Source organism: Bicyclus anynana, chromosome 4 (genome assembly GCF_947172395.1).
Source record: "Bicyclus anynana chromosome 4, ilBicAnyn1.1, whole genome shotgun sequence".
Lineage (NCBI taxonomy): Eukaryota > Metazoa > Arthropoda > Insecta > Lepidoptera > Nymphalidae > Bicyclus > Bicyclus anynana.
The window spans coordinates 12,165,676-12,237,764 of NC_069086.1; the positions used below are offsets into that span (position 1 = coordinate 12,165,676).

Sequence of the window (72,089 nt, forward strand, 5' to 3'; positions counted from 1 at the left end):
TCCCCTTTTAACGCCTTCAAAAAATATTATCATTCCATCTGAACTTTTATAGAGGTAATAATAAAAGCAAATGATTTGGTGTTCTCCCTGAGTTATGGTAACGCTATACGGGAAGGCATTCATATTTTAGAAGCCCTCATATCCGTTCGTATTGTACATATTTCATTGCAAATTGCCACATTTTGCCAGACCCCTGTAATAATAATTGATCGATTCGCGTCAGATTTCGTCGCCAATGTATTAATGCAATTAATCTGCCAGCCAAATGTGTCACATTTGCCAAGGCTTTTTTGATGCTAGTATACGTACGAGTACTATACCGTTAAGGTACGCAAACTGCTTTGTTTCTAGTTGTATCCAATTTACGAATCTATGGATTTGTTTTGAAATTTTTTTTCAAAACAAATCCATAGATTCTTTTCAAGATCCATAGAAGAATCAATTTTTAGAATCCATAGAAGCTTTTTTTTTATTCTTTACAAGTTAGCCCTTAACTACAAACTCACCTGATGGTAAGTGATGATATAGTCTAAGATGGAAGCGGGCTAACTTGTTAGGAGGAGGATGAAAATCCACACCCCTTTTCGGTTTCTACACGGCATCGTACCGGAACGCTAAATCACGGCTCTTAGATAATAGACTAATATGATTGATTTCTTATCCAGGATCCATGTTAACTACGCAATGCTGGCGACGTGGTGGCATTTGCATCAACTACAAACTCTGCCCGGAGTACAGACAACTCACTGAGATCCCCGGTTGCAAGAACAGACTCAACGTTTGCTGCTTCGTATGGAATAAGTATGAAGTGCGCGAGCTTCAAGATCAAGGGATCAGCAACCTGGCGTATCCATGGAAAATTCAGAGTGAATATGGCGGCCAAGGGATTCAACTTAAGACAAGTACACGTAAACCTCGTAAAAAGAAACTGAAGATAGATACTGATGCAAATGACAACTTCTTCTGAATTAGACAAAAGTTGCCGCAAAAAGCATATATAAAAATTTTAATACGTTATTTACTATGATAAAATGTATTAATAGTAAAAAGTTTTTACTTATTTGTTTACACACATCAGACAGAAATTCACGCAGTGAAAGTGTCGGACATTTTTCATTGTTTCAATTGATATTACACATCGAATTTAAATGGAATTGTTCAATCAATCTAAATGTGGATTTATTTGTGCGTCCCGTGAACCCATTAGATTTGGTAAATTATATAATGATAGTAAGCATTATTGGTAAAGACGTATTTAATATGTCCGCCCCAGTTTTGATAAAAAACTAATGATAATTTTTTTTCCGGTTTGCCGAAATCGGCGAAAATATATATATTTTTTATAGTATTATTTATATCGAAATAAAAAATAACCGCGGTCATGACACGAGCACAGAATTCCCCTACATCCAAAAAGGAGGAGGTTCTACATTCGGCTGTATGTATGTTTTTTTTTCTAACTTTGTAACCACCTAAATAAATTAATTACACTTGAATGCTCACTTGTACAGTTTCTAGCTACTAACTAACGCAGTATATATACTTTGTTTAGATACTCAACAAAGTGCAAGATAACATCTATTATTTAATAGATATATTATTTTCATCCTCTGCGCTCAAGTAAATTCAATAATCCCCTATTTAGCTTCCCATCTATTAACGTTATGTATTTTTTTTTTCATAATAATGTAGTTTCGTAAATCACAACTACTTACTAAGAGTATATCATACAATGCTAAATTTATTCGTAAATCAAAGTGTTGAGATTAAATAGTAATCATTGATTTCACAGACGTCTCCGCGAAAGCTAATAAACGGCAAGCTCAATCACAGTTCCTGCCGACTTCAGTCGTTTTCTATGCAAATGTATTAAATACCCTTTAACTTCGAACCTCAACGTTATAGTCAAATAAACTACGACAAGAATAAACTTGAATAATATGGACTGTATTACTTGCAACAATGTAAAAAGATTTTGATAGGTAATGGCTTTCAATTAGATGGTCTACCCACGATATCACGATAACTTGAACCTCATCATTATAGCCAAAGCAACTACAACAGGAGAACAGGCGTAAACTTGAATAAAATGGGCTGTATTATCTGTGACAATGTAAATAGATTTGAAAGCTATGAATTACGTATTGAAGTGGGCACATAATTCGAAGAGCCGATGGACGTTGGGGTCTTAAGGTACTGGAATGGCGACCCCGCAATAAAAAGGGCGGTGTTGATCCCTCACCAGGTGGACTGACGCCATCAAGAAAGTCGCAGGGATTTGCTGGATGCAGGCGGCTCAGTATCGTGATGTTTGGAAGTCCCTACAAAAGGTCTATGTCCTGCAGTGGACGTCCATTGGCTGATATAATAATCATGATGATGGATGATGATGATGAATTAAGTACACATGATATCATGATGCTGACAGATACTAGCGTAGTAAGCGTAGGTGGTAGGTATGAATAGAGAAATCATATTCTTTTTTATCTGATAAAACCATGAACATAAACCATGCTATCCATATCATAAGATATCTACCTACTACCACCACCACCACCTTTAAAAGCTGGATGTTTAATTCAATTTTTATAATTTTTATAGCTTCTATGGAATTCATAAATAATCTAAACTAATCTATTATACTTTGCATCGTACATTAGTTTCCAATAAACTACCAGCGCTAACTAAACAGGTTAACTCTTAAACAAAGTGTCCAAGTCGTAGTGAAACTTGTTTATCATGTAGGAATTTAATTACGGCCCACTTATTCAGGCACTTTGCACAGAATGTTGCGGTGACGTCTCGAATGGGGCTAGTGTTGCCAATTCTCTGAAAAAAATATCTGGGAAACGAGAAAGCCAATACCCGACTTGTTACTGACTTGTCGATACAATGTCCAATGAAACTGTTTGCCTGGAAACTTGGTTTTTAAATTTAGAATTGCTACGTGGGGTCCACGAAATAACTTCAATTCACAGTAATGGGCTTCCAAAGTAAACAAAACCTATCTTGGGTTTATTTAGTTTGAAAGCCCATTAAGGTGCATTGAAGTTATTTCGTGGGTTATTAAATAAACTGAGGTGGTCACGACCCTCACACATGAGGAATACGACTCACGGAGGAGGAAATAAACTGAATGAAAATATTGTTAAGAGAGATAAATAAATCCGATAAACATCTATCATGTTAAGATGATTCATTAAAATTTAATAAAATTTTGCATTTTTCTTTATTCTTTACAAGTTAACCCTTGACTACACTCACCTGATAGTTAGTGATGATGTAATCTAAGATGGAGGATGAAAATCCACACTCCATTCTGTTTCTACACGACATCATACCGGAACGCTAAATCGCTTGGCGGTACGTCTTTTTGCATTCTGTAACATTGATATTATTTTCAATGATTGAATTAAATCATACTTGGAAACGAATAAGTATCACAAAGAAAGGTGATTATAAATCAATAAATAAATAAAAACTAAGTAAAAAAATACAATAAAAAAAAAAGAAAAAGTTTAACTAGTGCATAGTTTATAGCATTGCATAGCATTTATGTGGATTTATCGAAAATGTGTATGATTTTAAAAGAGTCATTGTCGAGTTTCTTGCGGGCTCTTCTCAGTAGAAACTACCTTCAGAATCAGTAGTAGAATCGCTATAAATAAAAAAACTTGCAGACGTTTTAAAAATGCTAGCAAATTAAGCGGAAATAAACAAATTTTGAATTTGAATGCAATAATAAATGCTATGAATGTTAATTTCTGCTAACTTTATACTTCATGAAAATCTTGTACATCGGGGATAATCCTAGAGCTATAAAAGAGTTGGTTACCTTATACAGGGTGCACTAATTACATAATGCAGTTAATGTGCTTAGCTTTGCTACACATAAGTGACTCATAAATATAATTGACTTTAATCGAACAACAAATTATTTATAGACTACTTTTTTATCTATCTAATGTAGACCCGTGATTGCCTAGTGGATATGACCTGTGCCTTCGATACAAAGGGCGTAAGTTCTGATCCAGTCCGGGGCATGCACCTCCAACTTTTCAGTTTTAAGAAATTAAGTATCACATGTCCCAAACGGCGAAGGAAAAACACCGTGAGGAAACCTGCATACATGAGAATTTTCTTAATTCTTTGTATGTGTGAAGTCAATCCGCATTTGACGTGCGTGGTAGACTAACCCCTCTCATTCTGATAGGAGACTCAATAGTAAGCCAAATAAGGGTTGTTAATGATGATTTAAAGTAGTATTTTTGACAGTAGTAGATCTGACTATGCTGGACCTCGACCAGGAAAGTAATGTTCAATGCAACAGTTGGGCCCAATCGTGCTAAGTGATAATTTTTTTTTAGCAGTAACCTGTAGACCCTTTCACCAACCAACATTCAACTTATTAAAAGATCTTCTTTCTGGATTATAATGCCTATAATCTACCACAGCCCTCGTCAAATGCGAAGTGGCTACCTGCACCACCTATATAGAATTCTCAGGTCATTTACTAAACGCTAAAACAAGTAAAATTTTAACAAAAAAATCGGTTGTCTGTAAAGACGGCTTACTGACGATAGTTAAACGTGACAACGTCTGAAAATACTGATGGAATCGTTGCATTTTTCAAAAAAAAATTTTAATTAACGTATTTAAAACAATAAATGAATAAAATACTGTTCGTTTTTTCTAAAATACTGTTTAATATTCATCATAGACCAGAATATATTTTATTTCTTGTAAAAAAGTTGGCAACCCTAGAGCGAGGGAACGACGCATAACGTCATCTTTTTTCGAGTGTGCAGGTTCCATCGAATTGTAAGACGTTTTCACGTCAAAAATGCTCATAACTCCACTTACAATTGGGTCAAAAACATATGGCAAATGATCTTTTATTTTTTTTTAAGGCAAACCAGCTAACGGGCTAATGAAACAGTCAGATTAATAATAGTAACTATTATTCGTGTACGGTATAACCACAGAACATGAAGCAGTTAAGCTGCGCTTAACATCTGTGGTATAAACTATGTCAAGCAGGTATAACACTTGCTTTGACGCTAATTCCCAATTGTAATTGGCTCGACAATTCTGTGCTGCGAATCACCACAATCGATTAATATATTCTTTACTGTGACATTCAGTATGCTAAATTATCCCACATTTATGTGGAAATTTCCTGTGATCCGTCATAATTGGTTATTGACAAACTTTTTAGTTTGTCAAAAACCGGCCAAGTGCGTGTCGGGCCACGCGCAGAGTAGGGTTTCGTAGATTAAGTTAGCACTTTAATCCCATAAGTAATGCACAAAAATACCGATAACCATACTCCACACCATGGGATAGACGATGAAAAATTCATCCACACTTTACATGTGAGGAAGCTAAAACTTTTTTTTTCATTTTATAGACGAAATTAATATAAATACCCATACAAAATTTTATCTTTCTAATTTTAACGGACTCTGAGTTATCGTACTGACAACTTTATCTTTTTAATTAACAACGGAATTAGTATGCAATTTTCGATTACCAACTACGTTTTTTTAAGTTGGTCGAATATTATTCTTTAAATAGCGATTGCTAATTAGCCGTTATAGTTTTCCTTGGAATTTCATTATAAATATCCTACTGTTGTGAATTTTCTTACGTATCCATAAACAACCGTTTAGCCGGTAGAAGATGGGGACACTTGACTCTAACAAAACTAGCTCTTAAAAGCCTATATTTTACAAACGGATCCCTAAATCAAAAAGTATTGGAAGAAGGTCCCTCATATTCTTTAAAGACCTATTCAACGATACCCCACACTATGAAATAAACGAATAAAAAAAAATCATCCCTACTTTACTTGTTGGGGAGGTACCCTAAAACAAAATATTTTTCAAGATTTTATTTTACGACTTTGTTCACATAATCAATCTACATTTTTATTGATATTAATCAGTTAATAGTCGTCACAGAAGCGAAGCCCTTAAAACTTTTTGAAGAATGTCAAATAATTGGCAATTTAAAGTTAGAGTTGGGAAATTGGTGGTGTTACTACATCCCCAAACTTCGAAGAACAACTTAAAGCCATCTCTCCTAATTATTATTATTAACATTAGATCATCATCATCATTATCAACTCATATTCGGTTCACTGCTGAGCTCGAGTCTCCTCTCAGAATAAGAGGGGTTAGGCCAATAGTCCACCACACTGGCCCAATGCGGATTGGCAGACTGCACACACGCAGAGAATTAAAAAAAATCTCTGGTATGCAGGTTTCCTCACGATGTTTTTCCTTCACCGTTTGAGACACGTGAAATTTAATTTCTTAAAATGCACACAACTGAAAAGTTGGAGGTGCAAGCTCCGGACCGGATTCGAACCCACATTCTCCGTAATCGGAGGCAACTCATATGGGTTGTTAGTGTTTAAGTATAAATACCCTTAAACACTATATAAGTAGTATATAAATATAGTATGAAGTATTTAAATAAATGTGATAAAATCCGCTATCATAATACTCATAACACAGGCTATACGCTTACTTTGGGGCTAAGTTACACACACGTGTGTACTGTGTAAGTATATTTATTAAAAACTCCATATTTTTTTTGTTTGTAAGGAGGTAGGTCTACTAGTAGGCCGCTAAAATATGGCAAAAATCTAATGTATAAGGAGTACACTAAAACGAAACTATTTATAGACCGACGAATATACTCGAACTTCACTCAAAGCTCATAAACGTGGCACAAATTATTACTGACAACACTTAGAAAAGCTTTGCATGATATAAACATTGAGATACTATGCACTAGAGAAGACAACACTACTATCTACTACTGCGTTGCTTTCAACTGCAGCGATAGCGTTGCAATTCACAGTTTCTTGGCTTACTATATTGATCGAAACGTGTAAGCGCCACCTAATTATTGGCGATTTGGTCACAAGAAAACGATATTTGCGATCTAGCGCTGCATATTTTACCAGTGTCATCATCATTCATAATCATCATTTTATCTCGCCCTTGCTCAGTCAATTCTAGCGTACTGTATAACCTCCTGGGGTGGTTCCGCAAAAACACACATGATTAATGCCGAAAGAGCTCAAAGAGCCGTCCTAAAGGTTATGCTAAAGAAACCAATCCTTTATCCTACTACCGAATTATTCAAGTATTGTCAGTTACTTACTGTTCGCCAATTGTTTATACTTCAAACAGTACTTCGTAAGCACACAGAACTGTCATATAACCCAAATACTCTTAGATCCATTCGCAGTGCCAGAACTTATAATGTTTGTCCTATTAAACCACACCGTACGGCTATCGCCAGCCGTCATTATGTCCACTTAAGTAGCAACCTTTATAATAAAATTAATAAGTTACTCAACATCTACCCTTTGACTTTTTCCAATTGTAAAAACAAATGTAAATCGTGGATTAAATGTCTTTCCTATGACGAAACAGAGGAACTTTTAAGGTCCTACAAGTAACCTTTCTTTCACACAATCATGATCTCCGTAAACTACACTGGTTCTGTACACCACACTCACACGCACGAACACTCACACACACACACACACATACACGCACACATAAACACACACACACACAAAACACATACACGCATACACTAACACACTCAATCACGTACCACTTTTTCACAAATTGTATAAAAAATTATGTTTTATAACAAAGCTTGTACGAGTATGCATGTCATGTACCTATGTAGAAGGGCGTTGATCACCACAACACAGTTATAACTTTTGTGGGATCACCGTCACCTTTTGTTTTTATGTACTTTTTAAACTGCTCAAATAAAACTTTTTAAATTTTTTTTAAATTTTTTTTCATTATAATCAACCGATAGACGTTCACAGCTGGACGTAAGCTTCTTGCATGGATCTCCAAGCACAACAATCTCGAGCCGCCACAATCCAGCGGCTCCCTGCAACCCGCTTGATATCCTCGGTCCACCAAGTGGGGGGGTCGCCATTCTAGCTCCTTGGGACCCCAACATCCATCGCCTCTTCGAACTATGTGGCCTGCACATTGCGACTTCAGCTTCACGACTCGCTGAACTATGTCAGTGACTTTGGTTCGTCTGCGGATCTCCTCATTTCTGATTCGATTACGCAGATAAACTCCAAGCATCGCTAGCTGAGTGACTTTGAGCCTTCTAATAAGGCCCATAGTCAGCGACTAAGTCTCTGGAGAATAAGTCTCTAAGGATACGTAGATCATCACTGGCATCACGAACTGTTCTAAGACTTTTAACAGTATGAGTATCAGCGCTGCAGATTCCCCCGCGGTTTCTATGTGGCGATATGTTTTTTTTTTGGTCAACTTCTCCAGTACGTATTACTAACTCAATGGATATAAAGTGGAACAACTGTGAGCAATTAATATTCATTTCAGTCGTTCATCAAGTCAAGAATACATTAACGATATTAACAATGGATAACTACGGCGTGTGCCCACGAGCGTGTGATGAATATCAAATAACGTTTCGCTATTCTATGGCCCTATACAATTTTATGAATATAATCGCCTGGAGAGTGCTTCGGAAATTGTAATAAACGGTATAGAATTGAAAAAAAAGACATTGCTATAAAATATAATGTAGGAAATAGTAGTCTGTGATGGATATAACGCCACTCGATCTCGTGTTGGATTGTGCCGACGCTAGGTAGCACGACTTGTTTGTGTAAATAGTAGGGAGTTAGAGAGGGGTAACAATCGGTTGGCGGGAACGACTTGCGATATAAGGCGACCGTCCACATTTCTTGTTGTGTAATTCTTTCAACAACTATTGATCGACAAATGAATACGACCAATGTTCCCGTTCCACTCTAATTATCTGAAAATTCGTCATTTTCGTTTATACAGTGTCCCGTAAATAGTTCGACTTACTTTGCAGGGTGATAACTGACATCAAGGCAAATGAAATATTTATGTTAGCCGAATACAAAAGTCCCTATCCCTATCCCTAATCGACTTCAAAAAAGGTCGGTTATTAATTCGTCGGAATCTTTTTTCTTAATAATTGTTTCAAGTAATGAAAATGAATTTTCTTTCACTACATTATATGCCATAGCGCGCTGCAAACTGGATAATACCCAAACTTGATTGTCTGTGCCTGGCTTTAAAGTGATTACAAACAAAATATGCTCATTTTAAAGTTAGCCTGTTGCCGATTGTGTTTCCTATTGCTCATCATAACAAGGCTTTCAAATAAGTAACTATTTATATTCTAAGCCATACTTACTATTTGTTTGTATCTTTTGATGATACAAAGGAATATTTCTGAAGCAGTACCTATTTTGAAAGTAGTGAGGAAGTTAATAAACAAAGGAACGTAGACGGCTAAACTCTGAAACCTTACGTTGGGGAGTAAAAAAAGTACTTCAAAGCTATTACCGCATCAAAAATTTAAACCCTACATTTTCCTTTTGTTACAAAGCTTTACGCTTCGAAAGTTATCCATGAGTTTTCACTCATATAATGAAACTACAGGAAAAGCAATAGTTTTATGATTCTTTTTTGCATTTTCTATTCTAGGACAAAAGTGAATTTTAACCTTTGTTTTTTAGAACGTTTTCCTTTTTCCAAAGGATTTTCCGTTTGAACGAACCTTGTAGTGGGTGGAACACATTAATTTGTTCTAAAGTTGAGGCGTATTTTAGTGAAAAGGGTTTCGGCAAAGGAAACGAATGAAACTGACATTTAACATGGAAATTATTGGAGTGCAAGAGTAATTTATTCAACAGTAATTTATTAGGTAAGTACATGTCAATATATAAAAGTGAAAGATCATAACGAAATCGCGAAAACCGCTTGACATATAAAGATGAAAGAAGGTTATTATGTTTATATTAAGTTGGTGAAATAAATCTTAGGTGAGTGAAGACGCTTGACGTAGAAAAATGAAATTTGGCAGGGAGGTAGTATATAGAGACACGTCTGTCATAAACCATTTTTTCGGCAGAGCCAAGTTCAGGAGATCTAAGAGAAGATGAAATTGCGGTTATCCGCTAGTTTTTATTAATAAAAGTTTTCAAAGTTTTTACCATAAGACCATTGACTGAAACGAATCATTAAAACGTTATTCGAAACCCTTTAAATGTTTTATTATATTTAAATCTTTTATTATATTTTTCACTAACAAACGCTACGGAGTTCTCTTTCGCGTAGGAATACGGGAATATAATAATAAAACCCACAGATATAAGAAGTAATTAGACTGATAAAGTGCCAATTATTTGTATTGAAACCAACACAAACGTTAGCTTTTAGCGATGTCTGTTCTATAAATAAATCGGTTAAATCGATTCAGTAGTTTCAGAGCATATTCAATGCAAACAAACAAGCAAATCTTTCCTCTTAATAATATAGACAACAAATTGAAGAAATTATTAACTGACATATTTAATCGACGTTTAACTAACTGACAAATTTAATCGGAGATTGAAAAGCTAATTTATATTCATCGACATCCTTAAGACACCTACCTATAAGTGTATCATGTACTCGTAAGTACGAGTATAGTAACGCTAAACTCTATTTTTTCATAAAACTTTTTTGAATAGATCTGGCTTTAGCAAACATTTTGTATTTCGATAATAGAAATCGTGCCTTGAATATATGAAACGGTTATGTTGTTAAGGGTTCTATTCTAAATATTGGTTTTTATTTGGGGATTTGTTGATTTGGTAAGTACCTACATTCGAGTTATTATAATTTTTTTAAAGAATTTTAAGGTTTTGATGTATATATAGGTTTTAATATAATATAGTTAGCGAAACACTCAGAAGTGTAGATTTTGCTAATAAGAAAACCAATGTTGAACATTTGTCAGGACAACTTAATTAATAAATCGAAATTTAACCAAAACAAACCATTGAATGACAGAGAATAACATTGAGCAATCCCAGAGGCTCGTGTCTCTGGGTGCAGGTTTAAAAGTACCCTTTGGACATGCCAACACTCACCTTCACTGCTCAAGCTATTCTCCCCGCCTATCCTAATTAACCCATGAAGGATTACACAACCAGAGATGTAGTGAATGCCACGAGACCAGTGAAGCTGGCCGTACGGCGCCTTATCGCCAGTCGCTCCCGCCCCGAGCGCCACGAGATCACTGAAGCTGACCGTACAGCGCCTTATCGTCAGCCGCCCGATCGCTCCCCCTTTCTAACTCCCATTATTTGCGGGGGGGAAAAAAAGTTGCACGAGTTGCACGAGTCGACACAAGATCGAGTCATGTCCGCCTCAGATTGCTATTTCCTAGATTACATTTTCTTCAGCAGTCAGGAATGCCTTTAGAGAGTTTTTCTGCTCGACTGTACTTGTTCTGCCTTCGGGCACCACCAGACGATGCTTCTGCGCTCGCCCAAAACCCCCAGTAACGCTGCGGAAGTCCTAGGAACCTATGGCAAATACACAATCAGAAACTAAATTACTCAAAGTTTCACATGGCGGTAGTCTCGTGAACACTATTTACGTATTTAGAATTTATTTCTGCTTCTTACGTATAAAGGTTATAATAAAAATGCCTTTTAATAATCCTAATTCAAAAGTCTGGGTCATTTTCAACAATGCAAACAAGCACTTAAATAAATAAAACAAAGGGGAATGGAACATTTATAACACCGATTTCCTTGAATCGAACAAATACAACGGTACTCGTAGCTTTGAACAAAAAGAATTCAGTAGTGACCATGTTTACACAAAGTCTATACGATTTTATCAAATTCTCTACAAACACGACCACGTATCATAGAATAAACTGACGTTAAGGAAATAGCTACACATGTTATTTTGACTTCGGTATTTGTCATTATCAACCCAGGTTCACTGCTGAGCTCGAGTCTCCTCTCAGAATGTGAGGGCTTAGGCCAATTTAGTCGCCCACCACGCTGGCCCAATATGGATTGGCAAACTTCACACACGCAGAGAATTGAGAAAATTCTCTGGTATGCAGGTTTTCTCATGATGTTTTCATTCAGTTTGTTTATGATTCAGAAGGCGTGGGTACCATTTCGATCCGGGGCAAGTACAATTGTACATCCAATTTTTGAGTTATATGCATTTGTGAGGAAACCTGCATTCTTGAGAATGTTCCTATTTCTCTGCGTGCCTATGTGAAGTCTGCCAATCCGCATTGGACCAGCGTGGTGGACTATTAACTCCTTTCACTCTGAGAGGAAACCAGTCATCAACAGTGAGCCGAATATAGGTTGATAATAATGATGATGGTGAATATCGTAATACTATCATGTAAACGTAGCCACGGTCACACGTTATTGGGGACAAAGGCTGCCACAGGGAGCTCTGCACACAATTTCACACGTGTCTTGTAGCTCTACAATAAACGTAACAATACTATCTTGTTACGTTAGCAAACGTAACAGGTTTACACAAAAACGGCCAAGTATGTTTGAAATATAATATAAATACCTGCCTGGAGATAAGCTTCTCTTTGTGCACGCTATTGTATGTAGCGAGATTTTATATTGGGTTAAGTAAAAATTTTATAACAATACAGGGTCTTGTGTATCTACTCAACGATTGTAAGTAATCTTGGAAAGGATACTGTTTATTAATCAAATTAAATCTAAATCCTACTTGTATCTGGTTACAAGATATAGAAAGTTTAGGTACTCCGAAACTATTTGATCTCGTTCTCTCAACTTTTATAGCAGTCTGTAATTATGTAACACAGAGATCTGCGCGGGTAAGTAGACGATATATCGTAGATACTATATATCTGATCTGTGGTCGATATCTCTAAGACGTGTACTAAGCCGTTTGATTCCTTAGTTCACAAACAGGCTACAATGAAAAGCCTTTCTAGCTCCTATTTTTGTATATTATTACAATACAAGTGTTTTACGCAAAATTTGCTCCAATGTACTCCTAGGCTGCATCATTATTTACCATCGTGTGATGATTGTCAGACCTCATTCGCACGAGAGTTAAAAAAAAGTATGTGTCAGCTTCGACGCACGAATGGAGTTTACTCTTTCGACTGTCTAAATAGGTGTATGTTGCCCCGCAGCATACACTACGAACGTCACGTACCTACGCCTGAAAAGTGAAAGGTGCGTATAGTATGAAGATATACGATATAAAAGAGTCGTGTTTTAATAAAGCTGTCATGTGGACATATACTTGGGAATGCATTTGTTGTATTCGAACGCTTTATTTAAAGTCTGTTCAAAAACTCTCGTGCGAATGAGGGCTCAAGCACTAGCTTAAACATATACCTAGTGTATAGCTTACATTATAATAATCTTCTTGGTAGGAAAGCAATAACGCGCTCCATCTTAGACCGCATTACTGCTTTCCATCAGGCATTATTGTAGTCAAGCGTGCAAAGCAAAATATATGGGACTTGCATGAAATTAAATATCACGTGTCACGAACGGTGAAGGAAGAACATCGTGAGGACACCTGCATACCAGAAACTTTTCTTAATTCTCTGCGTGTTTGAAGTCTGCCAATCCGCATTGAGCCAGAGTGATGGACTATTGGCCTAACCCCTCTCATTCTGAGAGGAGACTCGAGCTCAGCAGTGATTCGAATATAGGTTGATAATGATGCTATGGGACTCTTTGAACCGGCGCTTGACTAGAACTAGAGATATGCTGATCAATGAAGAAAAAATAACTTCATAATTTAAATAATCCACGATAACAAAAATCACTTTATAGCTTTTTATTTTCGATAATAAAATCTATATGGTAAGATAAATACAAGCTCATCATTTTAAGTGCTTCCCGTAAATAAAGTTATTTTTACATTACGTCGCCCGCGTGACGCGATTAATAAAACATTAATCATCGGAAGCTATTTTTTTCGTTTATCCGCCGTTATTATATCGAAGTGAAATGAAATGACAAATGCTTATCCCATTATACCTACTCGTACTCTGAATTCATTTAAAATGTTTCAATTATGTTTAAAAGTATAATACTTTTGAAGAGAATGTTTTCTTTTCATTTAATACAACTACCAAGAAGTTACACGTGCCTTTCAGAACCTCTCTTTATTTACAGGTACCACGAGCAGGAGTCTCCTCTCAGAATGATAGGGGTTAGGCCTTAGTCCACCACGCTGGCCCAATGCGGTTTGGCAGACTTCCCACACACAGAGATTTTTTTTTATTTTATTTTTTACAAGTTAGTCCTTGACTACAATCTTAGTTCTCACCTGCTGGTAAGTGATGAGGCAATCTAAGATGGAAGCGGGCTAACTTGCTAGGAGGAAGATAAAAATCCACACCCCTTTCGATTTCTACACGACATCGTACCGGAACGCTAAATCGCTTGGCGGTAGGTCTTTTGTCGGTAAGATGGTAACTAGCCACGGCTGAATCCTCCCACCAGGCAAACCTGGACCAATTAAGAAAACCTCAATCGGCCCAGCCGGGGATCGAACCCAGGACCTCCGACTTCCAAATCCAATCCACCGCGCACACCACTGCTCCACGAAGGCCTTCAAAATTAAGAAAATTCTCAGGGATACAGGTTTCCTCACGATTCACTCTTTACATTTTCTTAAAATACACATTACTGTAAAGTTGGAGGTGCATGCTCCTAAACGGATTCGAACCTACGCCCTCCGAATCGGAGACAAAAGTCATAATATCCACTGGGCTATCACGTCTCACGACTCTATAACTATATACCTGGATACCCAGAATTCAGGTCATCGGCAGGGTATGCTAAGGAAAGAGAAAGACTAATAAAGAAGATTTGCAGACTCAGTGGAATCACGAGAAAGGATCTAAGCAACCCGATGGCCGATGCCACTAGGGAGTTTCTTACGCCAACAAACCCGGGCACTAACGGGCCTGAGAGAAGAACGCAACAGTTATAAGACAATGCGATGTTAATAAAATCCATCACAGAACTTATCTCAGGAATATAAACATTTCAAAGAGAACCGATTGAACATCAATTCCCAGCTGTTTTTATTTATCCCAGAAAATGTTGCGGGAACACATTTCCTTCGGCAATGATATTCTTTTGTGAGGTCTGAGAAAGAAGGGCGTGAGACATTCATGAGGCGAGACGCCGAATACACCGCTTGTGATAACTTTTACGTTCCTGGAGATAATATACTATTCTTTCAAACTATCTTCCATTGAAAATACTTTGAGTCTATCATACGTGACATCACTTTGTTGTTGGTTATTTGATTTTTATCTGCACACACAAAAAGGTGTGACAACGTTTAAGGTCCTTGTTTCCGTACCACAAGACGAAACGTAATAACAGGAGCGCTATTATGTTTGTTACAATCTCTATCTAAGTAGAGAGAAATTGTAACAAAATTTGAACTAACTGCGGAGCTGTAAAAGTATCACAACAGATCCAAAGTTGGCCTTTCCGATTTTAAAAGCTTAAACAAAATCCTCATAACTAATTAATCACTAACGATACCACTCATCATCATCATTATCAACCCATATTCGGCTCACTGCTGAGCTCGAGTCTCCTCTTAGAACGAGAGGGGTTAGGCCAATAGTCTACCATGCTGGCCCAATGCTGATTGGCAGACTTGACTCACGCATAGAATTAAGAAAATTCTCTGGTATGCAGGTTTCCTCACGATGTTTTCCTTCACCGTTTGAGACACGTGACATTTAATTTCTTAAAATGCACATAACTGAAAAGTTGGAGGTGCATGCCCCGAACCGGATTCGAACCCTCCGGAATCGAAGGCCAGATCAGAGGCCACTGGGCTATCACGCCTCCCACTGGGCTATTACGCCACTAAGTTTAATCAATTTTGTGGCGATTTGCCAAAAATCGTGAGTTAAGTTAATGCATTATTACGACCTTGCTCACTTATTAATCATTTTTATGACTATTCTACCCATTTCAACTTATTCAATAGAATTATGAGCAAAATGCATCAAGCACAAGTCCTAATGTCATTCCACAAGGTGAACTCTATGTTTCAAGTCATACATTTATTTCAAGCAGGCTTAGTTAGTAGAGGGCCTAGTGGCAGTTTGATACTGTGACGATCGCGTTAACGTAAACGCGAATTTCTAAGGAATTGGAACAGCGCCATCTAGTGGCACTACTGCACTGCTATTTAAATTCCATATAAATTCGTGTTTACGTTAAAGCGATAGTAACAGTATGAAAACATTGAAAACTCCCACTAGGCACACAGTTTTGAAACGTCAAGTTTGACTTTTTTAAAGACTCTACCACCAGTGTGCCTAATGGGAGTTAACAATATTTTCAAGGGAACGGGAACTACGCCGGTAAAAACGCGGGGTTATCATTACATAAAATGAATAAATAATCGATATTTCTATATTTCACAGCTCGACCTAGGACACGAACGAGGGCCAAGTGGCACATCGATTATTTTATTATTATTCTTTACAAGTTAGCCCTTGACTACAACCTCACCTGATGGTAAGCGATGATGCAGTCTAAGATGGAAGCGGGCTAACTTGTTAGGAGGAGGATGAAAATCCACACTCCTTTCGGTTTCTACACGGCATCGTACCGGAACGCTAAATCGCTTGGCGGTACGTCTTTGCCGGTAGGGTGGTAACTAGCCACGGCCGAAGCCTCCCACCAGCCAGACCTGGACATATTAAGAAAATCTCAATCTGCCCAGCCGGGGATCGAACCCAGGACCTCCGTCTTGTAGATCCACCGCGCATACCACTGCGCCACGGAGACCGATAAAACGTCGATTCTCTTTCTACAAATGCTAACGTTTCGAAAACTAGAAAAATGTATGGGAATGACAAATCTGATTAACAAATATACATTTTTGAATGTTCGAACCGTTTGCGATCGTAGAAAGAGAACTGAAGAAAAAAGAAAGACGTCCCACTTGGCTACAGGCCCAGGACCTCGTACTCTGAAAGCTTAATCACTGGACTGGCGAGGCAGAAGAAATTCCACAACTCAAATCCATTTCTTATGTGAAGATGAAAGCCAATCCAATTACCGAATCGTGGTATTTTACAAACCAAAATTGTCAAATAAAAAGCGAACAAAACCTTCAATAAATTAAAAAGAGGAAGGAAAATCGCCGGTCATTTTTAATTCTGTTACGTGTTGGCATTCCGAGATTTTATCTTTCATTTAAACTTGAAGCGCGCGTTGGCGAGAAACTGAGTCCTCTAAAGTGATTAATTACAAACAATCCCACTAAGTTGTATATAAATTGGTAGACATCCAAACAACGTTAAGTACGAGTACGTTAATGTATCATTATCAAGCTATTTTAGAATTTACACTATCGTGAGTGTTATTCATATTAATTTATTATGAGACACGGCCAAAACTCACGTAATACAATGTTGGAGTATGCCCTACTACTGGTTCAACGCAACTGCGACGCGGAGGCGCACGCAGCAGCTCGCAGGGCGCGTTGAGAGAGGGGGTATACTATACTTTACTCCGACGTTGTATCATGTATTACTATCAAGCTTCATCTGAGACGCTCAACTTTTATATTTGCGAACATTATTCTGGTAGGTAACTGGGTTACCAGGTAATGAAAATTTCTGAACGTCGAAACGAAATAATGTACCAAGCAATTTGTACGATATTGTAGCTGTTAACTTGTTTAACTATTAATTAAGCAACAGTAAAAAAAAACAGAATTACTTTAGCTCCTAAAGGCTTGTTTTCCCCGCTGTAGAGTGGTAATATGACAGTGTTCTTGAGCAAGAGTAGTGAAAAAGCTATTTTTAATAAGCTCAAACGCTTAAAAGATATAGGTACTTGTAAAGCCAAAATATATTTTATTGTTAATTGTTATTTGAAGTGTTGATCTACACTATGTGTAGATGACAAAAGCAGCCTAAAAAGCTAAAACCCAAATCCGGGGAGATATGGCATCCTTGCAAGGAGCGGTCTGGAGACAAAGAATGACAGTCGCATGACTCGAGTGTCATTCTGTCATGAAATTTTGACATCTTAGGTACATACCTAAGGTGTCAAAATTTCAGAAAAGATCAATTTTGCTTGAAATCCATATAAATTTCATCATAATAGTATTAAAAATATAAACAAAAGTACCTAGAATACAAAACCACAAATTACAATTTTTTTTTAAATAGAAACCGTATCTACATAATTAGTAGTTAAACGGTAAAGAATATTTATATTATGGACACTACAAAACAAAGTAAGTTCATAAAAATTTAAATAACACGAAAATCCTATCAAGAGAGATCGAGTGGAATTCGGCAGTGGATTGAAAAACATTCAAACAACTTCACATCCGTGCGCAGTATAAGAGCCTTACTTTCACGCATTTGAACACAAGTTAAAGTGCACGGCGATATTTCAACAAAAAATTACCGCTGCAAAACTCTGCTTTTCATAAAGGTTTTTACTCTTTGCATTAAAACAGTTCAATATACCTTCTTGCATATATTAAATAGTAAAAGTAGGGTATCTATATATAGCATATTTTTTTATAAATTAAGAGAGAGGAAAAAATAAAAAAAAAATAACAAAATAATATTTTTTTTGTGTCTTGCAATTCGCAACTAAACGTACTTTCACATTAGATCATACATAACATAGAGCAATACGTATTTTCTTTTATTTCAGGAAACAAAAACTATCCAAAAATAGTTTAATTTTACAAGAATGAAGGTAAATGTGAGTTTTTAAAGTTAGTAATCAAAAGACACAATCCTGCCTTGAATGAAACAATAGAAAATTGTCATAACTATAATAATCTTGGCCTGTTTACACAATTCAATTATTTTCATCCAGTCAATGGCGACATTTCGCAATTCAATTTCACTTCACCTAATGGAGATGACTCAGATTATAATATAATTGCGAATATTCACAAAATGGAATCCCGTAATATAATTTCATTTATCATTTTCATCGCTGGGGCTAGCGAGCCTTTGTGGGAATTACAAAATGCGAAGTAACTTCGTCTTTGCCGTCTTAATAAATAAAATTGAATCCTATTTTTACAATTGTTCAGTGCCATTAAACTAAGCGAACGCTGAAACCTGGTATACTTAGCTAAAGGAGGATTTACAATAAACACCAAAGCATCAGTCACAACGAAATAATCGGAACACAATTCGACATGGTGTGAATTCAGTATCCTGAATACTTTAGAAAGCTATTATGTTATATTGTTCTTGATTTTAACATAGTTATCAACGTAGTTGGTTTTTAATTTTACAAATATTCCAACGCTACCCAGCTATTAAAATTGAGCCATGTTTGACGTAGGCCACCAATCAGGTGTTAACAACGTATTGGAAATTCCATAATTATTTTTAATTTTTGTTTCCTTTTCTTGTTGTAAATGTATTTTTTTTTCTTATGTAAACTGATTTAATGTAATCGTCAATTTATTTTAATATTACGGAAATGTGTACCTAAGATTACAGTATCGCTAAATCTAAAACAGCAGTAGTAGGTACATGGTTAATTTACTAATACTTCAAATCAACAAATCTTCAATTTGACTATTGATGAAAATAGAACCATATGTTACTTACCTACGAAACTGCTAAGTTATGGTTGTCAAAAATGTACCCTTATGTTATAAAAATAAAATAATAACTTGTAATATATGCGATTTTTCTTTCATATTACATATTAAACGGTTGAGTTAAGTTCCAGATAACAGTATAAAAGTATTATTTTTATTGTACAAATAAGAAAAAGTGAATACAATTACAATGTTTGTTTTTTTTTAAATGTGACAACCCACTTATTAGTGGTTTGTTTAGATCTAGGACTTGTTAGACCTAGGAGTACACATATAAACGACTAATTCAAATTATACTAGATTTAATTTTCGGATTACCTAACCACCCAGATTAACTTAAATTATAAAATATAAGGTACATAATAAATATAGTTACATAATTATAAAATATAAAAAACCCCGATTACGATTAACAAATATTACTCCAAGAAGTTAGCTTCCATAGTACACCAGTATGCACTGACCTTTACCGACAACTTAAAAGCTTTACTCGCCAAAAACACAATTGAAAGCGCTCAAAGCTACGAAACACCTTTAGAGATAAACGCACTCCAAGGCTGTTGTAAACTATCTAGTCTTGAACTGGGTAACTGCAAACTAGGTATGTAGGTCAGACAAAACTGGGGGAACTAACATCAACAACATAGCCTTCTAACAAGAATAATAACTATCTAGATTCCACAAAACTCAATCGTCCTAGACTAATAACCAGATATTCAAACTGAGTAACTTAAATAAGATCCTAACTTAAATAGCTAAAACAAGATCTTCAGCGAGGGAGAAATGAAATATTGTATACTCAGTACAAAGTACGAACAGTTACAACGATACTTAATTAAAATCAAATAGGTTCAAATAGAATAAATAATTATATTCTCGAAATAATATATTGTTGTTTGAAACTCACCTTTTTTTTAAATACTCTTTCGTATGACTATAGCATTTACACTAAACATATAAAGCAAAATTTTTTATGTAATTACTAATACATATTTCACAAATTAATTAAGATTAGGGAGGAGACTAAATAATTTAATGAATTACCTTCCTCCTGCCTCGATTTTACAATGGTTGTCACGAGCTTTTCTATCACAAGGTTGGGTTCGAGTCCTTGGTAGTACCTTTTATTAAAATCAGGTTTTTTTCTTTCAATTAATTCTCATCATCAACAACCCATATTCGGCTCACTGCTGAGCCTGAGTTTCCTCTCAGAATGAGAGGAGTTAGGCCTTAGTCCACCACGTTGGTCAAACGCGAATTGAAAATTCTCAGGTGTGCAGGTTTTCTCACGATGGTTTTCCTTCACATAATATTTAATTTCTTAAAATGCACACAACTGAATTAATGTTGGAGGTGCATGCTTCGGACCGGATTCGAACCTACAACCTCAAAATAGAAGGCCATAACCAATATGCGGCTCAATTAATTCTCAGTAGCGGCCTGTAGTAGAGTCTATATTGTAAAATCAGTGGTAGCAGTCCTAGGTTTGGAATTTGGTTAGTTTTACGCCCAAGCCCCGGATATTTAATAATAACATTCTATAATATTTTAATAGTTATCGTTACAGAGTCAAAAATTGTCCCCTGAGCCCTCATTCAAACAAATTCAAATTCAAAACGCCCAGCTGGGCTGATTGAAGTTTTCATAATTGGTCCAGGTCTGGCTGGTGGGAGGCTTCGGCCGTGACTAGTTACCACCCTACCGACAAAGACGTACCGCCAAGCGATTTAGCGTTCCGGTACGATGTCTTGTAGAAACCGAAAGGGGTGTGGATTTTAATCCTCCTAACAAGTTAGCCCGCTTCCATTTAGATTGCATCATCACTTACCATCAGGTGAGATTGTAATCAAGAGCTAACTTGTAAAGAATAGAAAAAAAAGGAATATCTTTGCAATTCACGGGTCCACCGTGTCCATCGCGTAGCAGAGAGAAAAATTTCGAGCAAAGTCCACGAATTGTGATGATAATGGTAATTTATTTACGAATTCAGACAATATCAATTGAACACTGGAACTTAACGTTATAGTAAACAAACAGGACTACATAGGCGTATATAGCGGGTGGGCCGGGTGGGTTGGGCCCACCAGAATGGTCCAGTGCCCACCCTAGGGTACTGGGCTACCGATTTGAAATTCTATGATAGACGCTGAAATACTAATAATTTTACACAAAATATCAGTAACCCACCCCAGGCACACCCCAGAAAGTAATCCTAGATACGCTAATGCAGGACAAATAGAATAAAAGAAAGAATTGATGTAGGGCTCTAAATCCAACAAATTGAAATCAAATATGCATGTTCAGACATTCCAAATATTCCCAGATGACCTTTGATTTATCCAATAAGGCCCTTATTTGCGAAACGCTGACTGTAACCAATACATACAGATACGATGGAAAATTCTTTTTATTAGATCTCTTTTTCTGTGTAGTTGTGTGTACCATATTGTAATTTTAAACAATGATAGCCTAGTGGATATGACCTCTGCCTCCGATTCCGGAGGGTGTGGGTTCGAATCCGGTCCGGGGCATGCACCTCGTACATTGTGTGCATTTTAAAAAGTTAAATATCACGTGTCTCAAACGTTGAAGGATAACATCGTGAGTAAACCTGCATACCAGAGAGTTTTCTTAATTCTCTGCGTGTGTGAAGTCGGCCAATTGGGCCAGAGTGGTGGACTATTGGCCCAACCCCTCTCATTCTGAGAGGAGACTCGAGCTCAACAGTGAGCCGAATATGGGTTGATAACGAATATTGTAATTTTAAAGGATTTTTTTGTCATTTAGGGTTTTTCCTACTGTATTTTGTGTCTAGACATAAATGGCAACTCCAATTATCAGTATTACTAAACTGCTAATATCTTTTATTAAAGTAAACATAATAATAAAGTCAAGTATTAAGTAGAACTGAAAACTTTAAAGATGGTGGCTCAAAACGCGTCTTTCTAAAAACTTGTCTTTCAAACTAATGTGTTTTTCAGATAGCATGGGTACGGTGACAGTTCTTTCACTTTTGAAAGTTTGCCGCGATTCACGATAATAGTACGTATTATGAACGTCGTAAGGCAACTGTCCGCCCAAGCTATCTGAAAAACACTTTAGGTGCGTTTGGAGTCTTAAACTTAAACGATTTGCATATTTATCAAATTGTTTACTTATTACTTAAAGCAGCATGCTAATACGCACAGTATTTGATACATATAATCCAATTCCTTGCGGAATTACGTTTCGAAAGGCCAATAAATGAAAAACACGAGTTTGGCAATGTTTATTCGTACTTGTGTCATCCCAATCAAGGGTGTTGGTTTTGCTTTAAAATAAGCTCTGTGCTGTGGTGTTAAGGATCAAAATCGATGTTCAAATACAGTCGCCCGTTACAATAAAATGTGAATACTTCTTACAAATTCAGGTCCCGATTTTGCTACTAAGCAAATACCAAAGTTTCACGGGAATCCACAATATATTTCTGTGGATTCGGCTAAATTGGGTTGAGATGGATGTGTGAGAATACTTTCTTTAAATATTATTTGTAGCTATTCTTCTTACAACAAAATTAGCGATTGAGTAAATTTTAACAAAGAATAACATTTATCAACTAAGGATTTGCCTTTTGGCGATTAGATTTCATAGGACTAGGACCTTTTAGGGCCTGAGGAATCGTTAGGCGAAGATTTATGTTGGACCTCAAAGAAAAGAAAAATGAGTGAGAAACGATTTTGATTACCCGACTACGGCCAAGCCAAAAGGAAGGGTAATGATTTTAGCAGTCTATGTATGTATGTATGTATCCACCGTAGTGTCTAAATTACTAAACCGATTTTAATGAATGAGGTGCCAAACGATTCGTACTATTGTTCCGGGTGACTTATGGCTTACAACGTGACCTACCATGACCATTTTTGTACCTATGCAATATGCATTTCTCTAGTTCGATCTGAAATATTTTTTTGTTTCTTTCTTTTTAGAACCCTTTAGGGTTTAGGTTTACCCCTTAAGGGGTTTGAACCACCACCCCTCGATGATGAGCAGTGGCGTGCATAAGTTTGTCGATCAGGGTATGCACTAGTAAGAAAAGTTAATCAAACTGGGAAAATCACACATTAATAAAACAACCCTTAAGGTATAAAGTACTTTAATGCATGTATGAAGTGCACGCCATTGATAATGAGTCCGGCCGCTTTGTCGTTGAGCTATTGAAGCTATTTATTGAGGATTATCACTACAATACCACAAACTTTACCTCTTTATAATATTAATACACAAGCATCGATATAATGTGGAAGTAACCCAGAGTAGTTGCTGAGATTAGCCCGTTCAAATACACAAATGTACTCTTCTTATGTAAGTATAGATAATGAACAAAATTGTATACAATTTTAATAAACACTATTAATAAATCCGCACAAAATTTATTAAACATCGTTAGTGTAATGCTCGACGCTGAACCGTCCGCGTCGGATGGCTTTGGTTTGTTCTCCGGCTCACAATAACATTAGCGGTAAATCTGCATAATGTCCCTATTCAGCTTACCGCATCGTTTCATTCAGAGTATCGTTTGTTGTTTGTTTCATTGTTGTTTTCAATTTTTATTACCGCACTAGCCGACTCTGTGAACTTCGTGCCACTTAAAATTGATTTGTTTGTAACTCTACGTAAGCTATTTTTGTTATCAGTAGTCATTGGACAGTAGGTTTTGGCTGGTAGGAGGCTTCGGCCGTGGCTAGTTACCACCCTACCGGCAAAGACGTACCGCCAAGCGATTTAGCGTTCGGTACGATGCTGTGTAGACACCGAAAGGAGTGTGGATTTTCATCCTCCTCCTAACAAGTTAGCCCGCTTCCATCTTAGACTGCATCATCACTTACCACCAGATGAGATTGTAGTCAAGGGCTAACTTGTAAAGAAAAAAAAAAAAGGTAATCGGAGGCAAAGGTAACACCCACTGGGCTATCACGCCTCTCTTCCTTTCTTGAGGGTGTGGGTTCGAATCCGGTCCGGAGCATGCATCTCCAACTTTTCAGTTGTCTGCTCCTGTTCTATTTATTTATTTATAATATGTTTCTATTTCTTTAGTTTTGTAATTAATGTGTACAAATAAAATAAAAATAAATAAATCCTCTACGTGGGTGAAACCTTCAGCGGACCGAGAAAAATAAGACCTTTGAGATAGCATAAAAGGGGGCATGACCAGATACAAAAGTCCTTGTAAAACTCGCACTATATAAATGAAATATTCATAGTTGAAAATGTAAGGAAAAGAACTGATCAAAATCACGTAGTAAGAACGCTTACTTGAAAAATAAACCTAGCGCTATTCCGAAATGAGTTTGCCTTCTTATCAACGTCGAACAGTCGTCCTAAACAAATCTGAGCCAATTGGAAATTTCATTTTAAACTTTCGACTTGAATATTATTAGTGAGAATACTATTTGAGATTTACTACCTACTGTCCTTATTGTATATCTATATCTATATCTATTTTAATATATAAAGCTGAAGAGTTTGTTTGTTTGTTTGATTGAACGCGCTAATCTCAGAAACTACTGGTCCGATTTAAAAAATTCTTTCAGTGTTAGATAGCCTTTTATAGAGGAAGGCTATAGGCTATATATTTTTCCCGTACTCCTACGGGAACGGTAACCACTCGGGTGAAACCGCGTGGCGTCATTAAGTTTTAGATATTTGTCTTTGAGTTTCATACAACCTTCAATTGTTTTATTTTGCTTTAGTGAATTCTGCAAATCACATCACACTAATTTATAAATGAAATGTGAAAGTTTGTGTGCAAGTTGTAGGGTGGTAACTAGCCACGGTCGAAGCCTCCCACCAGCCAGACCTGGACAAAATTAAGAAAACCTCAATCTGCCCAGCCGGGGATCGAACCAAGCACCTCCGTCTTGTAAATCCACCGCGCATACCACTGCGCCACGGAGGCGTCAACGTCAACGTTCTCGATATAATTTAGACAACTTATAGGTACCTATAAGTTGTCTCATAGGCACTGTTATCGTATCGCAAATATAAAAGTCTGATGAAAAAACAATGTTATGACGTATATAGTTATAACATCTGCGACTGTCCCACAGGAAATGGCCGTTGATATTAAACCCACACTGCCAACTTTCATTTCAAGCGAGATATTATTTATAGGTAATTGAGAAAAATCAGAAAACGGAAAAATGAATTAAGTAGGTACGTTATTACTCGTGAATTCCCATTTGACTTAGAAACTGTTTGTTTCATGTACACAGACATTAATATGAAACTGCATTCGTGACTTTGAAAAATAATGCATTATAAAATATTTATTTAGAAATACTCTACTGGTTTTATTATATCAAATAATATATATTTTTTTATTCTCTACAAGTTAGCCCTTGACTACAATCTCACCTGATGGTAAGTGATGATGCAATCTAAGATAGAAGCGGGCTAACTTGTTAGGGGTAGGATGAAAGTCCCGGAAATGTCTATTAGTTTGTGAAAAACAGACACAAACACAGTTCACAAAAGAGAAGGTCCATTTTAGGTCCACTCTTGTACCCCGTATCATTAAAATTTAAAAAATACAAGGATTTTATTAAAATGTATTAAATTAAATAAATCTAACTAAATAAAAAGAAATAAATAAAATAAAAACCCATGTTTTTGAGTTATATCAAGATGGCGCCCTTAGCAACTATGACATGACAATTGACAGCAAACGTCAAATCGATTACTGCATTGAAAACGTCATCTATCCGCCATTATTACCCATATTAGTGTTGCATTTCTTGGGAGATAATGAATATTATTTCGAAAGAATTAAAGTAAATTCGTAGATTTATATATTTAAAAATAGTTAAAAAAAAAATATCTTCTTTAATTCCCGCTAGGGTACAATGACTGATCCTTCGCTCCATACAATGGACCCTTTCACCGAGCTCCATAACAAAAGTATGAACGCGTTTAGCATTTCATCTAACAATCAAACTTTCGCCTCTGCAATATTTTTGTGATATTATGACTAACATACAAATCAAAGTAGAGCATGCGGCAAAACCATGGCCAAACCGACCTGTGACATTCGAGGCAACCGTTAATTTTCTAGTTGCGAAGCCACGAAGTGGCCATTTTGGCAAGGCACTAGTGACCACCTGTAACCAAAAATTAATTTCTAGCAGCAGACACTATGTATTTTACTACAATAAATTACATTGTGTTAGCTTACAATTTGAACACCCGTTTAGAGTAACTTTAAAAAATCCGCTTTCAATATTCATGGGATTATATCCTGTTTACAATGTTTATGAAATTATTTAACTCCACTTTAATATTAGTTCTATGCTTGCAATGTTGTGTGCTTGATTGTACTCGTCTAACTTAAGCGCCTTATCTTTATTCTGTGGTTTATAGATATTGATATAACCTCATACAATATTTCTATAATGGTAAAATGATCAGTAGGTAGATATTACCATCAGGGAAATATTGTATGAGGTTATATCAATATCTATATCACAGAATAAAGGTAAGGCACTTAAGTTTATCAGTAGGTAGATAGAAATATTACAATGTTTTCTTCTTATTATTTTTGTAGCTTTTGAAAAAAAATCAAAATCGAAGCTGTTTCTGAGGACTTCCGGAATTCCGGCTTATTTTATGTATTCATTGACTGCAGTATATATATAATTCGGTAAGGCAGTTAGACCTTATTGGCCTTATTTCACGACGTGGCTAGAAAATGCAGTCTCTTGCAAAAAAGCTCGGTCCATAGACCTTATAATTTCTTAATAGTACCGCTTTAACTTTAAACTTAGCTCCCAACTACTGTTGTAAGATACTAGCTCCAACAAGTCTGTGCAGTTAGTCTAATAATACTAATTTTTTATTGACCACGGCGCAGCATCTTGAATCCAATTATCTAAGGCGGAGACATGCATAATAATAATAGACAAGGATTGCTGAAACAGGTACTATGTCTATAGTCCCATAATTCTGTAGTTACAACGACACAGAAAAATATCGCGTGCAGCAATACCTATTTTCCGACTGACCGCTATGAGACTGACTGCCTTTTGAGTTTTCGAGAGACTTCCCAACTCCTCCAGGCAGTGACTGTAGTAATTCAATAACATTTTTTAGTCTAAGCTCTCTTAGTAATATTGTGGGTTACCCTAGATTAGTATCCAACCAAACTAACTACGGGGTTCAGCCATTTTGTTTTTACACTTATAAGCTACGGTCACATATTTTATACATATTTTAACTTTTTTTAATAGAGACAGGAATACCGAAAGATAAAAATGCAACGCATCCCTTTCCTGTGAAAATATGTAAAATATTTGAAAGCAAACTCAGTAACAAGTATGCAAGGCTCTCGTTTATGTTTGAATTCAAAACAAAAACTTATCCAAAAACAATTTTACATCAATAAAACAAGGTGTGCTTTACGAAAAATCATTTGAAATTTTAACTATCTACAAACTTTTTATTTATTTTTCAATTATATTTAAGTTCATAGTTATTATTGATACTTGGACAGGAATGTAATTAATTAATAATTACTTTATCTGTATCCAACTTTAGTTTAGCCTCTCTAGTTTTTGGTCAACATAACCAAAGACTAGAGATTATTTGTGAAAGGTTGGTATACCGATTTTTACAATGTAGCCAATATACGCAGGTTTTAAGTAACTTTCCTTGTGGCTTGCGTAAAAATTGGAATCATTGTGAAGAGAATACTGTTCTAGCGCGGAGCTCATATCTTGTGAGCAAAAATTGTATTCTTGAACTAAAACTCTTAATAATATTATTGTGTTTAGTTTTACATTTTCATGTTCTATGCAGTAAATGATTTTCTTTATAACCAAAATCTCGTACAATCTAGCAACTCTTTTTAAATTATAAATAGTTTGTAATTTGTGACTCTAATTTGTAATAAATGAGTTTAATTTCATGTGTGTTCTTTATTTGCAATATGTGAGCTATTAACCTCAGTAAATTTGTAGGCAATTCTTTCAGTAGTTTCTTTATATATTAATTTATATTCCGTCATATATAATGGAAATAAAGACAAAACTGAGCATGTGTGCGCTCAGTGCTGTAGCCTATTATTCGGATTATTTTTGCGGTGATTTTGTGAAGTAACCGATCTATAGTATAAAATATCATTGAATTTTAGCGTATTTGGTAATTTTACTGCATCAACTAATTGCTCTTAATATTCATTAATTACTTGCGATTAATATGCAAAAAAATAAACGGTGCATCCGTCCGTGGTTGGCTGAACCTGCTCAAGGTAAAATAACCACTAAAAACCGGCCAAGTGCGTGTCGAGGAACGTGCTGTGTAGGGATCTGTAGATTAAATTAGCACTTTAATCCCTTTTGTAATGCATAAAAATACGAATAACAATTTTCCACATCATGGGATAGACGATAAAAAGTTCATCCTCACTTTTCATATAGGGAAGGAACCACAAATGTGAAAAAAATATTTTTTAACATTTTATTTTACGACTTTGTTGATTTATATATTCATGTTAATTTACATCTTAGTTCTTTCTAGTATTCATTTCTAGTTCTAGTCTTAGTTTCTAGTATTAATACTCTCTGCGCTAAATCGCGGACGGACGGACAGACGGACATGACGAAACTATGAGGGTTCCTTGTGGACTACGGAACCTTAAAAATTATATGAGATTTAACTGAGGATGGGAAAAATTACCCTTATCTCATAATTAATCAGTTTATTTTATCAATGGGCTGTGAGAATTTCTTTTTTATATATTTTGTAATTAAAAAATAACTGCCTGAAAAATAATTATATTTTTTTGTGTACTGGGTACTTACATACTAAACGCATTTCTTGCATGGCTTAGCGAATATAAATGTATTATGGCTCTTAATTCGATTCTCAGCTTATTTACTCCATCGTCAACTTGTACCTTAACTTTGTATGCGTTGTACATGTTGTTAATTCACACAATGGTTTTCTATTCAATACAGTTGTAACTCGAGACATGCATATGTTTTGTCGGTAAGTAAAAAAACTAAAATAAGCAATTGAAATTTATGATTGTAAGCATACGCTTAAAAATATCCAGATTTATTCGCTAACATGTTTTTTAACCCTTGATTATTATTCACAAAGCGATTTATATCTTCGAGGAAGTAAAAAAAAATAACATCAAAAATCACTTCTCTTCATTCTCTAGTGTCTACTAATTTTATGGTACTCGTAGTAGCATTATGAATCTTCATGAAGTTTCTGTGTAGCTGCTATTTCTTTGCTCAGTTCCTCGTAGGTTTCTTCCATCATTTTCCGAATGCTATCCTTTAAATTTGGCAAATCATCCATCGTCAAACCCTCAGTAGGTACGGTTTCTAGGAATTTAACGATAACTTTACCTAAAAACGACTTAGAAATTGAGAAATTATATTTACGGAAGATTTTGACGTGACAACGTCTTATAATTCGATGGAGCCGGCTGCACACTCGAAAAACGATGACGTCATGCGTCGTTCCCTCGTTCTAGGGTTGCCAACTTTTTTTACAAGAAATAAAGTATATTCTGATCTATGAACATTATTAAGCAGTATTTTAGAAAAACGAACATTTTCTTTTGAAAAATGCAACCATTCCATCAGTATTTTCTTATGACGTTGTCACGTTCAACTATCGACAGTAAACCGACTTTACAGACAATATCTCCGCGTGATCGGATCAGAAATGAGGAGATCCGCAAAAGAACCAAAGTCACCGACATAGCTCAACGAGTTCCGAAACTGAAGTGGCAATGGGCGGGGCACATAGTTCGAAGAGCCGATGGACGTTAGGGTCCCAAAGTGCTGGAATGGCAACCCCGCACTAGTAAACACAGTGTTGGTCGACCCCCCACCAGGTGGACTGACCACATCAAGCGAGTCGCAGGGATTCGCTGGATGCAGGTGGCTCAGTATCGTGATGTTTGGAAGTCCCTACAAAAGCCCTATGTCCTGCAGTGGACGTCCATCGGCTGATGATGACTCGTAAGTGCCGTAGGTTTCTTAATGGGACGTCAGCTGCGTCATCGTGGGGTATGCATCATCAGCATATTTTAATGGCCCTCCCTTCAATATGGAATTAGATCTACCATGGGTTGGCAAGATAAGGGTGATAATGTTTAATTATTTTGGATAATCTCTCTGATACCTCAGAGAAATGGTCTTTAAAAAAAATCCACCAACTTCCTAACTCCGCGCTAAGAGTTTGTAGATTTCTTTTTTTTATTCTTTACAAGTTAGCCCTTGACTACAATCTCAGCTGATGGTAGGCAAGTGATGATGCAATCTAAGATGCGGAAATGGAAGCGGGCTAACTTGTTAGGAGGAGGATGAAAAATCCACACCCATTTCGGTTCACCACGACATCGTACCGGAAAGCTAAATCGCTTGGTGGCACGTCTTTGTCGGTGGGGTGGTAGCTAGCCATGGTCGAAGCATCCCACCAGCCAAAAATTTCTTAAAAATTCTAAGATTAAAGGAAAGCTTGGTATATCATAGTCTCGATCCCAGAACCTCGAAATTCGAATCCACATAACCACCGAGGCAGTTTTTTTTTAAATGTTAAGGACAATTTACAAATTCTTTTCATATTTCTTTAGTTTATATGCTGCAATCTAAGAAAAAAAACCACCGAGCTACCCTCGGCCTTCTAAATATTTATAAAATAATAAGTCTTACCCTTCTTGAAAATGCGTTTTTTGTAGTCCAAGAAATAGTATGGTGAGACAACTATTGGTATAATAGGAACTTGACAAGCGATGGCCAAGGCGAAGGCCCCATTTTTAAAAGGCAGCATTTTGTTAGAATTACCTCTCGTTCCTTCAGGAAATAAACCGATTTTATACTGAAATGTGATATAAAAAATTGTAATAATATACTTTTGTGTATCCTAAATAAAGCTTTAAAAGTAAGTGTAATTTATCTGTATGTCGGAGAAAAACGGGTTGACGTCAAAAACGGATATAAAGAGCAAAACACAATTACGTTAACACAATGAAAGTCTGTCAGGTATAATAATTCCCACTAACAATGTTACCAATGAACCCTCGAGTGGCAGAGAATGACCTTGAGTTAAGGATTTCCTTGACAGTTAACTAACACTCCACTTTTCCACTGAAGCACTCTCCTCACTATCCTCTCTCCTCCTCTCCTCACTATCCTCTACTCCTATCCCATAACACCCGATAAAGGATTATTATCCAACAAAAGGTCTGGACGGATTGAACGCCACGGCAAAAATGAGCTAGACCGCCCGAGCGGTCACATAAGTCGCCAGCACTCGGTTCCCCACTACTCCCCGTTACGTCACGTTACACTTCGTACTATCTCGGATCATGACAACACGAGCCGAACGCTCAAATTACTCGCGCCGACATATCTAAATCTATATATATAAGTATTAATAGAAGTATATCTAAATATACTTCGTTACTACTTACGTAGTCAGTTTAGATTAAAATATTTGGGTCATATCTGGTGGTCAAACACCTTTTTATCTTACCACCAGACATTGCAACACACCGAACTGCGTAACTATTATTAAAGGTAAATATTAATTAATAATTAATAAGCAGATAGAGCGCACGGAACATGACGGTGTCGTAGCCGTTAAAAATACAAAATTCAAAAACGAATACATTCTCGAGTCAGTACGACACGAAGCGTCGCATGAACTTATATACTTATATTATTCAAAAAAAATGTCGTGTTGTATTGTTAAATATTTTAAAAACTGTTCACAAACACTAAAGAAATAAAATGGAGTATTTTTTTTATTGGTAATTATTGATTATTATATTAATTTACGTAGGTAATTGTTATTAGGGGACTTGGGATCTCTTTCTGTGTACTGGGCGAAATTACTTACACTATGCCTCTAGTGCTCTAGTCTAAGAGCGAGAATTATTTCTACTACTACGTAGAGCAGCTAATGCCACTGTAAGCTTCCTCCCGGTATCGATAAATTATAAGCAACCAGAGCTCCCACTCGCTTGCCGGTACACCTTACCACTTCATCCAATGTCGGAGTTTCAATAGTAAACAAATTAAACCAGAAAACAATAAAAAATACCTGGTTCTTGAACACCTCCTCAGCAGAGTGTTCCAGCTTACTGTAAGCATGTTTAGGGTTTTTCCTATCGATGAAAACGCATCCAATTAAATACGCAACCAAACCAACCGGAAACCAGTACAATAATTCCTTTTTGCATACAGGCGCTAATCTTTTGCCCACCTCGCACATCTGGCACATACCTGAAATTTTGATTTTTGTATTAACAATGTGTTAAAACGGTGTTAAGACGTATGTCAAAATACGTCTTAATACCGTTTTAATACAACGTAGAAGGAAAAACATCGTGAGGAATCCTGAAACCATACCAGAGAATTTTCTTAATTCTCTGCGTGTGTGAAGTCTGCCAATCCGCATTGGGACAGCCGTGGTGGACTATTGGCCTAAACCCTCTCATTCTGAGAGGAGACTCGTGCTCAGCAGTGAGCCGAATATGGGTTGATAATGATGATGATCAATGTTAAAGCAATATAAAAAGACAGCCAAGATAGGATTCATGCTTTAAGATTTTTTTTTGTTTGTTTTGTTATAGTGGAAAGTGAAACTAATCAGGTATCTGTACTAACATTATTAAGAGGAAAGATTTGTTTGTCTGTTTGCATTGAATAGGCTCTGAAAGTACTGAACCGATCTGAAAAATTCTTTCACTGTTGGAAAGTTACACTACTATTTTAGAGTGGTATTATATTTTATCTCCGTATTCCTGGGAACAGGAACCACGCGGGTGAAACTGCGCGGCGTCCTCTATTATAACTCCATCAGAAATAACAACTATAACTTTAAAAAAGTATCCGTGATAGTCCAGTGGATATGACCTATGCTTCCGATTCCTTTTCAACTCAACATTTCAGTTGTGTGCATTTTAAGATATATCATGTGTCTCTAACAGTAAAGGAAAACATCGTGAGGAAACCTGCATACCAGAGAATTTTCTTAATTCTCTGCGTGTGTGTAGTCTGCCAAACCGCATTGGGCCAGCGTGGTGGCCTAACCCCTCTCATTCTGAGAGTAGACTCGAGCTCAGCAGTGAGCCGAATATGGGTTGATAACGACGACGACGACTTTAAAAAAGATAGGGAATATAAATAAATAATAAATCACATTTTTTCATTCATTACATTACCTAACATGTCAAGGACAGATTGATGGTTTCCTATAACTACGGCACTCCTTCTAGCCGACAGAACTTTTTCATTTCTAAATATCCACGTCACTCCTATCACCTTTGTGACATGACGCATAGCTTTTGCCGCCATACTGGGGAAAAAGAAGAAGAAGAAAAACTTTATTGCACACAAAAATACAATTATAAATTAAAACATTAAAAAGAAAATTAAACTTAGCATGCAAAGGCGGCCTTATTACTATAAGTAATCTCTAAAAGGCAACCCCTGACGAGAGAACTTGCGAAGAAAGATTATTTTTATATTAGGTATAAATGGGTATAAGCAAGTTTAGTTGATCCTCTAATAAAATGTGGAAAAGAGAACATCATCGATTGGTCCAAAACGTTAAGGTTTTTTTTATTTTATTTTTTTTAATTGTGAAAGAATACAATAAGGAACTTAAGCTAACTTATCCTTATAACTACACAAACGTTAAGTTAAAAAAGATCAACTGGAAATTGTCTGGAATATTTCTTAGGTATATTTAGAATTATTACAAGAAAGTATTAGGAATTAATACTCACTATCCGTTTCTCAGGTTTCTTGGGCTCAAAAGCATAACAGGTAGTAGTACTAATGAAACGATCAGCGCACACGTTATGAGGAAACCGAATTTAGCATAATAAATTACGTAATCTGGCATATTAAATACATATTTCCAAAAAAGTAACACCGCTAATAAACAAAAAATAGCAAGTGATATATCGCACATACTTTATAATAAAATTGATAAATAACTTGATCTAACTATACGATAAATTTTCTAATTCGAAAAAAAAAATATAGTTCTTTTATGGGTTCGTTTGGATACAAATCACGTAATGATCGCTTGGAAATTCTAAACCACGAGGACAGCTAGCAAACATCCGAAACTTCGTAGACTTTCGTTTGTTGCAGCAGATAGACACGCCCGACAAAAACGATGCAACAATACTGAAGATTTATTTTGGCTCGCTTTAGGTACGTACACTATGTTATTGAGTTTTATGAAGGTAACCTTCCTTATCTTACCTTAAATGTGACGGATGAAAAAACTGCTGGTTTTGTGTAAAAACTGACTAAAACATTTGTACATTCATCAGTCTGTATTACGTTAACTATATTAACTACTAGCTGACGCCGCGTGGTTTCAGCCGCGTGGTTCTCGTTGCCGTAGGAATACGGGATAATATATAGCCTTCCTCGATAAATTGGCTATCTAACATTGAAAGAATTTTTCAAATCGGACCAGTAGAGATCCTGAGATTAGCGCGTTCAATCAAACAAACAAACAAACTCTTCAACTTTATAATATTAGTATAGATATTAACCTTATATATCACTATTTTTTTTAGTTATCTTTAATTAAACTATACTAATAAATATTTCACTCAATGTGAGGAACACGAAATAAAAGATAATAGTACTTTGAAGTATTATTCCAATTGCAAATATGTCTTATGTTAACATGTGAACATATTTCAACTTGCATTTTAATAAATAAGTATGCATATATTATATAATTATACCTACTGTTGAATATTTTTAAGATTATCCATTTTTGATAGGCACTTGTACTAAAATTCATTAAGAGTAAAATGTTATTAAATTTTAAAATCATCTGATTACAAGAATAATATGACATAAAAAAATGTTAGTGCAGGTATTCGTATTATTAAAAAAGTCACAAATGATTAAAAATTTATGACCACAAACCAAACAACCACATAAATACAAAATAAGTTATTATCATGCAATGTTAAGAATCATAAAATTCAAGTTTAGTAATAACGAAAAACTTAATTTCATTTTATCGCTTATTAAACAACGAAAGTTATTTAAACAAATAATACCTAAACTAGCTGACGCCCGCGACTTTATCCGCGTGGATTTCAGTTTTTCACAAATCCCGCGGAAACTATGGATTTTTCAGGGATGAAGAGTATGTGTAATCCAGAGTATGTGTAATCAATTCCAAATTTCAATAATCGCTTCAGTAGTAGCGGCGTTAAAGAGTAACAAACATCCATACAAACTTTCGCATTTATAATACTATTGGGATATTGTCTACAATGTCGAGTTGTACGTTCAGGAAGTCTAAAAACTATATATACATAAATATACAATGATATTAAACACAAAACTGTGCGTGTGTGGAGTAGTTGAATTCGGATCACTTTTTACGGTGATTTTGTAGGCACGTAACATATCTATAGGTATAGTAGGTACAAAATATCGTCGAGATTTTTAATCGTAAAATTGTATCGCGGAGCCCTCTTGGTTTGCACAATTCTACCATCGGGTAGCCTCAGTCAGCCTTCAGTCTCAGCCTTCAGTCCTGTCGTGACCACGATCCATGCAACTGGGTCGAAATATCGACATTAAAAATCTCGTCTTTTTATCGTGGTATGTATCCGATTAAATAACATTCATAATGAACAACCACGAAATAAGTTTAAAGTCATTAGTAAAATATCGTGGGTTTAAGTACACCTTTAGTATACTGGTACTATCCTATAAAACTTTACGAGATGGCATTATATTGTTCTCAGAAAAAAACACGATTAAAAAAGACCGAATGAAACTCGGACGCCGTTAATACACAATAAGCGTTACTTCTGGTACTCGTAATATGGAAATATAAACGTCCGTGGTTTTAAACCTTGGTTGGTGAACCTTGACAAGATTAAAAAATAATAAAAGCCTTTAACTGTAAAGGGTAGAAAAAAAAATACTCACATCTAAAAAAATAAAAATCAATGCCACTTTTCGTTGTAATTTTATAACTCAAGAACGAGATCACCTATTCAAACTAAATGTTTAGGATTTGCTCGGACATCTATTTTTCAAACCCTAGGGGTAGGGTAGGGGTCGGGTAGAAGTAAAAGGTAAAAATCAATTGTAATCTTCGTTTATGTATATTTTTATTATTGTTATTTTATATTCTCCTTTTTTTTACACCATACCATTTACACACATACATACACATTTCAAAACTAATTTACAAAAAATATTTGAACGAAAGGTGGTCTGTCTGTTTAGACCCTTTTTCTCAAGAACGCGTGGAGGAATCAAGCTGAAATTTATATCAAATACTCAGGTTTACTGTCCCTTAGAGCTGTGAAATTTCTAAGCCAACACGATCAAAAGATACAGCCGTTTATCCGTGTTCCTAAAATAGAATATCAGAGACCAGTCAACGTAAGAGTTAAATAAACTTTACGTACACTTTCAAGTTAACGCGCCATCACTTATATCTACTGCACTTAACATAAATTAGATCGCATTGAAGTGCTAAGTTGTCGTTAGATAATAATAAAATCATTTTATTCACTTTTTATCGACACTAAAATGATTTAACACGTTTTATAAAACTACTGTCTCCATTTATTCTAGGAAGTCTTTTTGTCTATATGCGCTAAGTCTATATCTGAAAGTAGTAACTTACAGAGCCGATGGACGTTGGGGTCCTACGGTGCTGGAATGGCGACCCCCGCACCGGAAAGCGCAGTGTTGGTCGACCCCCCCACTAGGTCAAAAATTCTTAAAATGCACATAACTGAAAAGTTAGAGATGCATGTCCCGAGCCAGATTCAAAGCTGCGCCCTCCGGAGGAGGCAGGAGTCATATCCACTAGGCTATCACGTTCATTATCATTAACAGCTAATCGCGGTCATTCATGGCACTATTAATTGCCAATTCGCTAGCCTCATTTTTATCACTGACTAGCAAGTGCCCGTGACTTCGCGAATTCGTCACATGACATTCCCCAGACATGAAAATACTTTTTCCTGGCTGTAGGAACCAAAACCACTACGGTCTTATATTGTAAAGCTGAAGAGTTTGTTTGTTTATTTGCTTGAACGCGCTAATCTCAAGAACTACTGGTGTGATTTGAAAAATTCTTTCATTGCTACATAGCCCATTTATCGAGGAATGCTATAGGCTATATATTATCCCCGTATTCTTACGGGAATGAGATCCAAGCGGGGTCAGCTGGTATTAAATATTAGTAAACGCGTAAAGGAAATCCATTCGAGAACGACATTAATAGACGTAGGAAGGATTAGAAAACTGAAGTTACAGCATATTTGTTGCAGACCAGATGACCGCAGCAGCAGATATTTTCTGAAGTGTAGACCACGTACCAGCAAGCACAGTGTAAATGATAATCCTTCTCAACCGTAGACGGTAGGTACTGCGCCTAATATTCAATTGGTCACCCCAGTCGAGATCTTCGCGTTCCATTCTTATTTTACACTCATAATTTGGTATAGGTATCTACATATTATTAGGAACAAACAGGAGAGGCGCCATAATTGGATCTCGCTCCAAATTTACTTCGAGCCGGCGCTAGTAGAGCCCTTTAGTTAGATAGTAGATTAAAATAGTAGTGGGAAGTGGCTGGGTGAGGAAGGCGGAGGCATCTTGTGTGATGACGCGCTCTCAGAATGGCTGAGGATACAGGCTGATAATTAAATATCAGTAATTTCATAATAATTATATTTGTAGATTATTCTCTAGACGACTCTTTTTATTAACTCTAGTGACTATAAATATATTTAGTCTTCTTGATATTTATGTGTAGCAGATATTTCTTTTCCCAGTTCTTCGAAGGTTTCTTCCATCATTTTATGAATGCTATCCTTTAGTTGTGGCAAATCATCCATCGTCAACCCCTCAGTAGATATAGCTTCTAGACATTGAATTATTACTTGACCTGCGATTGACATTTGAGACCAGAATTTAGCAAAATATATACGTGGTTACTTTTTAGACTAATTTGTTGAATCTAAATACACACTCCTCATATTTAATGTACATTAACTTTTTTTTTATTTTCTTTACAAATGAGCCCTTGACTACAATCTCACCTGGTGGTAAGTGATGATGCAGTCTAAGATGGAAGCGGGCTAACTTGTTAGGAAGAAGATGAAAATCCACATACCTTTCGGTTAATTATTACAGACATTTTATTATAGGTACCTACCACAATCCTCCTTTATAGGTTAAAACAACCACTATCATTATTTTTACTAATTTTAAGTGCCCAGTACAGAGCCAGGCCTTCCTTATATAGAGTATCGACCCACCAAGCATCTTTATGCTTACGGTGATAGTGTTTCAACTCATTAACGATTATTATTATCGTTCCAATTCTGGCCTTATTATTAAACATTTCTTAGAAGAACTGAAAGCTCAGTACTTTATAGCCCGACCCAGGAATCGAACCCGGGACCTCATGACCCCTAACCACTGGACCAACGAGTCAAAAAAAACTTATTTATTAGGAAAATAAATAGTTATAATAAGATTATTTACTAAACAACAAATCTTACCTTTCCCAAAAATCCGTTTTTCTGAGTCCAAGAAATAGTATGGTGATGTTATAATTGGTATGATGGGAACTTGGTGTGCGATGGCCACAGCGAAAGCGCCATTTTTAAAAGGCTGCATTTTGTTTGACTTACTCCTCGTTCCTTCGGGATACATAACAATTTTGTACTGCAATGTGATATAAAATCATTGTGATTATATTCTAGTAGAAAGAGAGCACACACAGCGGGCGATGGAACGAGCTATGCTCGGAGTATCTCCGCGTGATCGAATCAGAAATGAGGAGATCCGCAGAAGAACTAAAGTCACCGACATAGCTCAACGAGTCGCGAAGCTGAAGGGCCGATGCCGCATAGTTGCCGAAGGGCCACATAGTTCGAAGAGACGATGGACGTTGGGGTCGCAAGGTGCTGGAATGTCAACCCCGCTACAAAGCGCAGTGTAGGTAGACCCCTCACCAGATGGACTAACGACATCAAGCGAGTCGCAGGAATTCGCTGGATGCAGGCGGCTCAGTATCGTGATGTCCCTACAAAAGGCCTATGTCCTGCAGTTGACAGACAGTATGCTAATAGTAAAGCAATTTTGTAGAAGTAACATTTGTAGCGTCATATTTGCGGCGCTGCCACGGTTTCACCCGCGTAGTTCCCGTTCCCGTAACAATACGGTGATAAAATTTTTCCTATGATACGTGGCTTTCTAGTAGAAAATTTCCAAAATCGATTCAGGAGATCCAGAGATACAACACCACAAACTTTACCTCTATATAATATTAGTATCGAGACGTGCGAAGCGCGTCTAGGCAAATTCTAGAGAACAACTGACAACAAAGCGACAATGCATCTTTACACGAACTGTTTGAAGCCACTTTTGTCTAATATATTGAAAGTACCTAATTACGTAAATACAATTTACGTTCTAGTTTGTTGTTGGAATGTTAGTGTGAGAACAGCGCTTTTTCAGTTTTACCTAATCATAGTAGGAAATAAAAAAATACCTTGTTTTTAAACAATTCATTAGCTGAATCTTTCAGTGTATTGTAAGCGTCTCTAGGATTCTTTCTATCGATGAAAATGCATCCCATTAAATATGCCGTCAAACCAAACGGAAAAAAGTAAAATAGCTCTTTTTTTACAACAGGGGCTACTCTTTTGGCCATGTGACTTAGCTGACACATACCTAAAATTTTTATTTTTATTTTAATAAAAACATACATTATGAGGTGTGTAAAAATAAAGTAAAGCTACTGTTACGCATGCTCATTTCAAGCACGAAGGCATGCTACTATTGAGCAGTTGCTACTTATTAGCATGTGTATCGCAACATTGCTATACTATTTTTTTCCTTACATGGCAAAAAAGGTAAACAAAGATCCGTCGTCACGACATTCACATATTTCTCACAAACCGTCCCTTTAAACTAAATCATTTATATACACATCACTTCATTTAACGCGCACACCGCGAATTACATAAAAACTGCTTGTAATTAACTATTATATCACATTTATTTCACTAAAAACGAAATCACAACAAGTTTTATTTCTACAGATTAACGAAAATGTTGCGAATTTGACATTTCGTAATGCTAGATTGTCTATGAATTGAAGAGACGGGAAAGTTACATGAAATTATAACTTGTCGATAATTATGTACATATTTTTTAATTTTAATATTTGTGTCCTTTGTGGCTTATAAATAAAATAAATGTGTATCTTTATTAACACAGCACCAAAGAATATATTATACTCCATGGAGAAGAAGTAAATCTACATACATGAAAACGTTGGACATAGCAGCGACATTATTTCCGCATACGAATATTTTTTCATAAAGTCAGTGGCAATTTTAAATGGAGATTTTTGATTTTAAAATAGTTGAAGGACCTAATTGAGAAAAAACAAATAATAATTTAAAAATATATATACAACCGACTTCAAAATATTAACGTACCCACGAAATTAAAAAAGGGAAAAATAATATCATTATATTTTCTGCCAAGCCAGTGTATTCAATCTATTAATTCAAGGTGTACCCTATCGTAAAGATTTTTGTTTCTCAGACATTATTTTTGTCTGTCATGTGTTTTTTTCAGTAACGACTTAAGTCAACATCAGACGGGCTTGGCAGCGACTTCAAAATGATCAATAAGTAGAAAATATAATAATGTTATCTTTCCCTTTTTAGTTTCATGGGTACGTTAACATTTTGAAGTCGGTTGTATGTTTTCATAATATTTTTTTTTTTATATTTTTAATATACCTAATAAATAAATCAATCCATATGAAATTCAACCTAAAATCCACCCATCTGAAAGTCGGAATTTTCGGTTAGTTATATTATTGTTAGTCATACACTACTCAGCAATCAGCAATAATATAACAACCAAACAACAAATAAATAACAAGACTAACAATTGCAAACGAAACAAATAAGTAATGATGATATGGAACAAACATTGACACGACCTCACTGTGAGCATGGAAGCGACAATGTGGCACTTTTTGCTCGCAGTTAACTCATCCTAAACCGAGCTTAACCGATCGCGGCGCGAGTGCTCCCAAATGTTTGTAATTATATAGCACGATCAAAAATTATTAAAAAACCGATAAACCGATTCTTCAACCACTTGCAAAATTTTTAAATTAAGAATAAAGAAAACAATACACAAATACGACTTGAATATTATGATTGCTGGATCAGAAAAATAAATAAAAGACTTGAAATACTAATGGAAAAAAAATTATTACTTTTGTTTCGCAACATGGTGAGATTTTTATTTTTTTGGTATACGTAAATCGTGATAGTCAGAGTTATTAGGATATTATATAAAGAAGTTTGAGAGATAGTGATGTACAAGGGGCCGAAACTTTAGTACAAAGGTTTTTGAATATATGACATTATGCGGTAATAAATTTAGTAGGTTCTAGAGCTAGAAAAATGTTACGAATTATAATTAGAGACAGACAGTAAGTGTACATTAATTCCAATTATGTTCTACATAGTCATTTGGACTAGTGGTGTATAACCAAGGTAAAAAAAGAAAGAAATAATAATCTTTAATTCAATAGAAAAATATTTTTGTCGCTTTTTTGTTTTTCTCAATTGTTTTCTTCAACAATTTAAAAATTAAAAATTTCCATTATAAATTGCCACTGACTTTATTTCAAAAATATTCGTATGCGGAAATAATGTCGCTACTATATCCAACAAAATGAAATGAAATGTTAATGTTTTTTAACTTTTGTAACTTTTGTATCTTTTGTAATTTTTAAAAATGTATACTGTAAAATTTTTGTAATTTATGTACTTGGAAATAAAGGCTATATTATTATTATTATTATTATTACTATATCCAACATTTTCATGTATTTGATGATTCACTTCTTCTCCTTGGTGTATATATTCTTAAAATGATATTTAATTTCCTAAAATGCACACAACTGAAAAGTTGGAAAACGAAACGAATATGGAACGTATTCGTTTTTTAAGATGACGTATAGTAACGGATATTTTAGTTTAGTTATTTCAGATATAACGATACCTACTTGATATCGTTACGATGCCCGCGGTTAACTTCTCAACCCTACTGATTGTCTTTGGTTCATAGTCAGCCATTATTGTTGTTTAAAATTGACATCTAAGAAAATTTCAAGTATAATAATGAGCATGCTTATTTCGAGCTCGCTCAAGAATCAACAGTCTTGCGATTTATGAGCATGCTACTTGCTGCGCCGGTGGAAGGAGGCTTTTAGCGTGTCTGAACAGGTTTGCTTATTGAGTATGCTAGTCAATCAACACTGCTATTCTGTATTCTCTTCACCTTCATCTCTCCCTGTCTAACACGATACTATAGATAGAGAGCGATAGATACAAAATAGTATGTGTAATTGGAGTGTTTGCTTTTAGCATGCTTATTTAGGAGGAGCACACTTAAAAATAGCATGCTTATTGCTAGCAAATTTAAGCTGATGATAAGCATGCTCGTATGGAGCATACTTAATAGCACGTTTTTAGCATGCTATTTTAGAGCATGTGTAACAGTACCTTAAGGCAATGTAAATAAAGTTTTATAATAATTTATTACATTACCTAATACGTCAAGGACAGACTGATGGTTTCCTATAACCACGGCACTAATTTTACCAGAAAGATTTTTTTCATTTCTGAACGTCCACGATATTCCAAGTACATTTGTGACGCGTATTAATATTTGTGCCACCATACTGGGAATGTGAAACAGATATGAGATAAGAAAAAATCAACTAATATTATATATCAAAATTAAATAATGTATGTCTTTTGATGTGTGTTCTTAAAATATTTTCCGACTGCATGATGCTTTAACAGTATTTTTAAAATAAAACAATAGAGTATCGCGTAGAGGTATCAAGCTGAAATTCATACTCGTGTATTTGATACGAGTATGAATAAGTATTTTAATTGAATACGAACGATTTTTGGGCGGTAAATCCAAAACTTGTTCGTACTCGACTAAAATACTAAAGTAGTCCGAACTAGGCATTAGAGCTATGAAAAAATCGAACTTCTAAGCCAACGCAATCAAAAGATACAGCCGTTTATACAAAAAAATATTTAAAAATCGTGATAAAGAACAATCACTTAACAAAAAAAAATCTATAACATAAATATCCCACACGGATTCTTATGCGCTTTTCTTAGGTATTGGATGTTAGCCTATTTTTATAATAATACATGCAGTTTGCAGTAAAAACGCTTCTATTGAGTAAAAAGTCTCTCCTCTAATAGTAAATAAAAAAAATAATCACGCCGAGTGCTCCATAATCGATTATATTTGTATATTATGCAATAGAGTAAAGTCATCTGAAGTTTATTATTTTCTTTTTAAACGACTTCTTTGAGCTGATCATTGAGAGAAATGTAATACTTACTGACCGTTCTTCAGATTTTTTGGACTTAAAAGCATAAGAGGTATTAGTAGAACAGGAATAATCTGGACACAAAATAAATAGAAACCGAATTTAGCGTAATACGTCACGTAATCCGGCGCTTTAAATAAATATTTAAAGATTAAGTACAGAGCTAATAAAAACAAAATAAAAATGCAAATATTCCACATTATAAATTATAAAAATTGCAACTAAAAATAACGGCTTAGTTTACTCAAAATTGGCAACTGAATAAGAGACAATACTTTATTTATCATATTGATAAATGGTTTTTATAACTCTTTAGCCCTCATTCGTACGAGAGCTTTTTTAACGGTCGTTCAAAAAAGCGTTCAAATACAACAAATGCATTCCCAAGTTTATGTTCACACGACAGCGTTTATAAAATACGACACTGTTTTTCGAGCAGTGTTGCATTATCAATTTTGGGTGTTGAAAATAGACCTTCAGTTAACTTCATCCTATATTTGAACGCTTATTCATATATAGTATGAACATAGAGTATAAAGTTATTTAGAGAGTAGAATATAGTTTTTTTTAACGTCCGTTAAAAAAACTCTCGTGCGATTGAGGACTTACGAATTCGTGTGAATTAAAACCACTTAATTGTATTAATGAATGCTTGGAAATTTCACGCCTTGTCAATGCCTTGCAAATTTCCTTGTAGAACGTAGACTTGCGTTAGTCGATTGAACGGCTCTCTAGGGGCGTCTCCTATGAGACTTGGACCTGGACGTCCGGGTGACATTTGATATCGGGGACCTCGTCTTCGCCGGTGAAGACGCTGTGTAGCTTGGGTTTGTGTTGCCTGGGAAGCATTGTCGGTTGTCATGTCATCCTCTGGATCGTAAAGGACGTTCTTGGCACGCCTCTGCTTGTAGTTGACTGTAATTGCAGGCCTCAACCATTATTCGTTGGATTGGTTGGGATAGATGGCAGCTCTGTCAAAATAGTTTTGCTAATGTTGGTAGGTCTAGGTCTCTATGGAAGTCGTTATTACGTACAAACCACGGTGCGCCCGTGATTTGACGCAGGAATCGATTTTGTAAAGTTTGAAGCGGCCTAAGGCTCGCTTTGGGACGGTGGGCAAACATTACACTAGCGTAGGTTAAAATCAAACGGATCGTGGTTTTATAAAGCGTTAGCTTTGAACGGAGGGACAATTTTCTTCTTTTGTTAATCATCGCGTAAATTCTGTGCATTACGTATGCAGCATTTTTCTCGCTTTCTTTATGTGCATGGAGAAGCTCATGCGGTTATCGAAGGTGACGCCTAGGTACTTGGCAGTATCAACCCACTGCGCATACCACTGCGCCACGGAAGCCGTTGTCACGTGTTCTTTTCTCGGTTCGTTTGCACTAATTAGGTAGGTATATGAAAAATCAAACGAATAGATATATAATATTTAGCGTAGTTAGGTAACCTTTAGCACTATGTTGTAATAATGTTTATAACACGTTTGCTCGTAAAGTGTCTATTATTCCAACAATATTCAAAGTGTGATTCCTCGCAAATGTGTTATAAAACGTCGTATGTGCACTTTGATAATTACAGCCTCTGCTTCCTTACTATAGCTCTCGCCTTTGGCTCGCGCTGCAATATCGCGTCGGCTGTATTTTCCAACTTACCGCACTTATATCATAATATACTATTATAATTTTTTCTCTTTTTTTTCTTTTTTACAAGTTAGCCCTTGACTACAATCACACCTGATGGTTAGTGATGATGCAGTCTAAGATGGAAGCGGGTTAACTTGTTAGAAGGAGGATGAAAATCTACACTCCTTTCGGTTTTTACACGACATCGTACCGGAACGCTAAATCGCTTCCCGGTACTCGTTAGGGTGACTTTCAAATTGTTTTCTACCTCTCTAGATATTAATATATAGAAGTGGTGTTATAATAAATACAATACATAAGTGCTGTTATAACAAATCAATTAATTATTATTTAACAAAGTAAAAACACGACCAGCCATATTTTCACCACAGACCATAACTAATCATTTTCTATCCAGGACCTGTAGCCATGTGCCACGTCGTTCTCTTTCTACAAACGCTAACGACCCACACTGGTTACTGGTAATAAAACAACGTGAAAGATTAAAAAATAGTATATATATTTTTGTGATTCCTTTCAGCTATTTCTTTGCCTAATGCATCGAAGGTCTCTTGCATCATTTTTTGAATGCTATCCATTAACTCTGGCAAATCATCCATCGTCAACCCCTCAGTAGATACGGGTTCTAGACATTGAGTTATTACTTGACCTGAAAAAAAAATTGTATTCGTTTAGGATAAATATATTTACAAAACTATTGTGGATGTGTGAACATAATTTTTCAACTGACCACGTTTGTGGACTATTAGGTTTTAAATTACTTATTTTTGTTAGAGCCCTCCCTCACAAACAGACAGACAGACAACAAAGTAATATAAGGGTTCCGTATTTTTTTCTTATAAGGTACAGAAACCTAAAAATACTTATAAATTAATTAAACAATAAATCTTACCTTTCCTAAAAATGCGTTTTTCCGAGTCCAAAAAATAGTAAGGTGAATTAACGATTGGTATAATAGGAACTTGACAAGCGATGGCCAAGGCGAAAGCGCCTTTCTTGAAAGGCAATATTTTGTGAGATGTGTTCCTTGTTCCTTCGGGATACATCCCAATTTTGTACTGTAAGGATATTAAATCATTGTACTTAATCATGTCTGAGTGATTATTACCCAAGTACTCCACACACATTATTTTAACACCCCATTCCAGGGCCAGGCCCTGTAACCAAGTGGAACGATTCTCTTTCTACGATCGCTAACGCTTCGAAAACTAGAAAAAATGTATGGGAATGACAGATCTTGATCACGTTACCTGTCAATAGCAAATGTCATTCCCGTATATTTTTCTAGCTTTCGAAGCGTTTGCGATCGTAATCAGAGAATCGACGTACCACTTGGATACAGGGACATGACTACCTCCCTATAGTAGCTTAGACCAACCACGCTCTAATGAGAGTTGGCAGACTTAGCATAGAATTGATGTTCGATTCTGTAACGATGACTATCTAATGTTAATGACTAGGATAGACTACTTGGTGTGCTCTCTAATACGTGTGACAGCAACAACCTTCCCACTCGTATATTTTTTAGGATAAATAAAAGGTCAAAGGGATCCAACCCAGGGCCTGCAGGGCCTGCATCTATATGTAATTGATGTGCCTTGGACTTGAAGTACGAATCGTTTCGGGTGTTAGTCTCTCATTCACACTGCGAAGGTAAGGAATGACCTTCCTGCTTCCGTTTTCCGTATCACCTACGACATGGGTATCAATTTAAATCAATGCATCTTATAGGCAAGCGCGTTCCACCATATGCTGTATCATGGCTTACTTTCAAGTATGATTGAAAGCAAACTCTCGCCTATACATAAAATGAAAAATAAAATGTAATTCAATGCTACACAGACTAACATGCTGGCCTCTGAAAGGCTAACCCTTTAGCGTGCTCTAGGTACTGGGCATGACGAGTTTCGATTATACAAGAATAAACTTGATCTAAACAGTTTTTCTTGCGTTAGCCCCCATTCGCACGAGAGTTTTTTAGCGCTGTCGTGTGAACTTGGGAATGCATTTGTTGTACTTGCACGCTTTTTTAACGTTCTTTAAAATACTCTCGTGCGAATGAGGGCTTAGATGCAGGGATTCGCGTTGTGATTCGCAGTGTGATTCGCATCGTCATTTCGTACAATAACATGAAAGACCTTTTATTTTCTAAATAGGCTTACCCAACCTACCTTGTTTTTAAACAACTCATCAGCTGAGGCTTTCAGTGTATAGTGAGCTTCTCTAGGATTTTTCCTATCAACGAACACGCATCCCATTAGGTAAGCAGTCAAACCTATTGGAAACAAGTACAATACTTCTTTTTTGGTTACAAGCGCAAACCTCTTTGTCATGTGACTAAAGTGAAAGACACCTACAATTTCAAATTTATATTAGAAAATTAACAAAGAATAAAGAAAAAAAAGACATCTTCAAAAATACTCAACCAGCCCGTCCACCATAAGGATAAGGTAGGTTAGTTATTAGCTAATAGGTGTACATTTCGAAAATCTAACGATTTGAGCGTTATTTAAGAGAATTCGAGAGTTCCAGTTACAAAATAAAAGCCTTGTATTTCTGAGTTTTTAGTGGCAGTTGAGTTTTTATACGGATCCGAGACTTGGTCGCTGACTATGGGCCTTATTAGAAGGCTCAAAATCACTCAGCGGGCGATAGAGCGAGCTATGCTCGGACTTTCCCTGCGTGATCGAATCAGGAATGAGGAGATCCGCAGACGAACCAAAGTCACTGACATAGCTCAGCGAGTTGCGAATCTGAAGTGGCAATGGGCGGGCCACATAGTTCGAAGAGCCGATGGACGTTGGGGTCCCAAGGTGCTGGAATGGCGACCCCACACCGGAAAGCGCAGTGTTGGGCGACCCCCCACTAGGTGGACCGAGGATATTAAGCGGGTTGCAGGAAGCCGCTAGATGCTGGCGGCTCGAGATCGTTGTGCTTGGAGGTCCATGCAAAAGGCCTATGTCCAGCAGTGGACGTCTATCGGCTGATAAGGTTGAGTTTTTAGTCGACATCTAGTAGCATCACTGCACAACTGTTTCAATTCAATATAAATTCCCGTTTACGTTAACGCGATAGTAACAGTATGAAAACATTTATAACTCCCACTAGGCACACTGTTATCGTATCACGCTGCACGAGCGCGGTGATTTTCTTTTTTAACTGATAACTTCATAGGGCAGAGTAAGCCGCTTGGTAACGTTACGCGTTACAACTGACGTTAGCACGTTTGACACTTGCACTTAACAAAGCGAACTTCGTACTGATTTTACGTCAACAGCCTATTTTGGAACTTTATTTGCTGTCAAAATTTTCTTTACACCTCTCTGATTCAATTATATAAAGCAATTAGTTTAAGTTATCATTTTTGTCGAGCAATTCGAGACGCACACGTTTTTATTATAAAAGTATAATAAGGTAATAATAAATAATAAATATTTGCTAATACTTTCTGACGATTTCAGTAAGCCCAAATAATAACAATTTGTTTAAATACAAGTCAGTATCCCTACAGCTGAAAGCGAAAAAAGTATATAGCCAATAACCATTTTTTATTATTATTATTATTTATTATTTTAATTCTTTATTGCACACAAATAAGATACAAAAAGAGAAAAAAAAAGAGAAAAGTAAGATGCGCAAAGGCGGTCTTATCGCTAAAAGCGATCTCCTCCAGACAACCTTAAATAAAATATTTAAAGAAAGGAAAGCGGATAGTGCAATATAACATACCTATAATAATTAAACTATTAAAAATAATATACTAAATTAAACTACATATACAATTACATACTAAATATACATATATAAAAAAATAATATATGAGTACACCTAAATACATAATAAATATATAAATACACCTACATACATAATTATACATAATAAATAAACATAACTACTTAAATAAATCTATACTAATATTATAAAGAGGTAAAGTTTGTAAGTTTGTAAGTTTGTAAGTTTGTAAGTTTGTAACAATTTTTTGAAATGGGGTAATCTTCGGAACTACTGGACCGATTTTAAAAATTCTTTCACCAGTAGAATGCTACGCTATCGGGGAGTGCTATAGGCTATATTTTATATTTCTATCATATATAACTACTGAGATATCGCGGGTTTTCTCTTACAGGTCAGACCGAAAAACTTACTTTTTCGCATGCGCTGCCTCAACCATTGCGTATAACTGAAATAAATGTATGGAGGCTTTTTGAACCTTTAAAAGTTCTACAAAAAAGTCCGCGACACCATATATCTATCTTTTATATTTTAGCAGATATAGTACCTTTAGTACTTTAATAAATTATTTAAATTTTAAACTAAGGTTTACGTCATTATTTACACAACTAAACTTAAATCCTTATCAAAATAAATTATTTAATAATCACAAGGATATTATAGAGATAAGATTTGCCCTTTACAGTATGTTAATTAGTTATATAGTTTCGGAGATAATACAAAATTTCTGAAAGTCGCAGAAATGCCGCTATATGACGCCCCGCGGTTTCAATTACGTGGTTCCCGTTCCCATATGAATATGAGGACCAAACATAGCCTATGACACTCGCAAATAATGTAGCTTTCTATTGGTAAAAGAATTTTCCAAATCGGTCCAGTAGATACAGAGATTACCCCCGACAACCACACAAACTTTACCTCTTTATAGTATTAGCATAGAAGTCGCTTGGGAAATTATAGTCTTTTGGTCATTGCACCACGCACAAAATGCTGGACCAATTTTGCTGAGGGTAGGGATAGGATAGGGGTAGGGAAGGGGTAGGATAGAGGTAGGGTAGGGGTAATTTAGGGAAAGTGTAGGTTAGGGTAGGGTAGGGTACGGATAAAGTAGGGGTAGTGTAGGGTAGGGGCAAGGTAGAGGTAGGGGAAGGATATGGAACGTCTAGGGTAGGGGAGGAGTAGGATAGGGGTAGGGTAGGGTAGGGGTAGGGTACGGGTAGGGTAGGGTTAGGGTAGGGATAAGGTAGGGGTAGGGAAGGGTTAGGGTTAGCGGTAGGGTAGGAGTAAGGTAGGGGTAGGGTAGGGGTAGATTAGGGGTAGGGTGGGATAGGGTATGGATAGGTTACGGGTAGGGTTAGGGTAGGGTAAGGTGGGGGAGGGAAGGGTTAGCGTTAGCGGTAGGGTAGGAGTAAGGTAGGGGTAGGGTAGGGTAGGGTAGGGTTGGGTAGGTTTACGAGTAGGGTAAGGTAGAGGTAGAGAAGTTTACATCAATTTTAACGCGGACGAAGTCGCGGGCGTCCGCTAGTTATTATAGTATAGTAGATAAGTAGTATTTTTTAACACGATCTTTGAAGATGCTTAGAGACGCGGACTCACGTCCGTCACGATGTCACTCGGTAGCTCATTCCACAGGCTGACTGTTTTAACTGCAAATGATTTTTGATACTTCACTGAATGGCAGACTGTATATTGTAAACGGTTTTCATTTCTGGTCCGTAAATTGCACTCAACATTTCTACCAACAAAGTTGAATCGTTCTTTCAAGTAAGGTGGCGTTCGAGGATTATATAAAACAGAATATAAGAGAGAAAGTGCGTGTAAGTTTCTACGGGATCGGATTGGCAGCCATTCTAATTGAGCACGATACTGAGACACGTGATCAAATTTACGTAGACCAAAGATGAACCGTATACACAAGTTTTGTAGCCTTTCCAATTTATTTAGCAAAGTCTTAGACAAGTCTAAATAGCAGACATCCGCGTAATCTAAAATTGGTAACAACAAAGTATTAACTAACAAAAGTTTAGTTTTAATTGGTAAAAAGTTTTTCCATCGTCTAAGACATCCGACAGCTGAAAAAATTTTGCGACTAACTTCTGTTACTTGCGGTACCCAAGACATGTTGTTATCTATAATTAAACCTAAATTTCTGACTGTACTGCTAAAAGGTATAGTTGCACCATCAATTGAGACTGGTGGTAACGTATCAAAGGATATAGAAGAAAAGAAATAAGAAGAACCTATAATAGCCACTTGAGACTTACTTGCATTCACTTGAACCCCAAATGACCGACACCAAGCGCTAACTTTATTTAACTCAGTATTCAGAACATTTATAGAATTATGTAGATCATCTATAGGGGCAGATAAATACACTTGTAAGTCATCAGCGTACAGATGATGAGACGATGATAAGACTGAAGTAACAGAATTTATGTAGACGGAAAATAGAAGAGGAGAAAGAATACCACCTTGAGGCACGCCAGAATTAAGAGTAATAAACGAAGATAGCCTATTATCTAAACGCACGCATTGTTGACGATTATATAAATAAGTTTGAAACCAATTGACCACAAATGGAGACATACCACAAATTTTCAATAAAGTTAAAAGTAAATCAAAGTCTACGGTGTTAAATGCGTTGCTAAAATCTAAAAGTGCAATAATGGTAAGGAATTTTTTATCAATAGCTAAGCGAATATCATCGCAGACTTTAACTAAGGCTGTTGTTGTGCTATGCCCATAACGAAAACCTGATTGAGCTGGGCTTAAAATATCATGTCTAATTAAATAAAGACTAAGTTGTTCATGTACAATGCGCTCAAGAACTTTAGAAAGAAAAGGTTAGATAGAAATAGGACGATAATTAGAAGGAGTTAAAGGTTTATTGATTTTAGGAATAGGAACCACATAGGCTTTACACCATGAGCAGGGAAATGTAGCAGAAGATAGCGAGAAATTTAGTATATGACACAAAACTGGCAGAATACAGTCAAGCGAAGTAATTATCATTTTTCTACTAATGCCATCACTGCCAATTGCATCTGAGTTGATGGCAAAGATATGTTTTTTCACCTCCTCCGCAGTAGCAAGAGTGAACTCAAACTCAGGACCACCATGCGTAGGCAAAGACCTCAGGTGATTAAGCGTACCAAGTTTAGTCAGCACATCAAAAGGAATAGTAGTAGCAAAATGTTTGTTTATACTGTCCAAATCAGTGATACGCAACACCTGAAGGCACTGCCGACCTATTCCAAGCGAAGCTAAAAACTGCCAAGTCTTACCGGAATTATTCTGGTCCACGGAAGAATGGATATATTCTCGCTGTGCATCACGACACGCTCTGTTACATTGGTTTCGAAGTTTTTTATATTTTTCCAAATTGTTCTCATTTGGGTGAAATTTATATTTACGTTTAGCAACATTACGTCTAAACATTAACAACTTAATATCAGAAGTAAGCCATGGGGCAGGTAGATGTTTAATTTTAATTGGTCTTATTGGAGCGTGAACGTCGAACAGATCGGTCAATAAAGAATTAAAAATGTTAAGTTTCTCGTCTACAGTTGAAGCATTAAGAATAGGGTCCCAATCTATGTAACCGAGATCCTCCATAAACTTGTCATTGTCAAAATTTCGAAAGCTACGTCGCATAACTATACTTGGCTTTACCTTAGGTGGACGTATTCTGAAGGACAGATAAATCAAATCGTGGTAAGAGAAAGCCTCAGCAGGGAGTTGTCCATGACTGGCAATAAGGTTGGAAGAAGAAACAATCATAAGGTCTAATTGGGAAGGAATACAGTTGGGAAAGAAATGAGTAGCATGTGTTGGGAGAAAGGCTAGATTACAACTATTAACTATCGACATTAAGCGTTTAGAGCGATGATCATTTTTAATGAGACAAGTGTTAAAATCACCCATAATGATAGTATGATCAACAGTGGATGAATATAATTCCAGTAAATTTTCAAAGCTGCCGAAATAATTATTAAATAATTATTTTTTCTTCCTATCATCTATTCTATACATTGTGATGCTTTAGTAAACGCAAATTTAGCATAAATATAGTAAATTTATTAAACCAGCATGCCTCTGACCGAGAGTTATATATTTGTATTGAGACCCTTGGGCCATGGAGTCGCAGTGCCATAGAATTTCTCCGCGGCTAGTTGCCTGAACTGGTGACAAAGGGCTTGCTCATTTTTTGCGCAAAAGATCAGCCTAGCTACAGATGTGAAAATGCAGCCAGTATTCTTGCCACCATTTCATGTGGGCAAGATTAGTATTGTTATTAGGATTATTTACTTGTAGCTTACTGTGTCCTATTGTATTCATTTAATTATAACTTACTCGTATTACATTACCTAAAATATCAATTGCAGACTGATGGTTTCCTATAACCACGGCACTCATTTTACCTGCAAGAACTTTCTCATTTCTTAGTTCCCATGACACTCCTATCACCTTCGAGACGTGGAGCATAACTTGTGCTACAATACTGAGAACAAACGATATGTTTCACTTTTTATTAGTATTTTTAAGTTTTCATCCTAAATCTTTATGATTAAAACGGCTTCAGTTTGCTTCACTGTCTTGCCACTGCGTTCAAAGTGATCAAAAAGTAGTTACATACGATGTTATTTTTTTTTTATGAAATGTTTTTTAGTTTAATGAAAACATGAAATGATATTTCGAAGTCGGTTAATTTTTTTTTAATTTCTTTTTTATTTTTAAATTTTTAGTGATAACATGTCTTGAAATGTTAGTCACAACTCATCTTAGTGTAAAGTTCTCATCAATACAAATTAATCAAACCCAAACGCTAGGTTGCTACTGTAAACCGTTAAGGACATTCCTTGACTGTCCTTCATGTTCATTGTCAGACCCTTAATAACAGTCACAACCCATATTGATGGAAAGTTCTCATCAATACAAATTAATGAAGCCCACTCACTAGGTAGCTACTGTAAACCATTGAGGAGTTTACTCATCATCTGTGTTTCGGCTCCATCATCAGGTCGAACGTAAAAAAAAATATTAAGGTCGAATTGTCGAATTGTGTTGAATTGTGAATTTTTATTGTCTGTGTTTATCTTAACTACTCTGAATTCCATAGGTTTTTCTTAGGTAGGTTCACGTTGATTGATTCAAAGATTTATTGAATAACATAATATTACAAATTTTAGTTCATTAAGATCAGATGTAGGGAAAAAATCTTGGGCGGAAACAGAAGTTCTCTAGTAAGCTGTAACGTATAAATAACGTATTCATACTTCATAAAAAACATCATGTACGCAATATACTAACCTGTAACCTGTAACATGTATCCTGTAACATTAACAAAATAACATTTTTTCCGCTTAGAAAATTCAGATGAAATCCATACTAATGTTATAAATGAAAAACAAAAAAAGAATTTTCAAAATCGGTCCATAATTGACGGAATTATCGCTGGACATACATAAAAAAAAAAACATACATACAGCCGAACGTAGAACCTCCTCCTTTTTGGAAGTCGGTTAAAAAAGTACATTTTATCTGTCTAGAAAGGATCTTGAAAAAGAACATAGTAGTAGTTTTTGTTACGAAAATAATAAATTGAATGGGTTTAATAGGAGTTCAAAGTACATTTTCAAGTTTGTACATGACGTCAGTTACATTGAAAAAAAAGACCAAAAAAGAGAGAGAAAGGCAATACTTACTATTCGTTCCTGAGATTCCTTGGACTTAAAAGCATAATTGGTATAAACAGTGTAGGAATTATCAGCATACAGATCAAATAGAAACCGAATTTAGCGTAATACATCACGAAATCTGGCGTATTAAATACATATTTCCAAATCAGGTACGCAGCTAAGAAATACAAAATAAAATCTGATATTATCCACATTCTGAAAATAAATAAAAATTTTCAAAAATAAGTGAAATACTCTGTTCAGTTTTTGTAGCACTTTATCTATAAATACTTACTTTTTTAATACTGAAAAACTTTTTTATTTTTAGAAGCCGTGTAGACTCAATTCGCGTAACTACATTAGTGGACCCTGGAGATTTGACGCTGTGTCAACGTCTTACAACCTTCCTGGCGTAACGCAGACTTTAGTCGCAAGTGAAATGTCAGACTTAACATTACTTTATCGCATTCATATTATCAGATAGGGTTGCCAGCCGTACTATAATTTATAGTATTGTACTATATTTTGTGTCTGCGTACTATATACTACTAGCGGACGCCCGCGACTTTGTCCGCGTGAAACTCGATGTAAACTTTCAACCACCCCTATCATACCCCTACCCTACCCCTACCCCTACTCCTACCCTACCCCTACCCTATCCCTACCTACCCTACCCATACACTACCCCTACCCTACTTCTTTAATTAATCACCATCACCATTAACATAGAGCCTCAATAGCTCAACGGTAAGAACGTTCGATGGACGTCCACAGCTGGATATAGGCCTCCTGCATGGACTTCCAAACAAAACGGTCTCTAGCAGTGTTGGATTTACCAGTAGGCTGTAGCCTAGGACGGCAGATTTTAGAGGGCGGCAAATTTAACCCAAAAAAATTTCTCTATTACAGAAATAAAGAAAATGTAACTGTAAATAATAATTTTAATAATATAGTAACGTACGTCCTGTCCAAATATTAAAAAAATAAGGCTTGCAATTTTATTGACACAGTTTAAGGTAATTGTTTTAATTGCGAACTATATTACAGATCGAATTTCAGAGTTCAGTAGGGGATGCAAAAATTCAATAGCCTACTTACTGGTGGCAAATTTATAAATCCGCCACTGGTCCAGCGGACGCATCCAGCGGCTCCCTACCTATTGATTACTACAAGGAATTTCGAATTTTGCCTGCCAAAGAACACTACAGTGTTCCCGACATTACTTCAACCCTGCAACAATGTAGTTTGTGGTTTCCTCTAACATTCCTGACTCCAATTGCCGCTCCAATTAGTACGTGCCTTCCCAAGCACGTACTTCACAAGCCGTTCTATCGGGCAACGATTGACAAAGCTTCATCCCTAATCTAAATGGGGAACCACAAATCATTATTTTATATAGTTGGGTTAATACACGTGAAAATAATGTGAAACTTTATATTATAAGTACGATATCAACAAGTGCTTTTTCATGAGAAAAACTTACACCTTCTAATACTCGTAGGCTTGACAACAATAACATGAATAGTTTAAAAAACTACAAAAACCCGCTTGATACCCATATCATGGGGGTGCATTTCAAATAGCCTGACCGCCACCTTGGACGTCCACCATATTGGATTTAAGTCACGTGACTATTTTTTCCGTATTCCTAACAGCAAATCCTTTCATTTGATATCCATACCATAGCGGTGGATTTCAAACAGCTAGTCCGCCAATTTGGGGAGGTCGCCATATTGGATTTGTGTGTTGAATGACCTTTCTTAGCTAGTCATGTATTCTCATCAGAACTCAGAGCATGTGCAAAATTTCATCCTAATCGAAAACCGGGAAGTGGATTAAATTTAGATTCCAAGATTTTCATACATACATAGTTAGTTACTTAATTTTTTTTTTGTGACGTGGACGCCCGTTTGTGATTTGTTGCAACTTTGGTGACGTTTCAGTCGAATTTGCCCACCGAGAATTCCGTAGATTTTTTTGAATATTTACTTAACCTCGGTTGGACGTAGGTATACATTATCGTACTTTGTAACATATAATAAACGTAACAAATAAATCCGAAATTCACTATCTATCGTAACTAAAAAGTGTAAAATAAATAAATTAATAAAAAAATGTAGACGACAATCATTCTATTCATTAAATAGGTCCCGACAGTTTTCTAATTGCTTTCTACACTTCTGGACTGAGCTTGTTTTTTTCCTTTCCAGTTTTTGTATAATTTATGCAACCGGGTTTTTTATTTGTTTAATTCTAATAAATAAATTAAATTATTTAAATAATTTATTTAAATAATTTAATTTATTTATTAGATTATTGGTTAACTTAAATTTTTAGCTATATCTAAACCATTATTTTTATTGTGACCTTTTTTGTAACATCTAATTACGAGTAAACAACTTGTTGAGTTATACGTGACGGCACGTTTGTAAGGCACTATGTAGCAGTAGCGAAATCTGAAATTTCCTCGTAGGTAACTCGATCATGTGGTATTTTAGTCTGAATGTGTTTTTTGTATTATATGTACATTAAATTATTAACATCCGTAAAACTTGTGGATTTTTAAAAGGTAACCCGGTAGGAATCGGGTTGTTAGAAGCCATCGCCCCTGCTATGTATGTAAATCTATCTACGAGTATATTATAAATGGTACACATTTTAATTTCATAAGCTGTTAATATTAATGAAACAGCGTCCGCCCAACAATCCGCGGATCTGTTAAATTTTTCAACCGCCTACATTTTAAACATTCATAAAGCTTGCAGCTATCGTGATTGCTGTTTCATATTCAACGATCACTTCGTGCGCAATGTTTACATCGGCTCGTGTGGGAATTGACGTGTGGTTTATCTACGCAACTCTTTTTTTCCATTTCTCTTTCATATCACTCTTTAAGATATTTGTGAGAGATTATGGTTTCATTGTGCATTTATAATCATCATCATCATTGTATATATGTATGATGTAGTTAAGTATAGTCTATGTATAATTATTATGTACTATTGCTTAATATTTATGTATTTAAATTACTTAACTTTTCTTATTTTTTGTGTGCGTATACCCGAATCGGTGCTTACGTTTTTTTTTCTCTTCCACAGTGGTTGTCTGGAAGAGATCGCTCTTTAGCGATAAGACCGCCATTTGTACATTAGTTTCTAAGTGTGATTATAAGTTATTGTTTATTTTTGTTTTTAATGTACAATAAAGTATATTTCTTCTTCTTCTTCTTCTTCATCATCATTATCAACCCTAAAAGTTCCTGCCAGTTTATGCCAGCATATAAAATCCTCAAAACAGTTCGTGCATATAACATAAAGAATTTGAAAATATATTAATCACACTAATACTATAAAGGCAAAAGTTTGTGTGTTAGTGTGTAAGTATGTTTGTTCCTCTTTTACGCTGCGGCTACTGAAGCGACTTAGCTGAAATTTGGGATGGAAATAGATTTTACTCTGGATTAACACATAGGCACTTTTCATCCCGGAAAAGTCCATGGTTCCCGCGGGATTTGTGAAAAACTGAATTCCACGCGGATGAAGTCGCGGGCGTCCGCTGGTTATTAATAACGATACTTTTATGCCAATTCAAGTTTTAAGCTTTAATACCTAATTTATCTCCTTTAATCTATAGAATTTTTCACCCACTTATGTCGGCAAAATCGATAATAACGCACATTTATAATATTGAATTTAGCTCATTTTCACATTTGATAGGATCTATCTTACTGCGACATACTCGTACACACTACATACACTTTAAAATGAAATGCCTCCTTCGACTGTCAGGTAAAGGACAAAATATGAGGCGAATATCTTAGCATTCCATGGATTCACCGTGCGGGTGCCTGGTCCATCGCGTGGTAGAGAGAAAAACTGGCGGTAGCGTTAAGGAATTAAAAAAAAATATATGTATTGTATTTAAAAAAATATGCATGAAATTGAGAAACTATTTCAGTCACTGTTTTCGGTTAACAAACAACCGGATGAAGTCACCGGATATTTCCAACCGGTATCTAATATGCATATGACTGCGTGCATTGAAAATTTGATTTTCGAAGTTGGAACACGTCTGTTTGAGAACCCAGACCACTTTTCCATAACACTAGTTTCACAGTTTCAAAGTTATACGCCTATGGGAAATTTAATACTAAAACAGATAATATGTAGCCACGTTTCGTTTATTCAAAACAATTTTTATTCATCATTAATATCATGATGGAAACTTGACAAAACCTATTAGGCAATTAATATCATGGTGGAAAAACCCTATTAAGCAAACCAACCAAATATCGAGATTCTATGTTGTCATTCAATGAAGTTTTACACTGTGTTATATACACGCATTTTAACAATACGAAAAATTGCAAATTTTGAAAACCCCCTGAAAACCCCCGAAGGTCATTAAATTATCTAGATTAAAGATGGAAATCCTAAATATAATAAAAATATTTTTATGCCAGAAATTCTTTCTATCATCATAATATGTGAGCCGGATCAAAGACAATTGTTTAGTTCTCTTCAATATAAACAATTGGATTTCATCCCTTCAGGAGCTATGGTGCTACAGACAGACTGACTCGTCAAACTTATAACACCCCTCTTTTTGCGTCGGAGGCTAAAAAGACCGCGATTTTATTGACTTGCCTTGCCTTGCCTTCAAAACATCCTACGGGAAATAAGATTCAGTATAACTAAAGTTGATTATTTGTATACCACAAACACATTTCGCTATGTGTCCCTCAAGTCAAGAGCTAGTTACTAATATAATCAATATCGAATAACTTCGAGAAAACATGGGAAAGCAATTTCAGCTCTACGTTAAACAAACAATAAAAGTAATTGAATTCGAAGTCGCCATCTAGAACGCTGCGAAGTGTTCTAATATCAAGAGCCTTTTAAACATTATTGTAAGTTAAGTTTTTGTCGTTTCCCATTATCACTGTTTATTTGATCGACCGAAAATGACCGAAAACATTGAAATCGATTTAGAGGCAGAATTGTAAGTAATTACACTGAGCCGTGAGAGCCCAATGGATAAAACCTCTCCTCCGACTCCGAGGTTGTGTGTACGAAGCCGGTCCGGGGCATGCACCTCTAGCTTTTCAGTTGTGTGCATTTTAAGAAATTAAGTATCACTTGTCTCAAACGGTGAAGAAAAAACATCGTGAGGAAATCTGCATGCCAGAGAATTTTCTTATTATCTGCGTGTGTGAAGTCTGCCAATCCGGTGGACTATTGACCTAACCCCTTTCATTCTGAGAGGAGACTCGAGCTCAACAGTGAGCCGAATATGGGTTGATAATGAATTTTAATTACACATCTCCTAACCAGCGTTGTAAACGCGTCAATAGCTCAACGGTAAAGCGACCTCATCACCGAGAGGTGGTGTTTCAATCCCCGTCTGCTGAACTATTGTCGTATCCACTCCTAATACAATCTTTTCAGACAAATTGGATGGAACGGGAATATTGGTCATATGTAAAAGATATGGCGAATATTCATTTAAAAAATGTAGCTATTGGTTCTATGCGGGGAGGATTTTTTCACCTATCTATCTATAAAAAATACTTAATAAGATCAGGGTGATTGATGAGGAATATCCAAATAAAAATATATAATGTATTTATAATAATATCATACTAAAAGCACTTTGTTACTTTTAATTTTGTTACTTCCTTATAATATATTTTTAATAATTAATGTTTTAAGTGGAGCGTTGAGACTTGAGATATTTACTTTCCATTTTGCTTGAATTTGTAGGGAAAAAGGAAAATTGGTATTAGCAATGCTGCTTAAATTAATTAATTATTATCGCTACACAGATATTATCTATTATATTTTAATTATCTATTATATTATAGATAGAATATATTATATCTATTTTGTATGTAGTGGTTCGTAAAAATTCGTTACTGATTTACTATTATAATATCAACAAGAAATGGCGATACATGAAAATTATAATCGATCACTAGGAGTGACCCTGTATTTGGGTCAGCTTTAAATCTTTTTCTTAGCAAAATCACGGTCTTACAAAGAAAAAAAAACGTGGCTCAGATTAATTATGCCTTTAGACCCGACTTATATATTGATATATAAAATTATATCATATTCCATTTAAAAATGATCTTAATTAGGTATTCGCTAGCTTATTTTTTAGTTCCTGGGAAAGTTATTTTATTACAGCTTCGAACATTACAAACATTATATAACGCTTCACTTTTATACGATACTAAAACATTAGTTAAAAAACTTATTAATTAATATCTTCATGAAGTTTCTGTGTAGCAGCTAATTCTTTGCCCAGTTCGTCGTAGGTCTCTTGCATCTTTTTCTGAATGCTCTCCTTTAGTCGTGGTAAATCATCCATCGTCAACCCCTTAGTAGGGACGGGATCTAGACATTGAATTATTGCTGGACCTGAAAATGAAATAAAAATTTATTTGAAATCGGAATTTTAACATGGTTAGGTACAAATCTTAACCATAATCTTCTGGTTGGTTGGATACTTTTTGGTAATTTCGCTTTCAAATCATTATAATTATTTTATTATTATGTAAATTAAACATTGCTGTTTTTACTTATTAATACTTAATATTATGTTACTAATTACTTTCCTAAGTATACCGTTGCCGACAAAAAAATATGTTACACGAAAATAATAAAAATATCACACTTAAGTATTACATCCTTATCCAATTGTCACACCGATATAAATACCTGAGCTCTTCATGTATAAATCTGAATGAAGCTCCATAAATTTTAAAAAAATACAAAGAATGGACAAACATTCCAAAAAAAATAATTAATTGATTGTCTTGAATTTTGAACTCTTGAATTTTGGTAAACATGCTCGTTTAACTAGCTCTTTGATACGCGCACTACATTGTAATTTTTTTGCTATCCTTTAGGAACTGTAGCTTTTAAAAATAAAAAGTAGTCATAACCTACTATACCTAAAATATTCAATATTTTTGCATTCAATTATGTCCAGTAGTTTTTGCGAGATTGAATGACAAATGTCCCTTCATCTAACAGAAGCATAGTTTCTATCTACTATTCTACCACGTGTACATCTCACTTCTGGGCAAACTGGGCCCAGTACTCCCTCTCAAAAAATGAGTAAGAGGAGTACTCGTAATATACCCAATTATACAAATATGCCTTTTCAATATAAATAACATCAAATTATTAACAACCAAGAGAGTGAGACGAATATCTTAGCAATCCATGGATTCATTGTGCGGGTGCCGGGCCGGGTCCATCGCGTGGCACAAAGAAAAACTCCGAGCAAAGTCCAGCCTCACTAGCCAAATGCCACGTCGATTTTCTTTCTACGATCGCAAACGCTTCAAAAACTAGAAAAATGTATGGGAATGACAGATCTTGATCACGTGACCTGTCGATAGTAAATGTCATTCCCATACATCTTTCTAGTTTTCGATGCGTTAGCGATCGTAGAAAGGGAGTCTATAGGTAGGTCTATAGGGGGAAGGATATAGGTTCTTACCTTTCCTAAAAACGCGTTTTTCTGAGTCCAAAAATAAGTATGGGGATGTAACTACTGGTATAATAGGAACTTGATAAGTGATGGCCAAGAAGAAAGGACCATTTTTAAAGGGTCGCATTTTGTTATTCTTATTCCTCGTTCCTTCTGCATACATCGCAATTTTGTACTGCAACGTGATATTTGTATTCGTTATCATGTTCTAAGGTTTTTATAAAACTAGGTAAGCACACGGTATCCTTGGTGCAGTGGATTTACACGACGGAGGTCCTGGGTTCTATCTCCGGCTGGACCAATTGAGCTTTTCTTAATTAGTCCATGTCTGCCTGGCGGGAGGCTTCGACGGTGGCTAGTTACCATCATACCAGCAAAGACCGCCAAACGATTTAGCGTTCCGATACAATGTCATGTAGAAGCAGAAAGAGGTGTGGATTTTCATTCTCCTCCTACGTTCGCCCGTTCCATCTCAGATTGCATTAACACTTACGATCAGGTAAGATTGTAGTCAAGGACTAACTTGTAAATAATAAAAAAAAAGATAAAACACAATGTCTCGGTCGTAGGTATATGAAAATATTATTTATCACTAATATAATATTTAAATAGTAATAATATTGATTTATAGCCCCGACGAAAAAAGGGAGATGTTATAAGTTTGACGTCGACATCCGTCTGTATGTGTGCGTCGTAGGTCTCAAAAGGATGGACCGATTTCGATGCGGATTTTCGCCGAACGTTTTCTGAGTCAGATAGTCTATATTTAAAACAAAGTATGTCTGTCTGTTTACGATAAACTTATAAATTACTGGACTCATTTTCATGAGGCTTACACTAATAGACTTATTGGTTTATGACGAAGGTTTACGTGTATAAATCGCCAAAGTTATTATCTATTCATATTTCGGTTTAAATATGTCGATAATAACTGTTAAAAGTGTAGGAAAAAGTCAAGTCGCCTGGAAGCTTTCATCGAAATCGCTGCCTATCCCTCCAAGATATAACAAAACAATGCATGGTACGATATTCCTCTTTTATATATCCCTACCCTACCCTACCTTTACCCCGAACCTAATCCCCAATTTTTCCATATTTTCTTACAGTTTAGCTCTTCCCTGGACTACAACAAACATTTCAAAACCAAAATTACCTAAGTCGGCACAGCCTCTCGATTTTTAGCCAGACAAATGAACATAAATTTTGGGGACACATCGCCTTTTTCACTCACAGAGTACACCAAGGTTGCTAGATGCTGTTACCGAGGATATTTTGTACCCTTTGAATACGGAACACTTTTAAATCAATCTCAATCAATAAATCAATTTATTTATTTGCAGATACATGAATTATATATATGTATACAGGTGGTCGGTAGATGTAGATGGTAAATGAATCTTGCCAATTTGGCATGCAAATTATTTATAAAGTATTTAATGATTCAAATGACAAATTAAAATTTACATCTTTACCATTTAAAATTTACATTTATACATCTTTACAATAATTTCTCACCTGATGGTAAGTGATGATGCAATCTAAGATGGAAGCGGGCTAACTTGTTAGGAGTAGGATGAAAATCCAAACTCCTTGCGGTTTCTACACGATATCGTACCGGAACGCTAAATCACTTGGTGGTACGTCTTTGGTTCGGTAGGGTGGTAACTAGCCATGGCCGAAGCCTCCCACCACCAAAATTTTCACATTCAATTCGATTAAGCAAGCCAGTCCATCAAAATCAGGAAACAAAATATACCTTGTTTTTAAACAATTCACCACCAGAAACTTTTAGTGTATTGTAAGCGTCTCTAGGATTTTCTCTATCGAGAAAAAGGCATCCCATTAGATATGAAGCCAAACCCAATGGAAAATAGTAGAATACTTCTTTCTTGTTTACAAACGCTATTCGCTTGGTCATGTGGTTAAAGTGAAAGACACCTAAAACATAAAATTTTATATTAGGTAAGTCGTATTGGTGAAACAATATGTTTGAAGAATCATTGAAGATGGATTTCAGCAGATATAAAATTTGTATGTCTACGTCTACAAGCAAGTTAAGTAAAGTAAGTAAAGGAGCTGAAGAGGGGGTTCTTGGATTTATCCGAGCATCACAGATGAACGTAAAGGGGATATCTTACATGTTGTTGAGTACCTTCACCAAGTATAAGTCCATATTGGTGAGTATGTTTAATGCTACCCAATAATAAACCAATTTCAAATATACTTAACTAGCACGTCAGATAAAGGTAAAGTGCGTTAATAAATATCTAAAATCTGACTATTTGTAATGTGGTGATAAGGCTATTTTCTGTTATATTTCATATCATCTAAACTACCAAACTTAATAGGTCCCCGCGATGCTCTAGTGAATACATGTCTGGCATCATGGACTCCCCTGTCATACCAGACCAAACACGCTATATAATGAGTTTAAAAAAAAATTACATTACCTAAAATATCAAGATAGGACTGGTGGTTTCCTATGAGCACAGCACTCGTTTTACCTGCAAGAACTTTTTCATTTCTTAGTTTCCATGATATTCCTATCACCTTCGAGACAGGGAGCATACATTTTGCGAACATGCTGAGAACATGAAAAATATGACTGATTACACACATCACATATATACATCAGCAGGTATTTTAGTCAGTAAATTAGTATTAGTTTAGTAGAGTGCAATTAGGAAACATCTTTAGTTTCATCATTTTACAAATTAAACTACTTCGGCAGTCAACGGTAGACGTCAGCGACTGCAGTCGATTGCCGTTGACTGTAGTCGGCAACTGCCGACTGCCGTCGAGGCGTCATCGACTGCAGCCGACTGCAGTCGTCGGTAGTCGTTGCTGCTCGTGTAAATGAACCCTCTAACTCACGTGATACAACGTCGGAGTATGCCCGACTAGTTTCAAACCCACGCGGCACGATCCAAACTCTTTTGGAATCGTGTGAATCCCGAGATGATACACGACATCGTACCGGAGCGCTAAATCGCTTGGCGATTCGTCCTTGTCGGTAGGGTGGTAACTAGCCACGGCCGAAACCTCCCACCAGCCAAAAATGTGCTATATGTCTGACACACATGTCAGACAGATACCATCGAAAAAATAGACGGGATAGCTTTCTAGGCCCTCAAGATTTGATAACTCGACGTGTGTAAAGTATGTAGATACTCGTAAGATCGAAACTATAATTAAATTGCGGTATTTTTAATAAGTAAACTTTTAGGATTAGTTAAATTAAAACAGAAAATAATATTATTTAATTTGTTATAACTGGGTGCCATACGATGCCTAATAACACTCGACTATCTAATACGTAGCTTGGTGATTTATGTTTTATGATCCATACATATCAATACAAGAGCCGATATCCCCTGTCTTCGGAAGGTGAAGGTTCGAATCCGGGGCATACACCTCCAACTTATCAGATTATTTTTTCAGTAAATTCAAGTAAATCAGTGATGAAAAACCTATACTCATGTTATAAACGCGAGTCTGTCTATCTGTCTGTTATCTTTTCACAGCTTAACCACTGAACCGACTGAAATTAATTTTGGTATACTGATAAGTTGGATCTTTTGCGAAAATATATATAAAAGGGATACAGGAATTTTTTGCATAATCATGAGATAAATATAAAATATAATATAGTTAAATTTTAAAATTTCAACCTAGAAAAGGTTGAAAGGTCTAAAAATTTAAGCCATTATTCAAGTTATTTCTTTATTTAAAAAAAATGGTAGATTTTGGTTTCAAGAATTGTAAATATTTTTACCCCAGTGGGTTTATATAGAGGTTGAATTTATTAATAAAAGCTTTTTTTTCAAGATATATCCACGATAAGTGGTATTGGATTATCGTTAAAAAATAAAATGTAATAGGTTAAGTTAAGTTAAAAATAGAATGTAATGAAATTAAAGCTTACACGAATGTTCTCACGCATGAAGTTGTGGGCTAGTTAATAAAATGTAATATAATAGAAAAATTAACAGGAATTGAGATTTCAATTTTAAAATATCGAAAGACGTAGAATATTTAAGATTTACTTACTATTCGTTCCTGAGATTTCTTGGACTTAAAAGCATAACAGGTATTAACAGTGCAGAAATAATCTGTATATAGATAGCATAGAAACTGTATTTGGCGTAATAAATTATATAATCTGGCATATTAAATACACATTTCCATATCAGATACACAGCTAATGAATACAAAATTAAATTTAAAGTATCCATCATTCTGAAAAATAACAAAAATAAGGGCTTCATAAGTGCAATTTATTTTTCTTGGAACTTTATCAAAATGTCTTACCTTTCCAAAATTTAAAAATGTTTATTTTTTATTAATTTAAAGAAGCAGTGTAGAGACAATTCACGTAACTACATTAGTGAACGCTGGATATTTGACGCTGTGTCGACGTCTTGCAACCTTCCTAGCTTAACACAGAGTTGCTTTACGTAGCCGCTAGTGAAATATCTATGTCTGTGATATGTCAGGTGCGTCTTATATAGTACAGGAGCCGAAGAGGGGATCTTTGGATTTACTCAACCATATAAACGTAAGGGATATATGTAAACTGTCGAGTACCTTCATAAAGTACCTAGTGCCTAAGAACCTACAATAACAATGAGGGCGTATAGGGCAAACCCAAAGAAACTTTACAAATACTAAACCAGCACATCAGATAAGGTTGGTTAGTAAATATTTCAGTTCTCAAACCAGCTACGTTGTCTATGTAACCTGTGATATAAAATAAACTAAATAATGTGATTGTATACCAAATCCTCAAACCCGAGTGTATCTGTGTGTTATTTATAATAATTGATTATGAAACACGGCTAAAACTCACGTGATATTAGGTCAAACAAAATGTTTGGATCATGCCGCGATGCAAGAACCAGCTCATGACTAAGGGCCCTGTATGGGTTCGACACTAGTCGGATATACTCCGACCTAATATCACCCGAGTGTATTGTTACAAGTTCCTCGATTATGGGTGGTGTTAACATTCATTGTTTGGGTTGTTGTAGAGGGGAGGTATCAGTTTTGGTATATGCGAGGGCAGCGTGGACGCCGTCACGCTGCCGGTCGCGTTGGTGGTGGTGGTTTTTGTGCAGTAGTGTTTTGTGTTGTAGTTATTGTGGTGTGGGTATGGGGAGTATGTCAGACAGGGAAGGTGGTGTTGGCTAGAAGGGATCTTTTAAACCTGCTCTCAGGGTCGCAGGTCCTGGGACCTGCTCGAAGTGTTGCCTCTGCCACAGAATGATGGTACAATCACTGTCCCTGCTACACGTCACAGTCTAACAATCCGCAACTGAACAACTTCACTTCAGCTTCACAATACCAAGGAATTTGTCAGTAATTACTGTCTAATTACCGACAGTAATGACATGAAACTGAAGCGTAATACTGCACCAGCGAACGAGTGTATGTGTTCCTAGTATATTTGTGTTATACCAACTCTAGACTGCATAGGGCAAACTTACTACGTTAACTTTGTTGTTCCGTTGGGAGATTGCTCTGCCAAGCTATCTCAAAACAAAGCTTGTATACCATACGGTAATATTGTATATACATACTTATGCTCACTACACGTAACGTGTCTGCAATATGCATTTTATACTATCACGTTAAAACTTAACACTTAATAATTAAATAAACTTGGATAGACGACTTGTAAATGCGTCACATCGTGTTACATATGATAAACAAGTCGCTTCATATCTAGCTCATATATGAATATTTAAATTTAGAAGAGGATTTACTTGGGCTTTCGCTAGCGTAGTAGGTCTCTGAAGAAGGATTACCTCCTTTGGAGGCAAGCTCAAGAGAATTTCGTTTCAAATATCCAGACTATGTAAATGGTATATACTTTTTGAAACTAAACAAGATATAATAAAACAAAAAAAGAATTTTTGAAATCGGTCCAGGCGTCTTCGAGTAATCGGTGTACATACATGAAAAAAAAATACCAATCAAATTGAGAACCTTTTTGAAGTCATGTAAAATTAGAGCCTCAATAGCTCAACGGTATAAACTGTCGGACTCATCACCGAAGGGTGGTGGTTCGATCCCGGCCATTTGGTTTATTGTCGTACCCTAATACAGTCTGTCCCGACTAGTTGGAGGGGAATGGGAATATTGGTCATATTTAAAAGATATGGCAAATATTCTTTAAATAAAAGACTACATAATAAATATTCCAATTTTATACGCACGCTAATGGATTTTCTTCAAAATCACCGGTAAAAATTTTTAAGTTAACATAAAAATGTTCATTAGATTGTTAACTTCGTTAACTAACGATTAACGAATTAACGAGTTTAGTTGAGACACAATCAATGAATTTGAATTAAACTTGGCTCACATTACCGTGTTGTACACACAAAACACCTATCATTAACTCCGGGGAAAACATAAATTCCACGTGAACGAAGTTGAGGACGGAAACTTATGAGGAAATAGAATAAACACCGTTAGCGTATTGTGCCACGTATGTTATTAAAGAAAAAGCTCATAAATGTAAAATTTTCGTTTAATAGTTAAATAGCTATAGTCCTCCGAAATAGCATGACCGATTTTGATAAAGTTTTATTTTAAGTATACCGGTAGGTCTAGGTACGACTAGGTAGTATAGGTTCTAATCTATTTTTCATACCCAGTGATAAGGGTTATTCTGCGTGGGAGGTCTAAGCTCCTATCCTTTTGTCTGTCTGTTTACAATAAACTTAATAATTCGACGACCTCCGGGGAGCAGTGGTGGGGTGGATTTACAAGACGGAGGTCCTGGGTTCGATCCCCGGCTGGACCGATTGAGGTTTTCTTAATTGGTCCAGGTCTGGCTGGTGGGAGGATTCGGCCGTGGCTAGTCACCACCCTACTGACAAAGACGTACATACTATATCAATTTTAATTTTTTTTGTTACAAAGATTATACTTCCAGATTTGTCCCATTTAATTTTCATGAAAATCAGTTCAGTAATTTTGTGTTAAAATGAAATTAACGAATTTGCCCGTACTGTGGCGATGTCGCTCACAATGCCAGGACACACTAAAAACAAAAAAAAATTAAACCGACTTCAAAATCACAAAACAAAAAAGCGAAAAATAACATCGTATGTGCTATCTTCTAATCACTTTGAAGGCGGTGCCACCACAAAGAACAAAGTTGCGGGCGTCCGCTTGTTAACTAATGTAACACAAGTAAGAGTGAGTTCGTTGAGTCGTTGAAATCCGGATATGAGAGCGATGGTATTGGCGTCGTCGAGTGCTAGTTTCCGACAAGCATCCGGTGCGGGGGCGAGCATTATCTAGCAATAAGATATAGGTACCGAACATTGACAGATACTTGGCAGGGAAATATTCAGACGAACGACATCGTGAATTAACTTCAGCCGCTCTAGCTATGTTAGTTATCGAGTCTAATTCTACAAACGTTTTGAAAATGTATGGGAATGACATATTCTATGACTCGATATCAACAGGGGAGGGGTATACCAAAAGAATGGACCAACAAACTTCCTGGCAACCTCCTGGCAACATGCAGAATAATAATGCTTTTCTGAGTTCAAAACAGTAAACAGAATGCAGTCCTCTATACTATGCACACTCAATTCCTCACTGTGTCTGGCCTTGTCTGTACTATCGATACTAATATTATGAAGTGGAAAGATTTTATTGATTGTTTGCATTGAATATGCTCCGAAACTACTGAACCAATTTGAATTGTTTTCACTGTTGGGAAGCTACACTATCCTCGGGTGCTACACGCTATATTTTATCCACGTATTCCTATGATAACTAAAGGGAACTACGCGGATTAAGCCACGTGGCGTGATAAAAAAATGTGATATATTCTAATCAGCATACAGATTGATTATTATAGTATGCCAAAGCACAATAGCGGATTGCAGGAAACCGCTGGATGTTGGCGGCTCGAGATCGTTATACTTGGAGGCCCATGCAAGAGGCCTATGTCCAGCAGTGGACGTCCATTGGCTGATAATGATGATGATAATGAAAGCACAATAGGCTTTTTATCATATAATTTCCACAGATATTTGCGCTGGTGAAACCGCGGGGCACAGCTACATATAGTTTAGAATGAAATAGTAACAAGATTTTTAATACCAAAATGTTCTTTGTTTTACCAGAAACAACTGATTTTTATAAAAAATAGCATGAAAACTATGTTATATTTTGTTGTGGAAGGTGCCTCACGCAATTTGCATTTTGTGCGCGGGGTTTGGCTGCAGTTCCCACGAGCAGAGCTTGTATTTGCAATTTTCTCGCAATTTCCATATTCACAATGCAATGAAAACATTCATAACTTTAACAACAATTCATTAAGTACAACGACTACACGATTCGTTGTAGGTGTCTTCATTATAATTAACTAGCAGATGCCTCGCGGTTTCGCTCGCATAATTCGCGTTCCCGAAGAACCTCCAGGATCAAATATAGCCTATAACGTTCACAAACAACGCGGCTTTCTTTTTTAGTCAATAGATTCAAAGATTACCCCCAGCATCGTCACAAACTCACAAACTGTACCTCTTTATACTTAATACTAGCTGACGCCTCACGGTTTCACCCACGTGGTTCCGATTCCCGTTGGATTACGGATATAATACATAGCCTCTATAGCCTTCCTCGATAAATGGGCTATCTAATACTGAAAGAATTTTTTAAATCGGACCAGTAGTTCTTGAGATTAGCGCATTAAAACAAACAAACAAACTCTTCAGCTTTATAATATTAATATAGACTTGTTAATTTCAAAATCTGGTGACAGTAGGGCTGCCCCACTTTTTTGCAAAAAGGACAGCCTGGGAAAAAAGACAACGTGGAAATGTAGCCAGTATTCTAGCCACTATGCCGAGGCAAGAAGGAAACTTGGGCATGATTTGAATAGTTAAAGGATAAGTTAAACTAAGTTTCCCATCGTATTCCAATCAGAATCAATTTTAATTTTCGAGAAGTACAGATAATAATGTAATTTATTCTTTGTATATGTGGGTACTCGGTACATAATGGCGCTATACCTACATCATTTGAAGACCTTTTACGACATTCCACAAACAGTTTTATTACTTTATCAATAAATAAAGACTGATAAACAGGTAATAATTATGCAAGTCATAATAAATCACATACCTAAGAACCTCCTTTAACATGTTTTATGTTTGAAATACATTTTGTAACTTTTTAACTATGTGTTATAACTTAAATCTTATTTACAAAACATAAATAATCAAGGTCCACTCTTTTTGAAATTCCTCAGTGTCTGAAGACAAAAGTCTTCGAACAGTGCATGTCGCAGTGATGACCTATGGTTCCGAGACTTGGTCGCTAACTATGGGCCTCATAAGAAGGCTCAGAGTCACACAGCGGGCGATGGAACGAGCTATGTTAGGAGTATCTCTGCGTGATCGGATCAGAAATGAGGAACTCCGCAGAGGAACCAAAGTCACCGACATAGCTCAATGAGTTTCGAAACTGAAGTGATAATGGACGGGGCACATAGCTCGAAGAGCCGATGG

At 36.0% G+C, this 72,089-nt stretch overlaps 3 protein-coding genes across 3 annotated transcripts in view; 1 reads left to right on the forward strand and 2 right to left on the reverse strand.

Moving 5' to 3' along the window:
* LOC112046616 (uncharacterized) overlaps positions 1-1,112 on the forward strand; it is a 2,275-nt gene extending 1,163 nt beyond the window's left edge. The window contains exon 2 of the mRNA XM_024083319.2: positions 666-1,112. Coding sequence (XP_023939087.1) covers positions 666-967 — 302 coding nt within the window. The 3' untranslated portion in view covers positions 968-1,112. The remainder of the gene's footprint in view (positions 1-665) is intronic.
* Positions 1,113-23,620: 22,508 nt separating this feature from the next.
* LOC112046610 (uncharacterized) lies at positions 23,621-44,233 on the reverse strand. The gene is made up of 10 exons (XM_052891593.1): positions 43,998-44,233; positions 43,177-43,310; positions 40,083-40,264; positions 39,088-39,253; positions 38,312-38,468; positions 34,294-34,482; positions 33,727-33,860; positions 32,604-32,785; positions 31,211-31,376; positions 23,621-29,896 (listed from the first exon to the last, which is right to left on the reverse strand). Exons 1-10 carry the CDS (start codon positions 44,183-44,185, stop codon positions 29,736-29,738), a joined length of 1,659 nt encoding a protein of 552 aa, XP_052747553.1. The 5' UTR covers positions 44,186-44,233; the 3' UTR covers positions 23,621-29,735.
* Positions 44,234-46,116: 1,883 nt separating this feature from the next.
* Positions 46,117-48,465, reverse strand: LOC112046608 (1-acyl-sn-glycerol-3-phosphate acyltransferase beta-like). The gene is made up of 3 exons (XM_024083301.2): positions 47,806-48,465; positions 46,527-46,692; positions 46,117-46,283 (listed from the first exon to the last, which is right to left on the reverse strand). Exons 1-3 carry the CDS (start codon positions 47,965-47,967, stop codon positions 46,117-46,119), a joined length of 495 nt encoding a protein of 164 aa, XP_023939069.2. The 5' UTR covers positions 47,968-48,465.
* Positions 48,466-72,089: the final 23,624 nt, after the last annotated feature.

What these genes read in the sequence shown, in the direction of transcription:
- LOC112046610 (XM_052891593.1), bottom strand. Translation starts at nt 44,185, where the DNA reads ATGTGGAATATTTGCATTTTTATTTTGTTTTTATTAGCTCTGTACTTA. An exon ending in AGAAACCTGAGAAACGGATA is followed by an intron (nt 33,861 to 34,293) that starts GTGAGTATTAAT and finishes CTTTTTCCCCAG; the next exon opens with TATGGCGGCAAAAGCTATGC. An exon ending in AGGAGGTGTTCAAGAACCAG is followed by an intron (nt 31,377 to 32,603) that starts GTATTTTTTATT and finishes ATCACATTTCAG; the next exon opens with TATAAAATCGGTTTATTTCC.
- LOC112046608 (XM_024083301.2), bottom strand. Translation starts at nt 47,967, where the DNA reads ATGACAAAGAGGTTTGCGCTTGTAACCAAAAAAGAAGTATTGTACTTG. An exon ending in ATGAGTTGTTTAAAAACAAG is followed by an intron (nt 46,693 to 47,805) that starts GTAGGTTGGGTA and finishes ATATCCTTACAG; the next exon opens with TACAAAATTGGGATGTATCC. An exon ending in AAAACGCATTTTTAGGAAAG is followed by an intron (nt 46,284 to 46,526) that starts GTAAGATTTATT and finishes TTTTTTTTTCAG; the next exon opens with GTCAAGTAATAACTCAATGT.